Source organism: Lampris incognitus, chromosome 3 (genome assembly GCF_029633865.1).
Source record: "Lampris incognitus isolate fLamInc1 chromosome 3, fLamInc1.hap2, whole genome shotgun sequence".
NCBI lineage: Eukaryota > Metazoa > Chordata > Actinopteri > Lampriformes > Lampridae > Lampris > Lampris incognitus.
The window spans coordinates 82,394,608-82,466,696 of NC_079213.1; positions in this window are offsets into that span (position 1 = coordinate 82,394,608).

Sequence of the window (72,089 nt, forward strand, 5' to 3'; positions counted from 1 at the left end):
AAGGTAATTTGAGGAGAGCAACAAAATGCATCACTATACAAAAAACCTGTCCACTGTGGTAAGTATAACCATATTACCCTGGGAAGGTGGGAGGCTGGTAACAAATTCCAAGGGGATGTACGACCATGGATGACAGAGAACTGGGAGTGGATGGAGCAGACCGATTGGGAGCTGGTGGGAAACCTTACTGTGGGCACACACCATCCAGGCTGTGATGAAGGCATGGATATTGGTTTTCAAGGAGGGCCACCAGAAGTGACGACAGACGAAGGAAATGGTTGATCCCCGGGTGGCAGTAAGTCAAGAGGCATGGGCCCACTGGAGGACCTGGGACCGGGACAGAGTCTGGCACAAAGAGGTGGTTAGGTGGACCATTACCTTGGTCGGATGGAGTGCTTAAGCCTCTTTAATCATGGATTCGATTTCTCAGGTAACGGCTGCTACCACACAGGATGAAGGGATTATGGTGTCAAGGGTTCCAGGGGCTTCTTTTGGCAGTGTGCTGGCAGAGCATCCGGGTTCATGTTGCTGGATCTGGGGAGGTCGGTGAGGATGTAGTTGACCCTGCCAAAGAACAGAGCCCACCGGGCCTAGCGGGAGTTAAGAAATTTAGCAGGCTGAATATATGAAAGCTTTTTGTGGTCAGTCCACACCACAAATGGCTGCTCATCTAACCATTGCCTCCATTCTTCCAAGGCCAATAGCTAGCAACTCATGGTTTCCAATGTCGTAGTTGCACTCAGCTGGGGAGAAGCAGTGAAAAAAGAAGGCGCACGGATGAAACTTCTGGCCGCTGGCTGAGCACTGAGACAGGACGGCTCCAACTCCAGTGTCCGAGGCATCATCCACCACAATGAACTACCTCGAGGGGTCAGGATGGACCAGGTGAATTACCTCTTCAGTTCCATCAAGATGATGTCAGCTTCAGGAGCCCAGGTAAATGAGGAGGCTGTGGAGATGAGCTTGGTGAGTAAGGCAGCTAAACGGCTTAAGTCCCTGATGAAATGCCGGTAAAAATTTGCAAAGCCCAGGAAACATTGGAGCTACTTGAGGCTTGTGGGTTTGGGCCATTCTGCTACTCCCTGGATCTTTACAGGCTCTGTCTCCTCCAACCCATCTTCAATGATGTAGCCCAGAAAGCCAACTGAGATTGCGTGAAATTCACATTTCTCCACTTTCACAAATAGTCTTGTTTTCCAGCAGCCTTTGAAAGACGAGATGGACCTGCTGCACATGTTTCTCTGGGTTTCTGGAGACTATGAGGATGTCATCCAAGTAAATGAACACAAACCTATTGAGCATGTCACAGAGGATATCATTGATGAGAGCTTGGAAGGCAGCAGGGGCATTGGTGAGACTGAAGGGCATCATAAGGTATTCGAAATGTCCAATCTCTTATGGATGCTGACCAGGTGGTAAGCATTTCTCGGGTCTAACTTGGAGAATATGGTGGCACCGTGGAGAAGCTCGAAGGCTGAACTGATGAGTGGGAGTCAATACTTATTCTTTATATGGTGATGTTCAGACCTGGATAATCGATGCAGGGACAAAGAGAGAGGTCCTTCTTTTCAACAAAAAAGAACTCCCTCTGACAGGAGAAGAGGGCCTTATGATGCCAGCAACAAGAGACTCGTTTATGTACTGCTTCATGGTCTCCCTTTCAGGCTGGGACAGGTTATACAAATGACTGGAGGGCAGTGAGACTCCAGGGAGGAGGTCAGTAGCACAGTCATAGGGGCGATGTGGCAGCAAGGAAAGGGCCCACTGTTTATTAAAGACCTCACCCAAGTCACGGTGAATTGATGGGACTGAGGACAGGTCAGGTGGTTCAGCAGCTGGTGCGGGAGGAGCAGCCCCAACATGTGCCCTAGCAGACTGCGGACAGTTAGAATAGCAAAACACTCCAGCTGATGACACATCCAGCCACCCAGTCAATGTGAGGGTTATGGCACTCTACACGAGGCCAGCCCAGGACCAAGGGAGTGTAGGGAGTCTAAATGACAAGGAACTGAACAGTTTCACCATGGTTGCCGGAAAGGATGAGTGTAAGAGGAGCTGTATGATGAGTCATGTGAACCAGAAGTCTCCCATCGAGGGCACTGGCATCAAGCGGAGAGTCAAGGGCCTTTTTATATTGAGTGAGCCAACTAAATAACTGGAGGTCCATACAGTTATTAGATGCAACACAATCTCCTTTACTCCACAACACACTCACATGTAAAAACAGTCAACTGTTGTAAAAACCCAACAAAAACAAGATACTGTTGTACACAACATTTTCCCCCTCCTACGTAAATCTGTAATGCAAAGATGTGAACAGTGTTCAATTATCTTAAAACCGGAAGCTGACTAACACACCTGATAGGAACAGACCTATATGGGTATAGAATGAGGTTTCAAAGTCCTTAAGGTAGCCATGTACCCGTGTTGACCGACCCTCAGCTCTCATGACCGGTTCTGTCCCTGGTTCTGGCTCCTGAGGATCAGGAGGAAGGTCAGGCGTGGGCTATACTGGCAATGGCTCGAACCAGACTGTTGCTGTAGTAGGATGTGGAGGAGACTCGGTGTATAAACTGGAGGAGGTGCAGGCACTTTCCTGAGGCAAGAGGCATGCCAAGATGAACCATCACTCAGTCTGAATGCAGCAGCCGCCAGTTTGTGTAACTTGTGGGGGCTGAGAGCAGAATGTGCTCATTTTGTTGACTCGCTGGGGCCAACAGGTTTGCACCCAGTCCAACACCTGAATGTGAGGCTTCCTTGCCCTATGTGCATTGTCATAGCATTGCATCGTTTCCGTCTAGCGCCTAGCCACGGCCCGTTTTCCTCGGGCCCGCCGAACTCTACTGCCACACCCTAGGCCCTGAGGCTATCCAGTGGGAGCTCCATGTCATGTCCTAGTATTAGCAATGCCAGAGAGACATTAGTGGTAGAATGCTGACTCGCCCTATAGTGTATCTGCGTTTGATTCAGGACAGTCTGGAATAAGCACCCCTGGAACAGGTGTGCTCTAATGCAATTAAGTGTCTCATTAAAATGCTCTACCCCTCCACTGGCCTGGGGGTAAGAGTAGACAGTGCGGAGGTACTTAATACCTCTGCTGCTGAGGTAAAAAGGGAATTCTACAGAGGGTAGCTGCAGCCCATTTTCTGTGGTAATGGTCAGGGGCAGACCCCATCTTGCAAACAAGCTGTCAAGGACATTGATAATGGCCCTAGTGGTGACTGTTCCCACAGGAGCAACCGCCAGCCACTTTGAATGTAGGTTATACACCACCACTAGGAACTGCTAATGACGAGGGACCCCTTGTCCATGTACTTCTGCACAGATGTCCAAGTGAACCTAATAATTATTATTATTATTATTATTATTAATAATTAATAATCATTACATTTATGGTCCCAGGGATGGCTTGCCATGCATACATACATTGGAAGTGGGGCTGGTGGTCTAGTTTTGCTGCTGAGGAGGCATGCAGCACAATCCCTGAGCAGCACTTTAATGTCATGGTCAATGCCTGGCCACCACACCAAGTCTTTTCATCACTGTTTGAGCTTCATTATGCCCAGATGACCCTCATGTGCCATGGATAAGACATGCATGCAGGCCACTCGGGACAACAGTGCAAAGCCCCCGAGAGACACAGACACCTCCCAGCAGGAGAGCTCGTGTTTGATTCTTGCCTAACGTGCCAGTTCTCCCTTGTGATGCCCTCATGCAATGCCAGAGGGCTCCACTGTAGGGGCTGGATGGCGGGCCTCACATCACCCCTTACCAGGGGCTATTGTGTAAAAGTTCTTAGCCCAGTTCATCCAAGACTGCAAGTGATTTCTGCTGCCATGTGGTGGTTACCTGAAGTACTATAACCACCCCATTGTCATTGCGCAGGTAGAAGCTCAACCCTGTGAATAGGTCGAGGCCTAGGATGTTAGCACCTCTCTTGGAGATGTGGAATGTGAAGGATGGCAGGTGAGTGGTGCTGTAATGCACAACAAGCTGGAAAGTGCTTACTACTGTGATCTTAGAGCTGCTGTAACCACACAGGTCAGTGGAGGGTGGTTTAAGCGGCATATCGGCAAAAAGCGTATTACAAGTGTTAAGCTTGAGCGTTGAAACTGCAGCCCCAGTGTTAAGTAGCAGAGGAAAGCCTTCTTCTCCTAGCTGCACAGTGCAGAATTTGAATGTAACACTGTTGTTTGAAACATGCTGAATCTCAGTGTGGTCAGGTGGGTTTACTGGGGACTTGGCCTAAACAGGGTTACTAGCAGGGGCTGAGTGGTACATTTTACCAAAATGGTTAAATTTGTTACAGTTCTTGCATCAGTTTCCCTAAGCCAGGCAGTTCGGTGCCCTGGTATTGTGAGAGCTAGCCCCACAATTGCCACAACACCACCTGTTAGGTTGCCAGTGTGTCTGCTGCATGAGAAAGTCACTGTCCAAATCCACACTATATGCAGGTGAGGACGTGATGGAGGTGCTACAGTTCTCCTTCGTCTTGTCACACAACATCCCACAAATTAGCTGGTCTCCCTCAGGTTAGCCACTTGGCTAGTGACCGACTCACCAGGCAGTTAGACCCTTTTCTTCAGGCGATATCAGCATTGCCCACTGCTTACCAGTGAAATGGTTGTGCAGCAGCTGCATAAGAGGCAGCTGGGGGAACGGTTTCTGAAATTGCCTTACATATCCTGTCCCTCCTGGCTGTGGTTGGGTATTGCTGTCTTCCACTTATCGGTAATGTCGGAAAGGTTCATAGTGTCCGGATAGGTCTCAAAACTATCCGACTAGGTGGTCCATGAGACTGGAGGGTCGCTGGGCACATCCAGGAATGGTACTAGTTGCATTAGACTAAACCTGGTCATCTCTCATCGTCAATGTTATATTGAGTGACCCGACAAAATAACTGATCTACACAGTCGTTAGATGCAACACAATCTCCTTTTCTTCACAATGCACTCATACATAAAACAGTCAACTGTCATAAAAACACGGTACTGGTGTACACAACAGGCCTCTATGGGAATTTTAGCCTGGAATATGAGATTAAAGTCAATGAAGCTTTCCTCAGCCCCGCAATCCACAAGAGCACACACAGGGAGAGACTAACTGTTCCATAGGATAGAGGCCTTCAGTTGTTTACTAGGGTGTGAGGTGGATGAGGTGGCAGTTGGCTTATCAGGACTCCCACATCTACCGATGAGCCAGCTCTTTTTGCTGAAGGGGGCAGGAGGAAATTAAGTGCCCGGTTTGACCACAGTATCAACACACTCCTGCCCTCATCTGACGCTGGCAGTCAGAAGGAGACAGGTGAGCCTGACCCAACTGCATGGGCTCATCCTCTGCAGAGACAAGCAGAGAATGATGGATGGATAAATGAGGGGCTTCCGGCTAGTGGGGAGGCTCTCATGGCTGAGATGGAAGCACAGCACGGGAAGAGGAAGCTAAGGGGCAGCTAGCCTTCTCTCTGCAATGCTCACTTGGGCAGTTATCAAGCTTAGTGGCCAGGTTAATAAGACTATCAAGGTTGGAGGTCTCATCTCTCACCGCTAACTCATCCTTAACTGTTTCATTGAGCCCTCTCTGAGAAGCACACTGCAACAAATCGTCATTCCACCCCCTTACCCTGAACTTTATGGCATACTCTTCTACACGAGAGGCCTGCTGGAGTTAAAAGACATCTAGCGGCGTCTTTGCCTCAAACTGTGTGATCAAACACTTTGATCATTTTTCGAGTAAATGTAGCATACAATGAAAGTTAGCTGAAGCCCACACTCAAGCATTTTCTTTTAACAAGCCCATAACACATGTTATCCTAGCTCTATTGGTGGAGTAGAGACTACGTTGTAGTTCAAAAACAAGAACACAATGAAAAAGGAAAGCTCTAAAGACCCCCCAGGTTACCATCATAGCACTCCAGTGCTGGCACATGAGGCTCCCAGGGGGAGGTGACAATCTAGATAAGAGACTAACACAGATGCGCGGGCTGGCACCACTGGGGGTGTAGACAAGACAGGCATGGATAGCAGATCTATCTGACTGCAGAGGCGGTTGACATTGAGGGAAAGCTCATTCAAAGAATAAACAACATTGTAGAGTAGTTTATTATTGTTGCATCACGAGGGCTCCTTGGTCAGTGAAGGCTTTTCTGAGTTCATCTGAGTCTGCCGCAAAATTTGATGTATACTTTATACTTTATTGATTCCCGTAAGGAAATTACGCTCTGCATTTAATCCATCCTAGCTGTGTAGCTAGGAGAAGTGGGCAGCTGCAATGCAGCACCCGTGGACCAACTTCAGTTCATCTTGCTTTGCCTTGGTCGTCAGGGGCACAGACAAGAGTATTAACCATAACATGCAGGTCTTTTTTTATGGTGGGAGAAACAGAAGCACCCGGAGAAAACCCACCACAGACAAGGGGAGAACATGCAAACTCCACACAGAGGATGACCTGGGATGACCCCCAAGGTTGGACAACCCCAAGGTTCGACCCCAAACCTTCTTGCTGTGAGGCAACAGCATCAACCACTGCACCACCCTGCCGCCCTACATGGTAAACAAGAAAAAAAGGGAAGGGCGTCCAGTAGCGTAGCGGTCTATTCCGTGGCCTACCCTCAAGGGGATTGGCGGTTCGAATCCCCATGTTACCTCCGGCTTGGTCAGGTGTCCCTATAGACACAATTGGCCATGTCTGCGGGTGGGAAGCCAGATATGGGTATGTGTCATGGTCGCTGCACTAGTGCCTCCTCTGGTCAGTCGGGGCACCTGTTCAGGGGGGAGGGGGAATAACATGATCTTTACTCTATACAGAGACATTGTAATAGCATAGCTTTTAAACTTGATCAGACTTGTATAAGACCTGGGCATCCGGGTGGCATGGCGGTCTATTCCATTGCCTACCAATATGGGGATCGCCGGTTCGAATCCCCGTGTTACCTCCAGCTTGGTCGGGCGTCCCTACAGACACAATTGGCCGTGTCTGCGGATGGGAAGCAGGAAGTGGGTATGTGTCCTGGTCGCTGTACTAGTGCCTCATCTGGTCGGTCGGTCGGGGCACATGTTTGGGGGGGAGAGATAATAGTGTGATCCTCCCACACGCTATGTCCCCCTGGTGAAACTCCTCACTGTCAGGTGAAAAGAAGCGACTGGCAACTCCACATGTATCAAAGGAGGCATATGGTAGTCTGCAGCCCTCCCCGGATCAGCAGAAGGGGTGGAGCAGCAACGGGGATGGCTTGGAAGAGTGGGGTATAATATAATAATAATATTGGGGAGAAAAAGGGGGAACCCCCCCCAAAAAAGATGGGAAATGTATTTAGGCAGGCCAGAGAGACGGTGGAGAGGGAATCGCGAAGGTAAATCCTTACCAGCCAGACTGGCCAGGTCGGACAAACCGGCAGATGGAGGAGGGCACAGAACTGGATGAAGACGAGCCCGGGGATGCACTGGAGAGCTGGTGAAGCAGGCAGGCTGGCAGGTGAGCAAGCCAGTACATAGGCAAGGCGGGCTGGTAGGCAGGCAGGCAAGGCAAACAGGCAAGTTGGCAGACGAGGTGGGCAGGCAGGCAGGCAGGTGAGCCAGCGAATAGGTGTGGCGGCCAGACAAGCATGCAAACAGACAAGTAGATAGATGAGGCAGAAAGACGAGGCAGTAGGCGAGCCAGGGAATAAGCGAGGCGGCCAGACAGGCAAGCAGACTGACAAGCAGGCAGACGAGGCAGAGCAGGCGTAGAGATAACTGAAGTAGAGGAGAACAACAATTAGTACACTGGCATGAGAGAGAATTGCTTGAATTTAGTGGTAGTACAAACGATACTGTGGGCTGGGTCGTTACTACCACGGAGGCAGAGGCAATGATCTGGCGAAGTCTGGGGGTGAGGACCAGGTTCTTATATGGCTAAGTCGATGAGTTGATGGCAGGCAAGTGAGCTGCTGAGGAATGCGGGTCAGATGTGTGGGTGGAGCGAGAAACCAGAAGGTAGAGGGAGAGAGCTAGATACGCCCATGCTGGACACACACAGCAACAAACGGGGAAACACAAGAAAGGCGGGAAACACAGGGAAACACAAGGGCTTGGCTGTGACCATAACAGTACGACAATTACTTTGCATTGAGCATTATGCACACTCAACCAGATTGTGTGATCGTTAACATGCACACTCAACCAGATTGTGTGATAGTTAACACAAACAATCTATGTGTTCATTTTTCTCTCGGAATGGCAGCCAGTAAGGCTGTGACCATGACATGTAGCCATCCTGTGGCTTATTAAAGCGAAGCTCTGAACAGGACCAGAAAGATTCATCTGTAGAAACCTACAACAAATTAAGAGAGCGAGCGAGAGCGAGAGTGACAGACAGACAGAGAAACAGACAGAGAGAGAGAGAGAGTGTGCGTGTTTGCGTGTCTTTTAATTTGTGTGCACACGCACTCACACACAGAAAACCAATTCCCAGTAATCCAGTGGTGTTACTGCATTGATCTTACCTTGACAATTACTGTGTGTGTGTGTTTGTGCTGTATATTGCACTGTGTTGCACATATGTGCATGAATGTTTGTGTAGCCCTTAATCCCTGGGCACAATTTATTACACTAACAGACAAGAGACGATAATGGCCCTGGTCCCAATTGCGCTGTTAGGACATCAGTCCATCTATGAAGATGGCAAAACACACACACACACACACACACACACATGTGCGCACACACACACAGAGAAGGCAGAGAGAGAGAGAAAGATCAAGACAGAAAAAGAGATTGACTTCTAGACAAAACTTGGAGGGATCCATGGATAAGTAACTGGATGTGTGTGGTATGTTTGAGTTAGGGGTCTTCATGTGTATGTGTGGGTCTGTGGCATTATCAGACTGTCGAATTAGAAGACTATTTAGTCTAGCTCCAGTTTAGATGTTTTCTTAAAAGGCATATTTTGTGCATTTGTGCCACATGTGTTTGCCTGTCTACGTGTTTAAGTTCTATATTGTGGGTAAAATGATGGTGTAGTGGCCAAATTGGCGAGTTGGTGTTGTGTGACACCTGTGTGGAACTTGTTAAAAAGACCCTCTACTACCCTCTATCCCCCCCTCTCTCTCATGCAGCAGACACTGCAGGCACCATATCCCAGTGCCACATTTTCCCTTTTTAAGTTTTAACTAATAACCCAAATCACTGTTCTCATCTAAACTGTGGTTTCTGTCGCTTTTATGTTGTGTCCCCCTGAGCTCGGGTCCTAACAGAATAGATAAGAGATCAAACGTTTAATATCCACCTGCCCACCCTCTTCAAACACACACACACACACGCACACACACACGAGAGAGAGATTTGATTTTCAAAGGCACGTTTAATTAGTTTACATTCGAAACATACAAATATACCTGTACATTTATTTCATATATATATAAGTCCAACAGCTGATATTCAAACTTGTGCGTCTTATTGTAATTCAGCGCATAACAAAAAAACAGTTTCAGAAAATGTCTCACTGAGTGGTTCAAATATATAAATTTATAACAACAAACAGGTTTTGAAATTGTCCACGCTCTGTAAAATGTTGAAAAATTGTTTCTATTGCTCTGCAGAAGGACAAACATGGGGGGTGGCTTAATACAGGTCATTGATAGTATTTTTTCACACTGCTATGCCAAACTAGCCTCGCTAAGTCAGCCCACAGGTTTCGTCTTGCATACGGGGGTCTGGCAAGGCTGAACAGGTATTCATTTTTGTTAGGGATGTTGTCGGTGGGCAGGGGCCTAAATTACTTTGCAGACTCGGCTGGTCTGCTAGCAAACACCACCACAGCTAGCAGGCCGGTCAAATGTCTGCAGATGTCTTCGATAAAAATGATTTCTTTAGCATCCTAGTACAGCCATTGTTGTTATTTTCAAAATACAGCGCTGCTTGGGTGCCCGGGTAGCGTAGCAGTCTATTCCGTTGCCAACCAATGCCTCCTCTGGTCGGTTGGGGCGCCCGTTCAGGGAGGAGGGGGAACTGAGGGGAATAGCGTTATCCTCCCACACGCTACGTCCCCCTGGTGGAACTCCTCACTGTCAGGTGAAAAGAAGTGGCTGGCGACTCCACATGTAGCAGTGGAGCCACGTGGTTGTCTGTAGCCCTCCCCAGATCGGCAGAGGGGGTGGAGCAGCGACCGGGACCCCTTCGGAAGAGTGGGGTAATTGGCCGGATACAATTGGGGAGAAAAAAAAGTGGTGGGGATACAGCGCTGCTCATTGTCATTATCCAAACTGCTCCCCATATTTCGTTGCTCTGTCTGGTCTGACTTCCAGCTGCTGGGCACAACTGATTCTCAACGGATCCTTTCCAGACTAGCATCTCATAGCAAACAGAGCTGAGCTTGTAATATTTAGCCTGGCTTCGTGAGGCTCATGCCAAACACAAACCCGACAAATCTGAATTGAATTACGTTTGCTAGGGTCTAGCCTCGTCACCCACATACTATATAGATCACCGCCAAACCCCGGCCCCCAATTCTATTTTGTATTCAAAAGGGATAAACATCACGATGCACAACTTCCCGTTTAACACATCCAAAAGAATAGAATAATAGGGCTATCAGAAAGATACACAAAGAAATGCCAGCTTCCCACCAAGGCTTAGGGAAAATACCAGTGGAGTATAGTTAGCTGATAATGCAAAACCCTCACTGGGCTCTTTAGTAATCAAACATAATTATCCTTGTCATTTTATTCTGAAACACACTGATAACCACATTCCCGTGAACATGTGCGTACCCGCAGACATACTGTATATACACACTAATCCCATCAGCCTACATGAGGATCTTTCTGATGATTCTGTCGCTCTCCTTTATTAAACTGCGGGCCTGTGCGAGCTTGCTGATTGTAGAGTAAATGTCAGCCTCATGAGACCACCCTCATATCTTCCGCTCTCCTTGTTGCTTCCACACCCTGGCTTTCTTTCCTCTCTCTCTCCTCTCCTGGCACCCACATCGCCCTGTATCTCTCCTCCCTCACGACTCTACGACTCTAGCCCCCCCCCCTTTTTGTTATCCGTCTCTCGTTGATTGTGCTCCACTTTTACCTCTCCAGCCCCTCCAATCTACTCCCCCACCCCCCCCACACACACTTCACTCTACTTACCTCCTCCCTCCTCTTCCTCCTCCTCTCCATTTATTGGCCGCAGCTTGTCCAATCAGCCAGTCAGTAAGTCAATCAGCCAGTCAGTCAGCCAGCCTTTGATGAGATGTGAACAGTGGAGTACCTGCTAAAATGTCATCAGCATCAAGTCTGAATCTCAATCATTTCAAATAGGATGGGAGCAGAGAGAGAGAGATAGAAAGAGAAGAAGAGAGAGAGAGAAGGTGGGAATAGTGGGGGGGAGTTTTGAGATAAAGCTGACAGCACACTTCATTTGGGGGTGTTGGTGATGGGGACTGAATTAGATTACATTTTCATGCCATTTCATTCCACCCCCTTATTTCCCCCTCTCGCTCCCCTTCTCTCTACTTTTCTGCCCGTGATCCTATTGTAGATATTAACTAAAAAGCGCAGAGAGTGTCTCGCCTGGAGCGGAGCCCAGCCCAGGTGACATTTTGACAGAGCAGGCTTCAGGCTTGTTGTGCTAAGGTTTGCGTTAGCGCTCTGACTGCACAGATGGGATCTATAATTGTAGTGAGCTAGCCAGTTAGCTCTCGCGCTAGCCTGTCAGGGAGCAGGAGACACACTTCTGAAGATGAGTGTCTGCTCAAAGAGCCATTGTCTGGTATTATACCTCGAGGTGACAGGGCTATTAAAATGCGCAGTCTGCGAGAGTGTTTGTGCATGTATGTCTGCGCATGTGTCTGTGCACATCTCATAGCAATGAGTTGAGAGGGGTGTCTTTTCTATAATCCACTCTCTGACACAAACCTGAACGCCCCCCCCATGCCTCTGCAACTACACCCTCTCTTCCTCTCTCGGCCGTCCTCCCCTCCCCTCCCCTCCCCTCTTCTCTTTGTCTATCCAAAATGAACCTCTAATGGAGCTTTATTGTCCCTGATCCACATTCAGCCCAGGGTGTGCTTATGCAGGTTAATCATACACACACACACACACACACACATATTTTTTACTCTTTCCTAGTTTTCGCAGCCACTTTACAACTCTGTCCTCTTCATTCACCTTTTACCTAATTTCTTCAAAAATCAACAAATTTCCTCCATAAAATGAATCCTACATTTATATCTCCTCTCTTCTTCTTATCTTTCCATCGCACTCTCCCCATCACACCAGTTGTGAAAAAAATACTCTCGCAGTTTTATTTTCACACCAAGAATGGCTCACAGTGAAATGCTGTGTATTTTTCCTCCCCGGTGAGCGGCGGTTTGTACGGGAACAGAGAGGTGGTACGCTGTGAATGTAGATCTTGATTGGGGTCTTTACTCTGTGGACCAACAGGAGAGGATGGGCAACAACACAGACAATGACAGGTGAGGCTGGAGCTATGATTGATGTGCATCCAGTTTAACTGGCGTGCATGTGCATGTTTGTGTGTGTGTGTGTGTGTGTGTGTGTGTAGTCCCACATGTGGAGCCATGGCAACATGGTTTCTCTGTATTCATAGTGAGAGAGCAGGGGAATTGCAGTATCAATGTCCTGCAGTTTAAACACACACACACACACACACACACACACACACACACACACACACACACACACACACACACACACACACACCCACACACACACACACACACACACAACGTGCACACTACCACATGCATTCTGCCATACAAAGACTACAAAGCCTGGGTTTACATCAAACAAAATGAAAAACACAGTCTCATAGCCCAGATATTATCCAGAGGTGTGTGGGTGTAGGTGTCCGTGTGTGTCTGTTTGTGTGAGCATTACAAGAAAAGTGTGTCTCTGTGTGTTACTGAAAAAAAATGACATGTGGAAGTGTGGTAACATGCAAATGTGTTTCTAGTGTAACATACAGGGGCCTATTATATAGAGTACATGACAGTGATGCATGTCACTATGAGACAATACCTAACCGGATGTGTGTTCGAGTGTGCTTGTGCATTCACCTGTGCACACATGCGTGAGATAAACTACAGGGAACGCATGTTTGTCCTCATGTAAAAGTCAGCAAAACTTCTCTGTGTATCATCGATGCCATCAAATGACAGACACATACAGTACAGGTAAACAAAGGCGCACATAGAAACACACAGGTGCACAGTGGCATGGTAGAGACATACTCTCCACTTTACATTCTCAATGCACAGCCACCAGCTTCACGCCTGACAGGTACCGCCAGAGACCCGTCCTCAACACAAACTGAGCCCTGTTTACAGAGCACACGTGTTTTTTTGTGGGATTGCACGCATGATTGTGTTGAAACATAAAAAAATATATATAAGTGTTGCACTGGAACAAGCAGAGATGGATTGATGGGGGTTCAACAGTAGCAAAGGTTATGAATTTACACAGAGATAAAAGAAAGAGACAGACAGAGACAAAGAGACGGTGAGAGGTGGAGACAGAATAAGCGACCTTGCTAAAGGGAAGACTTCACCAAAGACCCTCTGCTGTGTCCCTACCCAGCACACCTTTACACTCCTGGGGCTGCCCCCCCCCCCAAACACACACACACACACTATGCACACACACACACTATGCACACACACACACACAACATGCACACTATCACACACACACTCACACACACACACACATACACTCACACACACACTATGCACACTATCACACACACGCAACATGCACACACAAGCACACACAAGCACACACACACACACACACACACACACACACACACACACACACACACACACACACACACACACACACAGAGATCCAAAAATGCTGGCAGCTATGGGGACCACTGACACAAAGAGAGGGAGACAGAGAAACCTCAAGGATAACGTCTTTTTCTCATCCTCTCGCCCCTTCTCTCTTTCATCATAAACAAACCAGTCACATGAAGATAAATTATACAGCACCCTTAAAGGTATCATCACAGCATTGAGAGCTTAGAGTGATTAACTTGGAATAATAATTAAACCTCAGTTGAATACTGTAGCGACATAAACAGGTCCATGTAAGGTACTGTTAAAAAATAGTTTCTAAGTTATTAGACTTCCAAGTGTGTGTGTGTGTGGGGGGGGGGGAGTGTTGGATTTCAAACCATAGGTCTAAATTCAGAAACCAAAAACTAGCAGTAAAAAGTATATACAAATAAAGTAATATTGTGGAATAGTATGCTCAACAGGCAAGTCAGGTTTATTCATTTATAGGTAAAATGCAAGTGTAGGAAGCTAAAGCATACAATATATCACTGTGACAAAAAGTACTGGCGAAATACACCACCCGTATATTCATAATGAAGGTCCGATACAATTGTTTTTGGGGATTGTTTTGTGGAATTTTCCCCCTTTTTCTCCCCAGTTGTATCCAGCCAATTACCTCACTCTTCTGAGCTGTCCCAGTCGCTGCTCCACCCCCTCTGCTGATCCGGGGAGGGCTGCAGACTACCACATGCCTCCGCCAATACATGTGGTGTCGCCAGTCACTTCTTTTCACCTGACAGTGAGGAGTTTCCCCAGGGGGACATAGGCCGGGAGCCAGGACCAGCCCTCAGGATGTTTTCTGCTACCTTTTTTTCACTATTATTTCTTGTTAGCCTATACCTTGGGCCATCGGAAGTTGATAACGAGCACCCCCAACTCGGCCCCGTTTGGCCACAGGGGGCCAAAAACCCAATTTTTGGGCCATGTTCCTGGCGAAATTATGTACATGCAAATATTAAGGTACTACAATGGCATAAATAGTCATACAAGAATGACATTTGGCAGAGAGTATCCTGATACATAGGGGGAAGCAGGAAAATATGATTCTGGGGCTTGTTGCAACTCAATTTTAAGATATCACCCACACCATCCCCAAAAAGACAAAAAAGTACTGTCTGCCTGACAAATTATCATCAAAATGATTATTCTTCAGCCCTTTATGGTGAATATGTATGCCTTACTTGTGTATAGACAACTTCCCTAGTTCTTAAGCTTCAATTTGAGCCCAAGATGACCTTTCTATTTCAAAAATTACTCTTGCTGTGGCCGAAAGTCTTCTCTATACCTCAAATCAGAGAACATTTAATTTTTTAGTCACCAGCATTCCAAATGGGGGTAAGTGCAATTTATTGCATTTAACAATATGTTCATATGTACTGCTTACTACTGCTATCTGAAGTGAACATGAAAAGTGAATACTAAAGAACCTGTAGGAAAACAAATGCTTTTAAATGGTGTCTCATAGGCCTATAGCAATGGGCCTATAGGTCCAAAGCAATGCACTCAAGTAGAAGCCAACCACCAATAGAGTACAGTAAACATTTTTTATTATATTTTTTTTTAGAAAACAGATGGCTTTCATTTTATTAACAACAATGAAACATTAATTCCTACCCTCTTACCCCATCCCATCCCACTGTCCCCAAAAAAACTACACAAAATATAGGCAAAAGGAGAAACAACAACAGAAGAAGCCAAAAATTCACCTTAAAAAATAAAAATAATATAAAATAAATCATAATTGGTGGTTCATTGGGATAGTGCGCGTACCATAACACTAGTCCCTAACGCATCAGCATGGGTTTGAATCCGGCCCACTTCCATATGCTGCATGTCCTCCCTTTTACTCTTACCCCACTCATGTCTCTTTCAACTGTACTATCTAATAAAGATGAAATCCGAAAAAAATCTAAAAAAAACAAAATAAAATCTAAATTGGATTTGATATCTTAATCATCCCTATATTCCTCCTCTTCTTCATCATCATCCATGTTAGTGTGTATTTCCTCAAGGTCATCCTCATCTGTCCCCTCTTCTTCCAAGACATCAACAAGGGCCTGGGGGATGACGTCACCCTCAAACCACAGAGGTTCTAGCTTGCCATCGTCATTTACATGAAACCCATGGTCCAAAGGGGATGGGACTTCTGGATGGTTTTCATGAGCCCTTTTCCAGATTCCTACTTGGTAGTTCACTCTCTTTATGTGCTGCAAAAGGACCCTCTTGCATGGTGGAAAGGTTGAAAGGTCAATAGAGTGACATTGTCGCAGCTCGAGGCTTGAGCCACATATTTTCTTGACCTTGACCTCTCTTGCCTCATCAACCTGCTTAACTCGAGGACCAAAGCCATAGAGGCGACAGGTGAACTCTTCGGTACCACTGAGGACAAGCTCATCAAGCTCCCAAGAGTTCCCCACTGCAGCAAAGATCTGAATGAACTTTGAATTCTGATTCAGAATCTTGATTGGTCGCACCTTTCCTTTGCCTTTGAATGCTGAAGTGCAGTTGGCACCAGTGAAGGCATGCAAGGCCAGCAGAGCTGAAACATGTTCTTGTGAATAATTGTCAGCCAGCTGGTTGATATTGATCAGCTTATTTCCCATGTCAAAGATGATGTCAACTGTGAATGATTTGGCATAGTAGAGGAGAATGAAAAAATGTCAGAGTCTTTTGCTCTGACTCTGACTGTTTTGATGTGAGGTATTTTGGTTTGGAAATAATTTATGTAGAGGATCATCCTCACATCAGTTTCCTCATGTTTTGAACAGATCTCAGGTAGAAGTTCTTTTGATATTACTCCAGCATGACATTCTATTTTGAAAGCTTGACCAGCCTCTATGAAGATAACAGGCCTTCTGAGGATCTCTTCCATCATATCTGCAGAGCTCGAGAAGTAAATGAATGAATGATTTCTTGTTTTCATCATTTGTGAGGAAAACTTTCCAATCTGCAGGTCGATGAACATTCAGACCACTAACTATGAACCATTCCCCACAACCTCTATGATCCCTCTCAGCTGATTTTGGTGAATGAAGACGGTCTGCATTAGTGTCTGTGCTGAATACTGTTTCAGCTGCAGCAGGTAGACATTTGAAGGTGCGCTCTGATATAGTCTTCATTGTCCGGGGCACATCGTTCATGTAGAATGAGGAGTTTCCATCTTGAATGAGAGCACATTGGCTAGGAGAGGGGAGCTGTGCATTCTCAGCATCTTTGATCATGTAGTTCATCCCTTGTGCCTCGTTGGTTTTTGCAAAGAAGCCATCGATTGTTGAGATGGAATATGGCGTCAGAGTCAGGGGATAGCACATCAGGTCAGAGATGCTGATTTGTGACCTTAGTAGCTGTGATCTGATGAAAATCTGAAAGATAAATCCACTTGTAGCCTTATACTGGATTACTCTCTGGTTTGATGCCATAAGCTTCCTTTTAGGTGTTGTGGAAGACATTGTCTTGTATTTGTTTCTCTTGGTATGATTAAAAAAAGGACTTTCTTTGTAAGAAGACGATCACGGATGAACTCTTCTTTTTGAGTTTGGCCATTTTTCAGAGCATTCAGCACATCAGAGCGCACCTCTTCTGGCATAGCAGCGCCTGAAGTCAAACTTGTCAAGGGTTGAGAAGTCTCAAGCTGAAATGGGTTGATGAAACTCTGAAATGCTTCTACTGTTTGCTGCACTTGCTCCTCAGACCGATTGATTTCACGTGGTCTTAGATCTCTTTGCTGCTTCTCTGAATGCTCACCTCGGCTGCTAATCATATTCCACATGGCCTCTACAAACTCTCCTTTAGCATGGACAGTCAGGATGTGACGTTGTGATCGCCGGAGTTGATTTTACGAGCAATGACCCAAATTATGTCACTATCTGATGATTTTGAGTGGTATGTGGATGTGTTACTTGAATTGGATGACTCCAAGTTAGCTGGTTCAGATCATTTCTGCTTGTAGTAAGTTGGCAACTCCTGAGCAGGACTTTTAAATGATCGTTGTTTTTTTGGTGGTTGAGTGTTCGGATTAGTGTAGACTGACTCTTGTGTAGGCTGTGTTGTGGTCAGGGCTGCTGCATCTGCACAGGACCCTTGATCTCGCAGGTAGATGCCTACAGCGGTATGAATGGACCCTGCCCCATATACATCTGATACTAGCTGATCAAAATTGTCCCAGTCACAATGGAAGACTGCTCCATCAGGTTGTCTCTTGATAACATCTGAGTTGCTGATTAATGAAGCACTTTCCACAATTGAATTTGCCAGAGCCGTTTCAAGTTCTATTGAGTATGTGTAGGACTCACAGTGGCCAAGTCTATTTATCAGAGTGGTGATGCTCTTGGATCGGAAGAGATGACGTAGTGTCATACATAGTAAGATGTGTTTCTTCATCTTCCATTGACCTGCTGTAACTGCTCTGCAGATGTCTTGAGAAATTGATGATGCCAGATTGTCCTCCCAATATAATGGCTTCCTCTCACCGCAGATTAGGTTTAAAACAAATTGGAAACCCTCAGAAGGAATCTCCTCTTTTGGGTCAGGGAGATCCTGAGCTCTAGGAGGCCAAGGGAGTGGTTCAGAATTTTTGAAGGCTTTTAGGATTTTCTTGTGAAGAGCATGGCTGATCTCTTTACTCCAATCAGTAATTCCCATCTCATAAGCTGAACGCACTGTCGTCTTCATAGATTATTGGGATGTACAAAACACTAATGTGTCTTTGTATGGGCAAGATGAGAAGTCGATACTATCTTTGAGATCAGGACAGCATTCGATTTTTAGTCTCAGGTTATGGCTTGTTATCTGAGCAGGAGCTTCTTCTCCAAATTGTCTCAAGATTTCATTATACAAAACAGTAAGATGCGCAAGTTTCACAACCTGACCCTTTTGAATAACTTCTGTTTTTATACGAACATACACCCCATTGAAAGCTTTACCGATCATTCCCTTCTTTGTAGTTATTTCATCCGCTGCAGCTGTAGTGTCAGGCTGAGGTGCTCGCTTTACTAAGTACTGCTTGCGACAGCAGTCATGAAATTGAGCCTCCTTAGCAAATAAATCAGCTCCCTGGATTTTACACAACAAATCTTCATCACCTAGTTCCATAGCTTTTTACTCAATATTTTTGTATGCATTTGATTGGAATTTCTGCAAGCTATATCTATTGCCAGAAGCTTGCTTCACTGTGCCACTTTTGCAGAATATGCAATAATTTCCAAACAAAACGGAAGAATCCACATGCCCACGTGTTGGTCTAGTAGCGTATTTTTCTGCTTGACAATTTCTTGCTAAAGCACGGTTAGCATTACAGAAAAAAATGCGTCGACAGTTTTCATGATACCCACAATCAGCAGATAATTCATCAGGAATTGAGTCACAAACATCTGGCATGCCACCACAGTCAGACGTTTGTGTCAAAAGTTTGTTTTTCATGTCGTGGATTTCAGTAAATGCATTAAGTGGATCAGCCTTAGAAGGCTATAAACGTAACATTTACTGTCCCCTTACAACCATGCAGAATGCAATTTCCCAGAGGTGACTGGGGCGGTGGCTGTTTCTTCTGCTTTGAAGAACTCTGGCAAGGTGTCCAGTCTTCATCATCTTGTCGTCTCTTTGGCATCTTGACTGATTCATATACTGTAACAATGCAACCATCTTAAAATCAGTATTGCAATAATGAAATAGGGAGTACTATTCAGTGTGCCAATTCACATTGATTCAAATATAATGCTTTGCATTACAATTATTTCTCTTATCACCTCAAATGTGCAGACTGATAGTATTCCAACTGTAGCTACAACACACCTCATGAATATTGCAACCTCGCTAGCTTGATTGCAAAATTGTGCTTGCTAGCTAGCTAAAACTAAAGAGACTAGCTTAAATCATGTTAAGGTTGTTAAATATCAGTTTAATAAATATTCTAATCATTGTTACAATGCTTAGTCACTGGTCTAGAACCTAATACATACCTTCAATCTGTGGTGGCCTTGTGGTATTCAGGCTGCTTCTGATACAGCCCACAGTTACCATGGCAATGGAAATTATACATATCTGCTTTTTTCATATTTGAGGTACTGTAGGCCTATAGTGAAGACTTTCGGCCACAGGAAGAGTAATATTTGAGATAGAAAGGTCATATTGGGCTCAAATTGAAGCTAGGGAAGTTGTCTATACACAAGTGAGCATACATATTAACCATAAAGTGCTGAAGAATAATCATTTTGATGATAATTTGTCAGGCGGACAGTACTTTTTTGTCTTTTGGGGATGGTGTGGGTGATATCTTAAAATTGAGTTGCAGCAAGCCCCAGAATCATATTTTCCTGCTTCCCCCCTATGTATCAGGATACTCTCTGCCAAATGTCATTCTTGTATGACAATTTATGCCATTGTAGTACCTTAATATTTGCATGTACATAATTTCGCCAGGAACATGGCTCAAAAATTGGGTTTTTGGCCCCCTGTGGCCAAACGGGGCCGAGTTGGGGGTGCTTGTTATCAACTTCTGATGGCCCAAGGTATAGGCTAACAAGAAAGAATAGTGAAAAAAGGTAGCAGAAAACATCCTGAGGGCTGGTCCTGGCTCCCGGCCTAACATAGCACATGGGAGGATCACGCTATTCCCCCCCAGTTCCCCCTACCCCCTGAACAGGCGCCCAGAACGACCAGAGGAGGCGCTACTGCAGCAACCAGGACACACCCACATCCGGCTTCTCACCCGCAGACACGGCCAATTGTGTCTTTAGAGATGCCCAACCAAGCCGGAGGTAACACAGGGATTCAAATCGGCGAGCCCCGTGTTGGTAGGCAGCGGAATAGACCACCATGTCACCCGGACGCCCAGGTCCTATACAGTTCTGATCAAGTTTAAATTCTATGCTACTACAATGCCTCTGTATAGAGTAAAGACCCCCATTGCACAGATATCTGTGTGGCGCACACACACACACACACACACACACACACACACACACACACACACACACACACACACACACACACACACACACACAGAGAAAACCACCAACACTCCCAGTGCAATATCCATTTTCACCCTAACTGGGTCAATCCACCATCTATTCTGCTGGGGGAGGAGAGGAGACAGTTTCTTCCGAAGAGGAGGAAACACAAACTGTGGCAGAAAGCAGCCTCACTGGGAACAGTTCTGCCACCGGTTAATCTACAACAGCCACAAGAAGGAAGGAAGGAGGGATAGAAGGACAGGAAGGCAGAGAAGATAAAAGAAAGGAGTGAGCATAGAACAGACATGTTGAAAGGAAGAAAGGACAGACGGATGGCGGAAGGAAGGAAGGATATAAGGAAGAAAGGAACGAAGGAAGGAAAATGAGAAAGCACAGTGTGGCCTGGTTACAAACAAATTGATAGAAGAGAAGAATTAGGTGGAGAGGGAGGAGAGGGAAGAAGGTAGACAGGGATGAGAGAAGAGAGGGATGAAAGGGGAGAGGGTTGAGAGTGGCTGGGGAGAGGACAGTGGTTTCATTAGTGAGATTGATTAGATGAATGGCAAAGCTAACAGCCTCTCTGCTCTTTAGGTAAATGCCATCTCTGGGCCTATCAGCACCAGCTCCAACAACAACACATTCATAAATTAGAGAGGAAGAGAGGGGGGGGGGGGTGAGAGACCAAGCATAAGCATGACTCCAAAAACACAGTCAGACGGTGAAGCCTTCAAGCAGTAACAACAGAACAGGCTGATCGCCTCATTTGGTCACAGGATTTGTAAGCAACTATACACTGATGTATTTTGTCTGTGTGTTTGTGTTTTGGGAGAGCAATAGTGAAAGTCCCAGAGAACCTCAAATCTATTTATGATTTCGTACCACTAAACTCTGCATAATCTATCTCATCACACATACGCTTGCACGCACACACACACAAACACTGTACATGTCACTAATTACATTCACCCATCCTGAGGCATCCTTTCTAAAACGACCCCTTTTACACGGAAACTTAACCAGTGTGAAATTTGAAAGGTTACCAAATAATTGTAACAAACGCAGATTCTCACACACACACACACACACACACACACACACACACACACACACACACACACACACACACACACACACACACACACACACACACACACACACACACACATTCAAATGTGAGCATGGTAGGGAAGGGAGCTCAGACGAGGGAGAAATCCTAATTGAAAAACTCTTTCTTCCAGGAATCTGCTGCTACTGTAGAGGGAGAGAGAGAGAGAGAGAGGGAGAGAGAGAGTGAGAGGAGGAGAGGGAGCAGAGGGAGAGCGAGAGAGTGAGAGAGAGCGAGAGAGAGAGGGAGCGAGAGAGAGCACAATAAGGCAATTAAAATACAACTAGGTGATGCAGAGGGGTTTATCTTTTAGTTGTTACACATCAATTGATACCAATTTACATAAACAAATCATATTTTCTGGCTCTTTAAGTGCATACTGTATTGTTTGAGTGTGCATGCTATTTTTGGCCCCGTCAAAAGAGGCAGAGTGAAACAAAAACTGAAAGTAATTTACGCCAACATCAGCTCGGGTCTATCAGGGCTGTGATCAAGTGCACTGCAGCGGATGACAGTGTGATCGCGAAGAACACCAATGCCTTAAACCAGAAATGGTCGACAGACCAAACCACTTTCCCTTTCCCCGGCTATCTTCATCTTCCCCCGTTTCCCTCCTCGTCATCTTCAATAAGGACTGAGCACCATTCACCCCAGTGGATCTATAAGAAGATGCAAATGAGATGTAAATGAGATGCAAATCCCTCCCAAAGAAGTGGACTGCCAGAGGGAGGCTATCTGATGTCAGCGTTCTAGAGAGAGCCATCGCCCCAGGAAGAGAGAGAGAGAGAGAGAGAGAGAGAGAGAGAGAGAGAGAGAGAGAGAGAGAGTATGTTTGTGTGTGTGCAATGTGTACATACATACCTGTGTGTGTGTGTGTGTGTGTGTGTGTGTGTGTGACAGAGAGAGAATGTGTGTATGTGTAAGGAAAAAGAAAAAGACAGGACCCCTGAAAAAGGGTTAGGGCATTGATTGCCACTGTAGAAAAATGTTTTTGATTTATCTTGGACACAAGAGCAGAATGGGACCTTCAGTATCGCGGCCTGGCAGGGAAACAGTCGAAGAAAAATAATACCCTCAATCTGTCCTCTGTACAGCTCAAGATAGGAGAAAGTCAGACAGAGAGAGAAAGAGATAGAGAGAGAGAGAGCAGCAGCAGCAGCATTGGAAGGAGACAGGGAAATGTAAAAAAAAGATGGAGAAGGGGGGAGTCAAGGAGAGGCTGTGGCAACCATGGCTGTTGACAGAAGAAAAATACACCTTTCTGGGAGAAATAACGCTTCACCTCCCTCACTGCTGCATTCCCTCTGACATGGCATCTCTTCTGCCCTCACTCAAACCACACACACACACGCGCGCGCGTGCACACAGACACACAGGAAACCAGAGAAAAGAGAAAGGAGCCACAGCAATTCACTTTCCTGAAACCAGCATTGAAACTCTGTAATTTTAAAGCTTTGCACTGCTCTCGTTTTCTTCTCTTTCTAGCTCCATGTCTCTCTCTTTCACACAAACACATACACACACACACACGCACGCACGCGCACACACACACACACACACACACACACACACACACACGCACGCACGCACGCACGCACGCACGCACTTTGTTCCATTACATATGGACCTATTGGTGCATGACAGAGAGAGTAGTTACCCTTCAAACTGCTCCTTCACCCCAATTCCTTTTACCCCCCGCCCTCACTCTCTCTATCTGTTTTTAAATATTTACACTTTCTGGCTGACTTTGGCTGTCTTTACACTGAGTGTAATGTCCATAGTATCTCTGATAGGGATGTAACGGTTACCAGTTTAATGATTAACCGCGGTAAAATTCCCGACGGTTAGTATTACCGTTTCAAATTTTAATTATCGTTAAAACCGTGTTTGATTACCGCGCTTTGAAAAACTCACGGTAAATACTGTCCAGCATAGTCTCTCAGACGCGGGCGCGCAGGCGCAGCAGGCAACGTGGGTTTGTTTTGCCTCAATGAAACATGGAAGGCACAGGCAGTGACGGCGCTCGGGAGATTTTTTCGCCTACTAAGAGGACTAAGTCTGAAGTGTGGTCGTATTTTGGTTTTTGTAAGAGTGCTGAGGGAAAACTGATCGAAGATGGTTACCCTGTCTGCAGAACATGCAGAAAGAAAATCACTGTGAAAGGGGGCAACACCTCTAATCTTACGAGTCATCTCCGTGACCACCATCCACAACTTTACAGCGAATGCAAGGTAAGTTAACTTTCAGCTGAATGCCTGATGTGGGGACTTCGGAATGGGGGAAAATGTCATGGTTTGCAGGTCTAACTTGCTAATAGCTTTTCAATAATGTAAACTTGAGCTTTCCGGTTACCAAACGTTACTCTTTGTGAGGGCCGACGGTCCGTGCCACTGGCTAAAGTTAGCTACTCGTGCGTAGTACGTTCTTAAGGAAAAGCAAGGAAAAAACCTCCACAGGACTCCGGTGCAAAAAGATAACAAAACGAACATTTATTCCGGTTCCACAGCGAAATCTTCATACAGGAGTAATCAAATAATAATTTCCTAAACTATAACCAAGGCTGGCTATTACTGCCACGTTATTACTACGGCTACGGTAAGAAACCTGTATAGCTTCAGTCTCCAAAATCACCGCCGACTCAACACTCACAAATCTAGACGCTTCCTGGTTCACGTACACAGAAATTTGCGATCTTCTTAAAGTGACAGTAGCCCTAATGTTCAACATGAGTACTGAGCTAAATAAAACTGTTTCATATGCTTATCTATACCAAAACAGCATTCCTAATGCAGATTATATCCAAAGCTTGTTAAAATGCGAAGAAATGTCTTTTTGGTTGCTGTTTTCTTATTTGCAATGTGCAAAAGTGCAGTTACCTCTCATGGCCACATGGTGACATCTTTAATGCACATTTGTATGGTTTTTTTTCATATGTTTACATAAGGAATGTTATTTTATTTATTTTTATTATTTTAATGTTTATGCAAACAAAAAGTGCATAGTGCTGCTATTTTTATTTGTCGTTTTCAAAATAAAACTTGGTGAAATTATTTCCGTGTGTGTATCAGTACTTTATGAACATTTTTAGCACATTTTAACAATGCCGCGATAATACTGATAACCGTGATAATTTTGGTCACTATAATCACGATATGAAATTTTCATACCGTTACATCTCTAATCTCTGACCCATGCACACAAACACATCCTATACACACAAACAAACTCAAGGGGCCATGTGATGGTACCAAAGCGGTGCTATTTTTAGCCTTGTGCCAAAATCTAATTCCACCTGGATTGGGACAGTGTAAAGAGGTTTTATTACAGCACCCTCCCCACCCACCCCCCAGCCTTCCATTAACACCTGCCCATTCACACTCTTACACTTCACAACAAAAATAACATTTCAAATTGTCGCAGATGAAATCACAAGTGTTCCTATAGGAGTACCTTTACAGGTATGGATAGGAAGTCCAGAAACTCAAATATAGAGAAATGTTTTTTTTTCATACACTGAACATGTTTTCTTTTTTTTTTCCCAGTAATGATCTGTTCTACACATTTTAAACTGGCTTATGGACAGCCAACTCTACCCAGTACAAGCTACTTCACATCTCCACCAGAGCATGGCTGAGGTTAAATTACTTTCTCAAGGGTATATCGACATTTTTGAGGGAGAGGAGAGTGATGCTAGTTCACCAACCTTACTTACCCTACTAGAACAAACACACACACAAACAGAAACAGTCCATTACTTCCTAAACCATCTCTGCACTTGTCTTAAAAGAATAGTTGGGAATTGGAGAAGTCTGTCCCTATTCAATATTCACTGCTAGTGTAGTACATATAAGTAGGTTTTATTTCCACAGTCATCCATCTTTTTCTCCATATTGGGCATGAAGCTCCAGGTTGCCATCTAGAATTCAATGCAATTAATGCGGGGACAAAGCCACAGTCCTCGTTCAATGTAAAACTCAGCACCCCATGATTCAACCAAAGCTAACATGGCAGCAGTCTATATTTGCAAATATCGAGAAGTCATTTTAAAAGTTTCCTGTCATTTTTATAACTATTTTCCCTATTTGTGCTTGCTTTTCTGTGCTGCAGGGAGAGATGCTGCTGGTAAATGCTTGTCAGTGTTGTTGCAGGAAGCAGCACAGCAGGGAAATGGTGACATCCAATTGCAAAAAGCAATTGTGAATTTTTATAAAAGCCCACTTGAATTCACTATGATAGACTGCTGTAGCATCATGTTAGTTTTGGTTGAACTGTGGAGTGCTTTTTTTTGTTGCACTAAACAAGGAGTGTGGATTTGTCCTACATTAATTGCATTGAACTCTAAATGGTAAGCTGGAGCTACATGTCCAGTATGAACAAAATGATGGATGACAGTGAAAATTAAACTAGTGGTGAGAATAAAATAGCAATAGATAATTCCAAAATATTCCTTTAAATATATAAGCTCATTCATTATATATCAGCAACAATTTTCAAGCAAAGTTAATGTCTATCCTGCAGAGCACAGCAGTGGAAACTAAATGAGGGTCAATTAGCATTGTTACTGTGTGCTTGATCAAAGATGTATCAGAAACACCATAACTTATGTACACTATTCTAATCACATATGCAAAGCCAGCTTGCAGTCCACTATGAACCGAACAGCATTTTCAGGTTTTAATGTGAGATCAGTCCAATCTCAGCCAGTGTTCAAACTATACCGTGGGAGCCCACTTTTTGTATTGTTTTTTTCCACCGACGGGGGGGGGGCTTGCACATGCCTCAAAAAGAGGACTTACAATGACTTACAAAGATAAAACAGCTGCAAGTATATGGCCTACTGGCTTTATACCAGCACGTCGTGTAGGCTATATACACTCACCGGCCACTTTATTAGGCACACCTGTCCAACTGCTCGTTAACGCAAATTTCTAATCAGCCAATCACATGGCAGCAACTCAATGCATTTAGGCATGTAGACATGGTCACGACGATCTGCTGCAGTTCAAACCGAGCATCAGAATGGGGAAGAAAGGTGATTTAAGTGACTTTGAACGTGGCATGGTTGTTGGTGCCAGATGGGCTGGTCTGAGTATTTCAGAAACTGCTGATCTACTGGGATTTTCATGCACAACCATCTCTAGGGTTTACAGAGAATGGTCCGAAAAAGAAAATATCCAGTGAGCAGCAGTTCTGTGGGCAAAAATGCCTTGTTGATGCCAGAGGTCAGAGGAGAATGGCCAGACTGGTTCGAGCTGACAGAAAGGCAACAGTAACTCAAATAATCACTCATTACAACTGAGGTATGCAGAAAAGCATCTCTGAACGCACAACACGTCGAACCTTGAGGCAGATGGGCTACAGCGGCAGAAGACCACACCGGGTGCCACTCCTGTCAGCTAAGAACAGGAAACTGAGGCTACAATTCGCACAGGCTCACCAAAATTGGACAATAGAAGATTGGAAAAACGTTGCCTGGTCTGATGAGTCTCGATTTCTGCTGCGACATTCGGATGGTAGGGTCAGAATTTGGCGTCAACAACATGAAAGCATGGATCCATCCTGCCTTGTATCAACGGTTCAGGCTGGTGGTGGTGGTGTAATGGTGTGGGGGATATTTTCTTGGCACACTTTGGGCCCCTTAGTACCAATTGAGCATCGTGTCAACGCCACAGCCTACCTGAGTATTGTTGCTGACCATGTCCATCCCTTTATGACCACAGTGTTCCCATCTTCTGATGGCTACTTCCAGCAGGATAACGCGCCATGTCATAAAGCTCGAATCATCTCAGACTGGTTTCTTGAACATGACAATGAGTTCACTGTACTCAAATGGCCTCCACAGTCACCAGATCTCAATCCAATAGAGCACCTTTGGGATGTGGTGGACCGGGAGATTCGCATCATGGATGTGCAGCCGACAAATCTGCAGCAACTGCGTGATGCTATCATGTCAATATGGACCAAACTCTCTGAGGAATGTTTCCAGTACCTTGTTGAATCTATGCCACGAAGGATTAAGGCAGTTCTGAAGGCAAAAGGGGGTCCAACCCGGTACTAGCAAGGTGTACCTAATAAAGTGGCCAGTGAGTGTAAATATATACTCTTATACTCCCGCTATATAAAAAAGGCTATAAACAAAGCACATCAGGCTGCCTACAATCGAGTACATCAACAACAGTTAAAGTTACCCGCCACAGGCTACAGAAGAACACCATAATTCCTCCGTTCAATTAAGACATCGAGGGTCACGTAGACCTGTAACAACCCAGCCACAACACACTGGTAATAATATGCCTTACCTTAATACAGAATCGACCACAGAGGCCTGGGGTCAGCTGCCTTTGATGTTCGTCCGGAAATCCATGATGTGGATGGGCGATGACCTGCCTTAATCCAAGATGTTATAAAGGGCATTGGGTCGAAACTCTCCAACGGGGGTCCATTAATATCCAGAAAAAAATGATGAGAGGCTGTTTTCACGCAACCTATTGCGGGTCTTGCTGTCAGTATCACTGACAGCAGAAAATTCCCCTCTCACACTCAGCTGAAGTGGGAAGGTATATGTTCTACTCGCTGTACAAAGCTTTTCCAGCATTTCGCCTGGTGTTCTGTCTAGTAACTTCCAGTCGCGGAACTCCTCGACCGCCTCTCTGGCTGGTTCTCCAAGCATTTTAGCAAGTGCCCGCACTTCGTTTTCTCCATACAGAATCAAAGCATTCCGATCCTGTGGCCAAAAGTTTTTGTCCAGGGGTTTCAGCATCTGCAGGAGGTCTGATTCTGGCATTCACCTTGTGAGATTGTCGATCACAGATTGATAAAACTGATTTCAGTTAATCTTGCCCGTGCCCTTAACTAGTTGAACATCTTTAAACAGCCCCAGGGACGTGCACTGTTTGGCCTTCTGTGTGGATTTACCTCCACTTGCTTTCATTGCTTTCAGTATAGTATCAATAGACTGCAGAATGTGGTGACTGGCATCCACTAGAGTGATGTCTCTTTGCTGGCATTTCAGTGTCAGGCTCTGTAGCTCACGGATTATGTCTTTCATGCAAGCCAGATCAAGTAAAAACCCAGAGTTTGTGAGGTGTTTGTATAGCGCCTGGAATTTCTTCCTTCCAGTGTCATTGCGAGATGCATCCTTGCTTGCAGTTTTGAAGTGATGCGCTAAAGCAGGGTAGTTATTCCAGACTGCCTTTACACTATTGAAACTACTCGCCACCCACCTGTTGGTGAATGTCTGTCCAATTCTCAAAATCTGCATATTTAGATCTGCAGCTGCTTCCTCAAGCAATCTCACATTCTTTGCAGACTGGTGGTACAAAGAATACAGCTTGGCAATGAAAAACTCGAATGATTACATCCAGAAACCACTTTCAGAGAATCATGGACAGCCAATTCAAGGCGGTGGGCAAGGCAATGTATGGACTGAATGTTTGGAAAGTCACGCTTAAACCTTGCAATGACTCCACTGGTTTTGCCTGTGAGAACTGAAGCCCCATCTGTGGCGATGCTGATAAGGTGTTTCCCCAAAAACTCATCATCTAATCCCGCTGTGTGAAACCACTGTCTCAAACTGTTGTAAATGGATTCTGCATCTGTGCCCTGTGTCAGCTCTACAATGTCTAAAAAAAACATTTTCCAAATCTCCTTTGCCACTCACATCTCATCCCACATATACGTTGGCGTAGGCACGACCGTGTACTGTGCTTTCATCAATGGTGATGCTGATTTTTGAATTAAGCTCTCGGATATTTGAAACAAACTTCTTCCGCATTTGCTGTGCAATATGACCTATAATCTCAGCGCAGGATTGATCTGATTTATGCGCAGTTCCCACCTTTGTGCCATTAAGCTCCCGAAGCTTCATTAAAGGGGTGAGCTTTCTGTTAAACGGCCTTTCCTTAGCCACCATATAGGTGGACCTGAATGATCCTACGGTCTCTTCCATTAACTTGGAATTCACCTCAATGACTCTATTTGGCAGAATCGCCTTTTGCTTAGTCAATGCCACTTCAATGGCCCTCTTGTGTGCAATGCTGTCCTTATGTTTATATATCTTTTTTCGCAACTTGTTCTGAGCAGTGCTGCTTACTTCCCCTTTAATCCACTCCTCGGACAAGTGCGTGTCAGGTACATTTTCAGACAGAAGAAGGGTTTTTGCGTCCCTACAAGCGGTGCACCCATAACGGCTCTTCCAGTCTCTCCATTGCTGGCTGTTCCAGTTTGACGGGAGAGAGGAGCAAGAGGGGTTAGGATCGTGGCCGGCCGCGGCCTCTTCCTCTGACGAGCTGTTACCTCCACCATCTCCAGCCAGAGAGGACTTTTCCTCAGCTTCTTCCTGCTGCGTTGGCACCCCGGCGGGCGGTGTGCTAGCAGCGGTCGCATATGGCGACAGAATAGTGCCAAAAAGAACTCGCGCGATAAAACATGCATTCGGGCGTATTACATTATTTCACACACGTAGATATTAACTGCGAGCGCGCAAATTATCTCTCTGCGCGCGCAGTCAGAGGAAACTGCTCCCCGAGCGAGGAAAAAAATGCTGCGAGCGAGGAGGAATCTGTGACCAGCGCGCCAAACTGTCGCCATAGTCGCAGCACTTGCAGCAGGTGACTCGGTCATGCTAACATCACTAGAACACGATTTCTTAGTGAAACCAAATTTAATTAAACTGCTGTAGAGCCGAAGTAACGGAGAAGACCGTAGGTTCACACTTTAGCCGTGTAGGCAACTTTCTTTAATCCACGGTAAATCAGAGAGACAAACAAAACCCCTAGCTCGACTGAGCGGAGGTGGCAAGAATAACCAGAAAACTGGCTGGACAACCATAACTTAACCCTGCGTTAACCTGCCAGGGCAACCATGACTTAACCCTTAGTTCCTGGGTTGAATTCTGTCCCCAATACATGTCCACCACATGAGCCCCCCCAGAATTCGCCGTAGTAATCGAAGTCAGGCAGGCGCGGGTGGACGACAGGCCGTCCGCGGCGGCTCCGGATAACAGGGGCCGGAGTGTCTCTGGGAGGCATTGACGCGGGCCTGTGGAGGTCGGCCTGAGGAGCAGAAGAGGCAGCTCGGGCCTCCACGGGGGGAGGAGGCGGAGCCGGGGGACGACCGCGACGAGGAGGTTGGGCTAACTCCAACGGCTGCGTCAAGTCCAGGTGTGCGGGTTTAACTCGGTCCACTGAAACATGCTCGGCCGTGCCCCCAAAATCCACCACCAGGTGCTTAGTTCCCCGTTCCAGGACGCGGAAGGGGCCGTCATAAGGGGGTTGCAGAGGGGGGCGGTGTGCGTCGTGACGGATGAACACGTAGTCTGCTGACTGCAGACCTGGGGGCACCTGGGACACCGGAGCGCCGTGTTGGGCGGTAGGGACGGGTGTGAAAGCTCTGACCCCGTCCAGCAAGGAGGCTCGTTGGTCCACAGCTGACCAGGGACGCGTTGCATTGGGCATGAAATCGCCTGGGACTCGCAGCGGCGTGCCGTACACCAGCTCCGCAGAGGAGGCTTGTAGGTCTTCCTTCGGGGCGGTCCGCAGGCCCAGCATGACCCATGGGAGCTTGTCAACCCAGTTGCAGTCCTTGAGAGTAGCCCGAAGCGCAGCCTTCATGGACCGGTGGAAGCGCTCACATAGGCCGTTTGCCTGAGGGTGGTAGGCGGTAGTGCGATGAAGCTTGACGCCCAGAGCCTCACCCACAGCATTCCATAGCTCTGAGGTAAACTGTGGCCCACGGTCAGATGAAAGGTCGGAAGGCGTACCGAAACGTGAGACCCACGACCCAATAAAAGCCCGGGCCACATCAGCAGACGTCGTGGATGCCAGGGGAACAGCTTCAGGCCAGCGCGTAGTCCTGTCCACCACAGTGAAGAGGTAGGTGAACCCATGGGAGGGGGGTAGGGGACCAACCAGGTCGACGTGGACATGGTCAAATCGTCTCTCCGGCACTGCGAAGCGTTCCAGGGGCGCCTTAATGTGGCGGTGTATCTTAGCCCGCTGACAGGCAACACACGAGTCGGCCCACGCTTTCACGTCTCTCTTAAGTCCCTCCCACACAAACTTAGCAGAGGTCAGGCGCACGGATGGCTTACCGCCTGGATGAGAGAGGCCGTGCACAGCTTCAAATACGGGGCGTCTCCAGCTGTGCGGGACGATGGGCCTGGGCTGTCCTGTGGAGACGTCACACAGGAGGGTGACACCTGTGTCGCTGAAAGGAACGTCCTGCAGGCGGAGCCCCGTGTCGGAGGCCCGGAGACGGAGGATGCTCGGGTCCGTGGCCTGGTCAGCAGCCATCTGTGCATAGTCAAGGCCTAGGTGGACCGCTCCAATCACTGCCCTAGACAGGCAGTCAGCTACCTGGTTAGACTTACCAGCGACGTGCTGGATGTCGGTAGTGAATTCCGAAATGTAGGAGAGTTGTCGCTGCTGGCGAGCGGACCATGGCTCGGCCGTCTTGGACATGGCAAACGTGAGGGGCTTGTGGTCCACGTACGCAGTAAACTCGCGGCCCTCTAGCAGGAAACGGAAATGCCGGACGGCGAGCCAGAGACCGAGGAGTTCCCTGTCAAAAGTACTATACTTGCGCTCTCGGGGTGTAAGCTGGCGACTGAAAAAGGCCAAAGGCTGCCAAGCCCCCCCCACCCACTGTTCGTGAACCGCACCAACAGCATAGTCCGATGCATCCGTGGTTATGGAAATAGGCGCTGTAGGTGAAGGATGCGCTAGCAGGGTAGCCTGGGAGAGCGCAGCTTTAGTCTCGGTGAACGCACGGTCCCGCTCTGCTGTCCAGTCGACCGCCTGGTTGGGGGACATGCCTTTCAGCGCCTCGTACAGTGGCCGGATGATAAAGGCGGCTCGAGGAATGAAGCGGTGGTAGAATGTCACCATCCCGATGAACTCCCTGAGCGCACGAGCTGTTTGGGGGCGCGGAAAGGCCGCCACCGCTTCCACCTTTGAGGGCAGGGGGACTGCCCCGTCCCCAGTGATGCGGTGCCCGAGGAAATCCATGGCTGTCAGCCCGAACCGGCACTTCGCCGGGTTGACGATCAGCCCATGCTGGCTGAGGCGTGTGAAGAGGGCATGAAGATGGGACAGGTGTTCTTCCTCGGAGGCGCTGGCGATGAGTATGTCGTCCAAATAGACGAAGATGAAAGGAAGGCCACGGAGCACTGAATCCATCAGCCGCTGAAAGGACTGGGCCGCGTTTTTGAGTCCAAATGGCATTCGTAGGAATTCAAATAGGCCGAATGGGGTTGTCACCGCTGTCTTGGGGATGTCTGAGGGGTGCACGGGAACTTGATGATAACCACGGACCAGGTCGACTTTTGAGAAGACGCATTTGCCAGACAGGTTTGCAGAAAAGTCCTGGATATGCGGGACAGGATAGCGGTCAGGCGTGGTGGCGTCATTTAGTCGGCGGTAGTCCCCGCATGGGCGCCAACCTCCATCAGGCTTAGCGACGATGTGGAGTGGGGACGCCCACGGGCTGTCAGAGCGGCGGATGATCCCCATGCGTTCCAGGTGCTCGAACTCAGACTTGGCAATGGCGAGTTTGGCGGGGTCGAGACGCCTGGCTCTGGCGTAGACCGGGGGCCCCTTCGTAGCAATGTGATGCTCCACCCCATGCTTAGCGGTGGGTGCAGAGAAGGTAGGCTGGGTGAGGTCAGGGAACTCAGCGAGGAGGCGGGTGAACTTGTCTGCCTCTGAGAGAGAGTTGGCTAGACCTGCATAGGCCGCTTCCCTCCGCGTACATGCGAAGGAGGAGAAGGTTAAGGCATCGACCAGACGGCTGTTCTGAATGTCCACTAGTAAACCGTAAGCGCACAAAAAATCAGCTCCGAGGAGGGGAAGCGTTACATTGGCCATGACGAACTCCCACGTGAAACGTTGTCCACCAAAACACAGTTCTACAGACCGCACGCCGTAGGTGTGGATAGGGCTGCCGTCAGCCGTCGCCAACTGGGGGCCCCGCTCCCCGCCCATGATGTCGACGTCAGTAGCAGGGAGCACGCTTCTCTGTGCGCCCGTGTCACAAAGAAATCGCCGACCGGAGATGGTGTCGAGGATGAAGAGTAGCCTGCTCGTATCGCCAACACTCATGGCCACTACTGAGTGTTGGCCCTCTCGTTTCCCGTCGGCCTGTAGTTGCAGGGGGAACGGCACCGTTTAGCTTTCGCACCAAATCGAGCGTGGTACATACCGAGTCCAGAGGGCTTGTAGCGGTCTGATGCTGTGGCGCCACCGTCGGGCCACGCCCGCGATGTCGGCGGGGGGCCAGTGAAGGTAGGAGCCAGCACCCCGGCATGGGAGGAACGTTGTGTAGCGACGAAGAATCGGTCAGCCTCCTTTGCCAGCTCACGGGGATCAGTGATGGTGGAGTTAGCGAGCGCAGTCTGGACGTGGGGCGGCATGTTGCGCAGAAACAGCTCCATAAACAGGAAACATGGCTTTTCTTGACCCAGTAGGTTTAACATCCTGCTCATTAGCTCCGATGGTTTGCCATCTCCCAAGCCCTGAATTGCGAAGAGGCGACGTGCTCTCTCCGTTGCAGACAGTTCAAAAGTTTCAAGGAGGAGATGTTTAAGTGCGGCGTATTTACCATCGGCCGGTGGGTTGGTTATGAAACCGCTTATCCTGGAAGCCGTAGCGCACCCCAGCGCTGCCAATACGTAGTAGTACCTGGTCTCGTCTGCTGTTATGTCTCTGAGCGCGAACTGTGCCTCAGCCTGCGCGAACCATGTAGCCGCGGAAGACTCCCAAAACTCCGGCAGTTTAATTGCAACGGCGTTCGTAGCCATAATGTGTGTGGTTTCAGAAAACTTATCCGAAAACCGACGTCGGGGTCACCAGTGTAGAGCCGAAGTAACGGAGAAGACCGTAGGTTCACACTTTAGCCGTGTAGGCAACTTTCTTTAATCCACGGTAAATCAGAGAGACAAACAAAACCCCTAGCTCGACTGAGCGGAGGTGGCAAGAATAACCAGAAAACTGGCTGGACAACCATAACTTAACCCTGCGTTAACCTGCCAGGGCAACCATGACTTAACCCTTAGTTCCTGGGTTGAATTCTGTCCCCAATACGTGTCCACCACACTGCCTTGTTTTCTTTTTGACATGGCTATTGATGCTAACTGCAAAAAGAAAATGCTAAGGACTTCACGCGAAGATCAATGGGACTTAGCCTCCAACGTATTTCTTCTACGAATCTTTGAGTTAACATGTAAACATGAGTGGAGATTGATTCGCACCGCAGCGCCGCCCAGCCTTGATGGTCATGACAAGAATAGCATGTGTAGTGAAGTGAATTGGTGTTAAATCGCCGTCATGCATGAATGAATGACACATTCGCAATTTTACACATGATAATTCATGGTGATGACGATACACAAAACTGAAAATGCATTGTCAAAATAATACGCTGTCAATATTTTTAGAGACCCCCCCAAATTTTAACAAATCACGTTTTAAGGGGAGCCCATGTCTTATTAAGCAGCTCCCCCTAGCTCCCCCGTAGTTCGCACCATGATTCTCAGCAAGCAATTAAAGGCGGGGATCACATCTGCCACAGTGGTATCAGATTCAAAGCTTTTCTTCTTTACAACTACGGCTTGTGACAGCACTCTATCAAAGGAATACACCAGCAGAGCCTCTAAAGCGTCCCCTCAGTCGGGGGAGGGGGAATACATATGTACTGTATGTAAGACAGTAAGGACATATTTCAGTAGGCACAGACTTATATTGTAACACACGCCATCAGCGTGGCTTAAATAGTAACAAGTTGCTTATCAGCGGGGTAATTTTGTAACCACAAATTACAGCAGTTTTAACTGAACATATAGCCTAGTCTATATGTAGCCCGTGGAATTAGATACCACACAGGACACAATTACTTCCGGGGTTCTTGTAGCTTTAATTTTATTGTTTGAACCTTCGAATGCAGATCGTTTTACTGAGTGCATAAATTCCTGTGTCTTTCGAGCAAACAGCTCATAAATGTTCACAGATGTGGCAAGTTTAACAGAAATGATTTTAAAAGGAAAATAATAAATACAAAATACGGTGCAAAATACGGCAGTGGACTATGTATGTTAAACAGGGTTTAACAAAGACATGTGGAACTTCCTGAAGATTGCGCAACTTCTCACTCTGTCAGTTACCTTTAAACAGAATTAAAATGCATATAAAACCTTTACATTTCCCTTACTACCCAAATACAATGGCATGGTGTGGCTTTATGCACGCCAACATTACCTTGTCATGCCTGCAATGGCGAACAGTGGTCGACGGCTCGCGCCCAAAATCACCGAACATCAACTCCAGTAGCGTTACGGAGTCAGAGCACCGTCACACCGCAATCTTCAGGTGGTTCACACAAGAAAAAAGAAAAGAATACCCAAGGTGCACTTGGATAACTTGCAGAAAGAGTACCCAAGATGCACTTGGATAACTTGCACGGAGTTACAATAAAAGTCCGCAACACTTCCACTTACTGGTCAAAACATGCAATGACAACCAAAACTATAAAAACACACTCACAATCTGCTTCACAATTTAAATACATCAAATGACATTTTACATGGCTTGACAGTGTAACAATTACATATATTAACAGTTAAACTATACTAAATTTAAGTGGAAAATCATTTAACATATTTAACAGATTTACCACCCGGCTACATATAATGTAACGTTAATTTTACCTCTTCAGTCTGCTCCTCTTAGATATCGTTGCTGAGCACTAGAGTGTGCTGACGTCCAAACACTATGTCGATTTTTTTCCACACCTGTCGCCGCGGGCTATGCGTCGCAAAGACCCAAGAGGGACGTTTAGTAGGACGCGCTCGCAACTGATGTATGGACACACGGCGGAAGAAAAATAACGTTAGAGAGGTGAGGACATACCAATGCTAGCTAGCTATATAGTTAGCCTAGTTTTACTCATGACACTTTTAGGATTGGCTAATACCTGGAACATGATTGTTAAGTTATGTGTCCTAATCTATTTTATTTATGTAGCGCTATCTATCCTTTTTAACTGTCAAGCACAACGCTCCTGAGTTCTCTATACAACTCGGTATCCAATAAACTATTGAAGTATGTTAACTTCGCTTTTTATGTGTTTAAAGTATGTTCTAAAGGCTCTAAATGTCTTACAGTGTCATCTGGTAACTCCAACTAAAAAGTTGACTACCCCTTTAAGGCGCTCAAATATGGCATATGACCCCTTTAAGGCAATCTAACATGGTCTAGACACCACAGGAATAAACACACATGAATAATCCACACTCACACAGGTACATAGAATTATATATACAAATGTATTATGAGTAATAATTATTAGAACAGGGGTCTCAAACTCAACTTACCTGGGGGCCGCTGGAGGTAGAGTTTGGGTGAGGCTGGGCCGCAAGTATTCCACAAAAAAAAAATACAACCGATCCAATGTTCTCAATCTTTTTTTTAATTTTTTTTTATTGATATATATACAGGTGATCAAAACAAGACAGGTAACTGTACAAGTGCAGGAACAAAAACGAACAGTGTGAGACAAAAAGGGGACACCAGGTTCTGTTATGACAAGATGGAATACTAATAAGCTAATAAGCTAAAAAAAAAACAACAACAACAAAAACAAACAAGCTATCAAATAAGCTCATTGACCTGCAGTGCAGGTCAATGAGCTCCATTTGAAGCACAGGAGGGGCATCTTGCACATCAAAGGAGAAGGGGTCAGCAAAAATTTGAAAAGTGGCTCTGTGTGTCTTGAACTCTGCAAACCTGTGATCAAATTGCTCCTGTAGCTTCACAATGGCATCAGCATACTTCTCACCACTGAATGGTGTGCCTGCATCCATGAGTGCCTTGCATGCTGGGAAATGGCAGAGGTTTGTCTGAGAGAGCTGGGCTTTCCATAACACAAGTTTTGTGGAGAATGATCTCACGTTGTCATAGGCAGCACTGACAAGCTGCCCCTGGTTTTGTAATTTCTTGTTCAGTACATTCAGCTCATGTGTGATGTCAACAAGGAAAGCTAAGTCCATGAGCCATTTGGGATAACTTAGCACAGGAACAGCCATCCCAGCCTTCTCCATGAGGGCTTTCACTTCTGCTCTCAACTCAAAAAACCTCTTCAAGACGTTTCCCCTGCTGAGCCAACGTACCTCAGTGAAGTAGAGCACATCCTCATATGCTGACTCTATTTCCTCCAAAAAGGCACAGAACTCCCGGTGCTTTAAACCCCTGGATCTGATATGGTTGATGCATTTCACAACGACAGACATCACATTGTCAAACTTCAGGCATTTGCTGCAAAGGGCCTGCTGATGGATAATGCAGTGCAGAGCAATGGCCTCCTCCACACCCTCCTCTTCCAGTTTTTTTAACAAGTGCCACCACTCCATTTCTCCTCCCTGTCATTGATGGCGCTCCGTCAGTTGTTATTCCAGCAAACCTCTTCCATGGCAAACCCGCATCCACAATGGCATCACACAGCTGGCGGAATATCTCCTGAGAGGTGGTCTGGCCATGCATTGGAATCACTGTGAGCAACTCCTCCATCACTTCACAACTGTCGTCAACACCACGGACATAGATTGCGAGCTGCGCAGTGTCAATGATGTCTGTGCTCTCATCAAGAGCGACTGAGTATGCACAGAAACGTTTGGCTTTCTCACGCAGTTGATCATATATGTTACCTGACAGGTCAGAAATGCGCTCTGCCACTGTGTTGGCTGCAAGGCTGATGTTGCTAAACTGACCCTTCTTTTCCGGACAGACTATACTTGCAGCCTGTAACATGCACTTTTTAACAAACTCCCCTTCTTTGAATGGCTTTCCCGACTTAGCAATCATCTCACTCACCACGTAGCTAGCTTCGACTGCTGCATCATTATCTTTGCTAGCTTTCTTGAAGAATCTTGTCGCTTCAGTAAACATGTTTTAAGATTGGCGACCCGTTTCTCTCTCTCATCTCCCTGATATTTTGTATACTCCTCATCAGCATGTCTAGTCGAGTAATGACATCTGATGTTGTATTCCTTGTGCACCGTAACTTTCTCGGTGCATGTAAGACACGTCGGGCTGCCTCTGTGCTCAACAAAAAAATATTCCGTCTCCCACTTTTCCTGAAATTGTCTGCGCTCGTCACCAACTTTTCTCTTCACGGCAGGTTTTGAGAAAGACATAACTGGGGCTTGCTGACAGGATATATTTTCCTTCCACTTGGTGTCGCTCCGGAATCAAGTTTCAACCGTTGCTAATTCGCGCTGCCCATTATGGTGCGTTCAAGTTGTGCTCGGAAGTCGGACTTTCTGAGCTCCGAGTTGGACATTTCAACTGGAAGTCTGAAATCCGAGTCGTTCCAATTTACAACTTCCAACGTAACGGGAACGCACCATGACTTGACAACAAACGCGACACCGGAAGCTGTCATGAGCCTGCGCTATGGTAGCTCATAAGTGAAAAATCAAAGCCCAGAGCAAGCGCGGGCTGCACTAACACTAAACTTTGATGTCAAGTAGGGGGCCACAAAATAACGTCCCGCGGGCCGCGAGTTTGAGACCCATGTATTAGAATGAATGAAAGTGATAAGCCTCAATGGCTAATGAGCATCTGCATTCAGATATACACAAATTAATCAGACTAACACATTAGCATACAGCTCAATAACCCTATAACTAAGCCGGCAATAAAATAAAAGAAAGTCAACCCCCAGTTGCAGGCCTGTTTCTTTATCGGGTACGTGAGGACCCTAAACAGCCCTCTTCGCTCCCCTTGGGAGCCCGCACATCCGGCTTGTACTCACAAAGAATGCTCCTCTTCGTCTCGCGCTTCCCGCCGCTGCGCAGCAGCGAACGTCAGGCCGGCAGACATCCTAGCTAACGGGCTAGTTAGCCGTTAGCACCATCTCACGGTCGAACCGTGCGCTCGCCTCGGCAGCCCAACACGGCAACAGACGACTCCTTCTGCGTTCCTCGATGGTCGCATGAACCCACCACTACACTGTACTGATAACATTACTTTGCTAAACTAGAAGACGGCCCGACTCACTGTGGGGAGAGCTCCTCACCGCATCCAGTCCATTCGCCCGTCTTGCTGTGCTAGCAACGAACACCGACTGGCTAGCTCGCTCCGTAACGTCACTGGGTCCACATATGGGACTGACGAGTAGTCGGTTTGTCTCCACAGTTCACACAAACAGTTCCCGGGATGGGTCTCGGTCAGACCCCCGCACACATCACTGTTCACTAAACTTCAATTACATTTCTCTCACCGCAAAATAGCATATAACAACTCGACATCAAACTGCTCCGTTTTGCTCACACCAGAGACGAGACCTCCTTCTCTCCGTCCAGTCTGCTCGTGCTGACGTTTTCCGCGGCCCTCTCAACCAATCACATTCAAGGTAAGGTATGCTCTCCACAGCCAACCAATCACAACAATGGTAAGTTTCCACTAAAGCAAATGCATTTCACATTGGTAAACAACTGTTTTGCAGAACAGTATCAACAATATAATATATTCATATTCAAAAGGTATACAAAATAACAAACATAGGCCAAACTCTTATCTAATAGTGCAATGTAATATATCTAAGGCCTATAATTTAACCACAGGGTTACACCCTCCCCCTACTGAACGTGTGAATGCCCTCATTCACCTAAATCTAACTAGTAAGGTCTCTGAACATCTGAGGGTATAAACTAAGTGTGGTGCACTAACTCTTTCCTATCCTGATAGTGACACCTCTGTGTACTATAGTTATAGGCGTATCGCTGGCTTTTCCTGGCTCATCATAGGTAAGTCTTACGACTGGCTTTACTAACCTCTTCGGCCTACCTACTAGTTGTCTTTGGGGACTAGCTTCCTCATCTACGCTGCTAGCTTGGCCCTCATCTATGTCAGACTCTGACTCTTGAGCTAACTCTTCTTCAGCCTCATTCTCCCTCTCTTCTTCTTCTTCACTTTGGTCTTCGTCATTGTTGTCATCATTTGGGTCTTCGTCATTATTCTCTTCAGTTCTAGCACCAGGAGGTTCCTCTTCCTCCTGAGGGATAACTGCTTGTTCCCGTGCAGCTCTACGCTTGTTCAGGACATCTTCCGGGTAAGTGCTGTAGGGTCTTGGTATCGGTCTCTCGTACGCAGACTCTGTAGATGAGTCGGTCAAGCCCTCTTCACTATCCTCTTCTTCTGTACTGACTGTTTGAGACTGTTTGGTTTGTTGCTTCTTTCTTGTGTCGGCTCTTGTCTTTGGCTTTGGTGGTGGTCTGTGGTCGCTCTCTTCTCTTTGCATTCTGACTTGCTGCCCGATAGGTAAGAGATGATCTCGGTGCAATGTTCTGATTCCTCCGTTTCCATCCTCCTGCTTCACTCTGTAGACAGGTAAGTTTGGCATCTGACTCACAACCACATGAGGAATCTCTTTCCAGCGGCTTTGGAGTTTGTGCTTGCCTTTGAGTCCGAGATTCTTCACCAACACTCTGTCGCCGGGTTCCAGGGTTTGTGATCCCACCCTGCTGTCATAGGCTATCTTGTTCCTCTGGTGTGTTTTGTCGGCTGTGGCAGAGGCCAGTTGGTATGCCTTCTGCAGATCTTCTTTGAGTCTAGCCACATAGCGTGAGTGGTGACCGACATCATAGCCATCGGGAGACGTCCCGAAACACACATCCACGGCCAGCCTTGCCTCTCTCCCGTATAGTAAGTAGTAGGGCGAGTAGCCGGTTGCATCAGACCTACTGGCATTGTAGGCATGCACAACGTGGGGCACTTGCTCACTCCACCGCCTCCTCTTCTCTGGATTCAGTGTGCCTAGCATGGACAGCAGGGTACGGTTGAACCGTTCTGGCTGTGGATCTCCTTGTGGGTGGTAGGGAGAGGTCCTGGACTTTCGTATCCCCATCACTTTCAGCATTTCTCTGATTGTCTGGCTTTCGAAGTCTCGTCCTTGGTCTGAATGGATCCTTGCTGGCAAACCATAGTTTACGAAGAACTTCTCGTTGAGAACTTTTGCGACTGTGAGTGCCTTCTGGTTCTTCGTTGGGTGGGCTTGTGCATAGCGGGTAAAGTGATCAGTGACCACTAGCACGTTGCCAATACCCTTGCAGTCTGGCTCCACAGAGAGGAAGTCTATACAGACTAAGTCCATTGGCCCATTGCTCCGGATCTGGTGGAGCGGCACAGCTCTCTGACAGGGACTCTTCCGTGAGACACACTTCCCGCAGTTTTTGACATACTGCTCTGTCTCTCCTGCCATTCTCGGCCAGTAGAATCTTGCCTTCAGCAGGTCAGTTGTTCTCTCGATGCCTAGATGTCCCATATCATCGTGTAAGGACTTTAGCACGACACCTCTGAACACGGCAGGCAGCACCAGCTGAGAGGACTCTTCTCCTGATGGTCTCTTGCTAATGCAATGGAGTAGGCCGTCTCTCAGTTGTAGTCTTCCCAGCTCCCTTTTCATCTGGCTCACATCTGGATTGGCTTCCAGATCCTCTGGCCATTGGCCCTGTTTCAGAGCTTGGATCGTCAGTCCTATCACAGGATCCTCTTTCTGTGCGGCTTTAAGCTCGGACCTGGACATCTGTCCTAGCGCACTCACATCCACGCGCGTGGGGAAGGCGTAGAGCTCAGGGACACTTTCAGGACGAGCTCCTAGCTGTTCAGCATATTTCGGAGATGTCTTTGGGGAGCTCAGAACGCTTACTCGTCGACAGATTGACTGCACGCCAGCTTGTGAGATGGTCTCCCAGTCTCTTTGCCTCTCTTCACCCCTCTCTTGCCTCGACAGCAGGTCGGCGTCGATGTTGCTTTTCCCAGGTCGGTAGCGGATGTCGAACTCATAGGTAGACAGATCGGCCAGCCACCGATGCCCTGTGGCGTTGAGCTTGGCTGTAGTGAGTACGTACGTGAGGGGATTGTTATCAGTTCGTACTGTGAATCTGGCTCCGTAAAGGTAATCATGGAACTTGTTTACCACTGCCCATTTGAGGGACAGGAACTCCAGTTGATGGATGGGATAGTTCATCTCAGATGTGGACAGCTTCCTGCTAGCAAACGCCACCGGCCTCAACCCCTCTGGGTACTCCTGGTACAGGACGGCTCCCAATCCCGTTAGACTGGCGTCCACATGAAGGACATAGGGCTTGTTGGGATCAGCAAACGCCAAGACGGGCGCGTGGGTGAGACAAGTGATGATCTGGTGGAATGCTGCAGTGCAGGCCAGGTCCCATCGCTCTCCGAAGGGTTCAGACTCCTTCAGGTAGACTTTCTTGGAGTCCTTCGCAGCTCTCTTTCCGTGCTGTTTTGGGGCGTATCCTTTTGTCAGCTCGGTCAGGGGCCTGACGATGGAGGAGTAGTTGGCGATGAACCGTCTGTAGTATCCACAGAAGCCGAGGAAGGATCGCAGAGTCTTCAGGTCAGTAGGCTGGGGCCAGGTGGTGACTGTTTCGATCTTGGCTGGATCAGTGGCGACACCGTTAGCAGATACGATGTGCCCGACGTACTTGACTTTGCTCTGGCCAAACTGACACTTGTCCAGAGAGATCTTCAGCCCCGCCTCTTGCAGCCTGTCGAGGACTTTGACGAGCCTCTCCTCATGTTCCTCCAAGGTCCTTCCGAAGACTATCAAATCATCGAGGTAGACGGGCACTTCCAGGAGATTCATGTCACCCACGGCTTTCTCCATGAGCCGCTGGAACGTGGCTGGAGCTCCGGTGATCCCCTGGGGCATTCTCTCGAATTGGTAGAACCCCAGTGGGCAGATGAACGCCGTCTTCTCCTTGTCTTCCTCCTTCATGGCGATTTGATAGTATCCGCTTCTTAGATCCAGTACACTGAACCACTGGCTTCCGGACAGGCAGTCCAGTGCGTCGTCAATACAAGGGGTTGTGTACTGATCGGGGATGGTTCGACTGTTCAAGGTGCAGTAGTCGATGCACATCCTCACTTTCCCATTCTTCTTCCGCGCGATCACTATGGGTGATGCGTAGGGGCTTCGGGACTCCTTGATAATGCCTGCTGCTATCAGCTCTTGCATATGTCGTCTCACGTCATCAATGTCAGCTGGGGCGAGGCGTCTGGACCGCTCACGGAAGGGTCGCTCATCCGACATCCTGATACTGTGCTCCACGCCTTTGGCCAAGCCAACATCCCATTCGTGTAGGGAGAAGACATCCGCACGTTGTGTGAGCTTCGTGCGGATGTCTTCTCCCTTCTACATCAACAGCACTTTTCTTGGACGTGACAGTCACATTACCAGTAGAACTATCACTGGGAGGCTTCTGGCTCGTGACTTGGCCTCTCTTCCGTGACTGGATCAGCTTCTGAATCACCTTGCCCTGGTTCTCAGCGTTTCGACATTTAACAGCGAAGTGGCCGCTTTCACCACACCGGTAACAGAAGTGTTCATCGGAGCCACTGCGAGGCCCTTGGGGCCTGTGACGTACAGGGCGTGTCGTCTCCACTGTCATAACTGCTGCTTGGTTCTCTAGGGGACTGACTTGTCGGTGTGAGAGTTTATGCTGCAGCTGCTTGACTTGCTTCTTTAGGGCTGACACTTCAGGGTCCTGCCAGTGTTCCTGTTTGGCTCTGGCGACGTTAACCTCTTCAGCGACAGAGGGGCCCTTTGTTGACATGGTAGCGAACATTGACCTTAGCTCCTTGATCTCGGCTTTCAGGTTCTGGATCTCGTCCTGCTTGCTATCATCATGTTTGGCGTGGATAGTCTGCACTGAGGGGTTCAGTTTACTCCGAGAGGCTTCATACTCTTCCTCACTGCGGATTTCGCTGAGCAGATCCACGAAGTTGGGAGGCTTGTCCGTCCTTTCTCTCAGTCTTAGCCGGATGAGCATCAGATCAGCCTCAATCCCGCCTCGAAGTAGCTGCTCTACACGGGCACGGTCAGCCCGGTCGGCTGGAAGTCCACCCTTCTGCACTACTTTGGTGAGGGAACTCTCCAGGCATCTCAGGAACTCGGACAGCTTCTCTCTGGGTTTCTGCTGTAGTAAGCGGAAGGAGAAATACAGATCTTCCCCTGACTCTGCTGTTCCGAACGCGCGCTCCAGTGCTTCCAGGCACATTGAAGGACTCATGTTGGGGTCGGACACTCGCACAGCTTTGACTGTCTCCAATGCTGGCACTTTGAGGCTTTCCATGATCCGTCGCCTTTTCTCCTTGCCACTGCAGTCACTCTCTTCAGCCATGAGTTGGGCTTGCTCTAGCCAGTGATCAAATGGCTCTTCACCAGCTGGCGTGGGTAGGTTTCCTGAGAAGATCCGTAGTCGCCGGAAGCCACCACTGTCTGAGGAAGGCTTGGAGGTTTTATCGAGTAGGACGCTGACCACTCGTAGGAGTGCTTCAGTGGCCGATAGGGGTTCGGCTGCGGGTGGAGTAGTGGCGACGAAAGCCTGCAGGTCCTCTTCTGTCTTCCCCTCAGCTCGCAGTAAGGCTCTCAATTTACTATTGAAGTCTTCAACTGTAGCTTCCGGCTCCCCTACCATGACGATGGGCCACGCCTCTTGTCCTTCGATAGGTAGCACTTCAGGGGGGACGGTCTCTGACCTGACGCTCTCTCGACACTCACACAGCACCATCAGCTTCCTTAGCTTCGTACTGAACCTCCTTCCTCTAACTCGTACTCTTCCCAAACACTTGATGGTTTCCATGGCTTCTTCAACTTTGGCAGTTTCGGTATCTTCAGGTGCTAGAACCATTACTGCACGGTCCTCTTGCAGGCCCTCACCTCTGCACCAGCTCTTTAGATCACTAACTAACTCCATGTTTGCTTGTTGTCTTGTATCTTTATGTAAACTTACTAATAAAGACTAAATTCTAATTTCTTGGCTCAGGTAACTGACTAATGACTAATTTAATGACTTGGACTTAAATGTACTGGTCTTAGATACAGCTAAACACATAAAAAGATCCCAGCGGTGCCTCCATTTATGTAGCGCTATCTATCCTTTTTAACTGTCCAGGACAACGCTCCTGAGTTCTCTATACAACTCGGTATCCAATAAACTATTGAAGTATGTTAACTTCGCTTTTTATGTGTTTAAAGTATGTTCTAAAGGCTCTAAATGTCTTACAGTGTCATCTGGTAACTCCAACTAAAAAAGTTGACTACCCCTTTAAGGCGCTCAAACATGGCATATGACCCCTTTAAGACGATCTAACATGGTCTAGACACCACAGGAATAAACACACATGAATAATCCACACTCACACAGGTACACAGAATTATATATACAAATGTATTATGAGTAATAATTATTAGAATGAATGAAAGTGATAGGCCTCAATGGCTAATGAGCATCTGCATTCAGATATACACAAATTAATCAGACTAACACATTAGCATACAGCTCAATAACCCTATAACTAAGCCGGCAATAAAATAAAAGAAAGTCAACCCCCAGTTGCAGGCCTGTTTCTTTATCGGGTACATTGGGACCCTAAACAGCCCTCTTCGCTCCCCTTGGGAGCCCGCACATCCGGCTTGTACTCACAAAGAATGCTCCTCTTCGTCTCGTGCTCCCTGCCGCAGCGCAGCAGCGAACGTCAGGCCGGTAGCCATCCTAGCTAACGGGCTAGTTAGCCGTTAGCACCATCTCACGGTCGAACCGTGCGCTCGCCTCGGCAGCCCAACACGGCAACAGACGACTCCTTCTGCGTTCCTCGATGGTCGCATGAACCCACCACTACACTGTACTGATAACGTTACTTCGCTAAACTAGAAGACGGCCCGACTCACTGTGGGGAGAGCCCCTCACCGCATCCAGTCCATTCGCCCGTCTTGCTGTGCTAGCAACGAACACCGACTGGCTAGCTCGCTCCGTAACGTCACTGGGTCCACATATGGGACTGACGAGTAGTCAGTTTGTCTCCACAGTTCACACAAACAGTTCCCGGGATGGGTCTCGGTCAGACACCCGCACACATCACTGTTCACTAAACTTCAATTACATTTCTCTCACCGCAAAATAGCATATAACAACTCGACATCAAACTGCTCCGTTTTGCTCACACCAGGGACGAGACCTCCTTCTCTCCGTCCAGTTTGCTCGTGCTGACGTTTTCCGCGGCCCTCTCAACCAATCACATTCAAGGTAAGGTATTCTCTCCACAGCCAACCAATCACAACAATGGTAAGTTTCCACTAAAGCAAATGCATTTCACATTGGTAAACAACTGTTTTGCAGAACAATATCAACAATATAATATATTCATATTCAAAAGGTATACAAAATAACAAACATAGGCCAAACTCTTATCTAATAGTGCAATGTAATATATCTAAGGCCTATAATTTAACCACAGGGTTACATTTATACTATTGTAACGATTTCGGAGGGGCAGCCCGGCCGAACCGTCACAGCCGGGACGAGAACTCGTGTATTCCGCACCGCGGGCGACAACGTTAACCAGTCAACTAAAGGGTCCGACCCGTTAGCCAAAGGCTACCGAGCCTATTCATCCGTGATCGTTACATTGCCCCCCTTCCTTCGGGAAGGGCGCCCTGGCCGGACCGTCACCGCCGGGGCATGAACCCGTGGCTCCTGCACCACGAGCGACTACGTTAACCAGTCAAGGGTCAAACCCGTGCTAACGTGTCTACTTACTCGTGTACGTTACACTACCCCATCCTTCGGGAAACGCTTCCGATGGCCTCACGGTCCGTCCTTCACGATCTCACCATCCCACTTCTGACACTAACGTAGCGAATTCGGGGGGGGGGGGCAGCTCGGGAACCGCCACAGCCAGGACGCGAACCCGTATCTCCTGCACCGCGGGCGACTGGTTAAGCAGTCGACTGGTTAACGCTGAGATCCAGGAGATCCACTATGTAACAAAATACAGTGTAGCGAATTCGCAACACTTTAGTGGTTATGGGGCTACATAATTCCCCTTATTGAGCTAGTAGGAACGTTAGTTTACAGCTGCTGTTTCCTCGGTTCGGGTTTACAGTGACACACTTCCGCTGCGCGGGTTTTTTGTTGTTGTAATGGTGGAAGGAATAAATGGGGCACGTTGTGTAGCCGAAAGAGAAAGTTGTCACGACTCCTGCTTGAGCTCCTCTACACTGGTGACCCCGACGTTTGTCTCTTGGTAGTTATCAGAGACAATCTTTCGAACGAACATGGTTGACAAAATCAACGCGGTTTCTCTCAAATTGCAGGAGTTCTGGGAGTCATCGGCAACGACATGGTTTGCCCAGGCAGAAGCGCAGTTTGCTATCCGCAAAATAACGGATGATGCTACTAAATACTACTACGTGGTATCGGCGCTCGGATGTTCGACTGCAACTAGAGTGGTGAGTCTCCTTACAAATCCTCCGGCGGCAGACAAATACAAGGGGCTCAAAGACCACCTCTTGAAGAGTTTTGAACTTTCCGACGCCGAGAGGGCCCACCGTCTCTTTTCTCTGCAAGGCTTGGGTGACAGCAAGCCATCCGAGCTCATGGACAAAATGCTGAATCTGCTGGGACCGGCGCACACACCTGATTTCCTCTTTGTATAACTATTTCTGCGACAACTGCCTGCTCAGGTGCGGACCGCTTTGGCTAACACCAGCATTACCGATTGCCGCAAGCTAGCTGAAGAAGCTGACAAGTTCTTCCTGGCCAGCCAACAGCAGCACTGCGCGTCCGCGCTCACCCCTGCCTACCCCCACACGCCACCACCTGGTGACTCCATGGTGGTCGCCGCGGCAACCCCCGGTCGGCGAAAGGAGCCCAGCCTGTGCTTTTACCATGCAAAGTTCGGGGCCAAGGCGAAAAAAGTGCACCTCCCCGTGCAATTTCAGCTCGTCGGGAAACGCCAAGGCCGGCGCTCACTAGTGGCCATGGCGTCGGCGTGGAGAACAACAGGCTACTTTTCCTGCAAGACTCCATCTCGGGGCGGCGTTTCCTATGCGACACTGGGGCGCAGAGGAGTGTCGTACCTGCATCGAGTGTGGACGCCCTGTCGGGCGCTCACGGCCCTCCCATGGAAGCTGCTAACGGCAGCTCTATCCATACGTACGGCACGAGGCACATTGACATGTGTTTTAACGGACAGCGGTTCAGCTGGGATCTTGTCACCGCCGACGTGGCATTTCCCTTCCTCGGTGCAGATTTTCTTTGTGCTCATGGGCTGCTGGTGGACGTTAGGAATCGTTGCCTGATTGACGCCGTCACCTTCCCTTCACACGCGTGTGCACTCAGCAATACAGGCTCCGTCAGGCTGTCCAGCATGCTCTCCAATGAGGACGTGTTTCTCCATCTTCTCTCCGAGTTCCCTGACCTCACTCAGCCCACATCCTTTCATCTACGACCAAACATGGGGTTGAGCACCACATCGTCAGCACCGGCCCGCCGGTGCACGCCCGAGCTCGGCGCCTCGACCCGACTAAGCTCTCTGTCGCCAAGGCGGAGTTTGAGAACATGGAGCGCCTCGGCATCATCCGTCGCTCCAGCAGCCCGTGGGCTTCACCCCTCCACATAGTGCCTAAGCCTGGTGGTGGGTGGCGTCCATGTGGTGACTACCGTCGGCTCAATGACGCAACAACACCGGACCGCTACCCGGTCCCTCACATCCAAGATTTCTCCGCCCAGCTGGCTGGGAAAGTGATCTTTTCCAAGGTGGACCTCGTCCGTGGATACCACCAGGTGCTCGTCCATCCCGCTGATGTCCCCAAAACGGCTGTGACAACTCCGTTCGGACTGTTCGAGTTCCTGCGCATGCCGTTTGGGCTTAAGAACGCCGCGCAGTCCTTCCAAAGCCTCATGGACTCAGTGTTGCGGGACCTGCCTTTCCTCTTTGTGTACCTGGATGACATCCTGGTCGCTAGCACCTCCGTGTCCGAGCACTTGTCCCACCTCAGAGCCCTTTTCGAGAGACTCAGCCTGCACGGGTTGATAGTTAACCCGGCCAAATGCCAGTTTGGTCTGAGCACCATCGACTTCCTGGGCCACCGGGTCACCAAGGACGGGGCGGCCCCCCTTCCATCTAAGGTGGAGGCCGTCGCAGACTTTCCACGCCCACACATGGCCCAGTCCCTCCGGGAGTTCATTGGCATGGTGTCCTTCTACCACCGGTTTATCCCCCGGGCTGCCGATCTCCTCCCCCCCCTGTATGAGGCTCTGAAGGGCACAGCCCCCAAACACGCTGTGGACTGGTCTGCAGAGAGGGACACGGCTTTTAAGGATGTGAAGGCCGCCCTGGCTGACGCAGCGATGCTGGCACAACCTGTGTCTGGAGCGCCCATTGCCATCACGACGGATGCTTCGGACTACGCTGTCGGCGCAGTTTACGAGCAGTGGGTGAGCGGTGCGTGGCAGCTGCTTGCCTTCTTCAGCCGGCAGTTGAACCTGAGAGAGCGCAAATACAGCACCTTTGATCATGAGCTGCTTGGCCTTTTCCTCGCTGTTAGGCACTTTCGTTTCCTACTGGAGGGCCGTCAGTTCATGGCTTTCGTCGATCACAAACCACTGGTGTTCGCGATGGCCAAGGTGGCAGAGCCGTGGTCAGCCCGCCAGCAGCGACAGTTGGCCTACATCTCAGAGTTTACCACCAACGTGAGGCATGTCGCTGGGAAGTCCAACCCGGTCGCTGACTGTCTCTCCCGGGCCATCGCTGGTGCCGCCCATTTGGGGACTAGACTACAGCCAGATGGCGGCTGACCAGGCCGCCGACCCAGTAGTGCAGGCATGCAGGACCGCCGACACAGGGCTGCAGTTGGAGAATGTGGCTTTCGACGACGCCAGCGCCACGCTCCTGTGCGACGTCTCTACGGGTCAGCCCCGACCAGTCGTTCCGACTGCTTGGAGGCGACGGGTCTTCAACGCAGTCCATGGGCTGTCTCACCCTGGCAGAAAGCCTTCACAGAGGTTGGTGGCGGCAAAGTTTGTCTGGCATGGACTCAAAAAGGATGTGAGGGACTGGGCTGACACCTGTGTGGAGTGCCAACGCTCCAAAGTGCTCCGGCATGTCAAAGCGCCCCTGATACCTTTCACGGTACCTGAGAGGAGGTTTGACCACGTGAATGTGGACCTGGTAGGCCCCCTACCCCCCTCCCGTGGTTTCACCATGGTCGACAGGACCACGCGATGGCCAGAGGCCGTCCCGCTTTCGTCCACGACAGCGCCTGAGGTTGCCCGAGCGTTCATCGGAACCTGGGTCGCCCGCTTTGGCACCCCATCTGACCTCTCCTCGGACAGAGGGCCACAATTCACGTCAGCGCTCTGGGAGGAGATCGCCGCGGGTTTAGGGGTGAGGCTCCATCGCACCACAGCATATCACCCTCAGGCGAATGGATTGGTCGAGAGGTTCCATCGCTCGATGAAGGCCGCATTGCGGGCTACCCTCAAGGACGACCGCTGGGTCGACAAACTGCCTTGGGTCATGCTTGGGCTCAGGACGGCTCCCAAGGAGGACCTCCAGTCCTCATCCGCCGAACTGGTCTACGGACAGCCACTTCGGGTCCCAGGGGATTTCCTTCCCACCGCCACAGCTCCCTGGTCTGCCAGATGCCAACGGACTGCACTGCAGGAGGAAGCCAGGGCTTTTGCACCGGTCCCCACTTCTCAGCATGGCGGCTCTCAGTCCTATGTCCCCACGGAGCTGCGGTCGGGGGAGTATGTTTTCATCCGTCACGACGCGCACCGCGGTCCCCTGCAGCCACCCTATGACGGCCCATTTCGGGTACGGGACACTGGAGATAATCACTTTGTGGTGGAGGTTGGCAGCAGGCTGGAGCGGGTTTCTGTGGACTGCCTCAAGCCTGCTCACCTGGACTTAGACCGCCCTGTTGGTCTTGCCCTGCCCCCACGGCGGGGGCGCCCCCCGGCTCTGCCCCCCTCCCCCAGCGAGCCGCCCCCTGCTTCCCCAGCCCCTCCCTTTCCCTGGTCCAGCTGTGAGGACTCTGCTGCTTTGCCTGCGGTTACCCAGCCCCCAGCTCTTGTTCAGCGGAGCCGTTGGGGCAGAGAGATTCGCCCCCCTCGCCACACTGACTTTTCGTATTAAGCCGAATTCTGGGGGGACATGTGTAGTAGTTATGGGGTTACATAATTCCCCTTATCGAGCTAGTAGGAACGTTAGTTTACAGCTGCTGTTTCCTCGGTTCGGGTTTACAGTGACACACTTCCGCTGCGCGAGTTTTTTGTTGTTTTTGTAATGGTGGAAGGAATAAATGGGGCACGTTGTGTAGCCGAAAGAGAAAGTTGTCACGACTCCTGCTTGAGTTCCTCTACAACACTATGTATTTTATTATTTTAAATTGTAGGCTATAATCTCATTTGTTAGAATTATGTGCTCCCATATTATATGGTGTACGACCATAGTTTATTGTGCGCATGTATTGTAAACCATACGGTGACGTGCACTCCTGATGACTCTATTCGGTTAGCAGGTTTATTTCATTCTGGGTGAACACATGTCATGGTTACTGAAGCTGTTCCAGGGCTATGAGAGAAAGAATAAAATGAAAGTAGGTTACGTGAAGATATCTACCGAGTGATCTTTTATTCATATGGATGGCGAAAATGTGTGGAATGTGATGACGGCGAGTGCAGCGACAGAAAACGCAGCAATGATCGCTACTTGCTGGATCGCCCGCCTTTCTCATTGAACACTGCCTTGCTCCGCTTACACGCACAGCACCGGTGCGCCGTGGGTCTGGACGGCTTTGGGCTTGTTGACATTTGGAAGCCTGTGCCTCTAATGCCTGCTTCCTTTTTTCTCTAATTCTTTCGGTCCCTCCTTTACTTTTTGACATTTTCTAGTCCACGGCTTTCGTTGGCCATGTCACTGCTGTGCGCTACTTTTGCATTAACGCGCCTTAATTAACTTGGTTGTGATTGGCCAGCGAGCCCAGTCCCGGAACACGGACGCAGCACGCTCTCATGCGCACCCCGAATGACGGACACTCAGGGCCTGCCATGGATTTTTTTTTTTGACGGTCCACCGGCGCAGCGGCCCACTGGGATTTGGTGGCCAGTACACCACTGCCTCAGTCCCACGTCATGCCTCTCGTTCACTCCCTCTCTTTCCCCATCCACCTCACGCTCTTTCTCAGTTTTTCTTCACTCAAATTCACCTTAAACTCCCAGTGGGAATTTAGTGTTCATGTCACAAGACCCCAGTTCATCCCATGCACACTCAATTAACCACATACATTGCATAGCCTACATGTAGCAACATGGATGTGAGAAGAAACGCACACCACTTTAGAAGAAAGAAAGAAGAAAACCACTTTATTTTGTCATTGTGCAGGTTACAATGAAATTTGTCTTATGTATTTAACTCATCCTATTGTATAGGAGGAGTGGGCAGCTGTAGCGCTGTGCCCGGGGACCAACTCCAGTTCTTCTTTCCATTGCCTTGGTCAGGGGCACAGGCAGGAGTATTAACCCTAACATGCATGTCTTTTTGATGGTGGGAGGAAACCAGAGAATCCAGAGGAAACCCACCACAGACATGAGGAGAACACGCATACTCCACACAGAAAGGACCTGGGACGGCCTGGGGTTCAAACCCAGGACCTTCCTGTGAGGCAACAGCACTAACCACTGGGACACCCTTTATAAGCACATCTTCCTCATTTTAGTTCAATGCTGTAGCTGAGCCTGACTATGTCTGACTAGCAGAGAACCAGTGTTACTGGTGGTAACCTGGAGTTACCAGTAAATGAAGGATATTCTATTCTGACAATTTATATCATCTTACTGACAACTACCGCACAGTAGAAATGCATTTGTACTGTAGGCTAAACAGAAAAGAAGTTAGCCATAGTTGATTTTCATCTATTACCAATTAAAAATGCACTTCACATACAAAATATAACCATGAATTTGGCTTGACTTGGACTTACTCGGCAACATATATTACTGTGTCAGACATGCAGCCTACTCACAATAGAAAGTCTTCCCTGCATGGCAAAGAAAAAAAGATCGGTTTAAAACTCTTTTGCAATGTCATAATAAAAAGTAGGTGACATTTTATCTTTCTGTAAATGGATAAGACCAAGTAAGCAAGCCATGTACCTTGGTATAATTTAACAAAATAATCTTTTGTTAGTTTCCATGGTGATTTTTAAAACCAAGCTGGGTAAGATGGGCTATGAAAGAGGCGGATTAATAATGAGGTAACAGTGCTTCTAATTTATAAATCACATCTTGAAAACTTTGCTATTTATTTTCAGCATTTTGTTCCTTACTGCCTCAACATGCATTAAGCAAACTAGTGAACATGTGAAAATCCATCCAGCCATTATCCAAGCCGCTTATCCCAATCAGGGTCGTGGGATGCTGCAACCTATCCCAGCAGTCATCGGGCAGCAAACCCTGGACAGGCTGCCAGTACATCGCAGGGTCGACACATACACACCAAGGGACAATTTAGTATGGCCGATTCACCTGACCTACATGTCTTTGGGTTGTGGGAGGAAACCGGAGCACCTGGAGGAAACCCACACAGACATGGGGAGAACATGCAAACTCTACACAGAAGATGACCCAGGATAACCCCCAAGGTTGGACGACCCCGGGGTTTGAACCTGGGACCTTCTTGCTTTGAGGCAACTGTGCTAACCACCGTGCCACCCTACATGTGAAAATGTCAGATTTAACCGTGAGTTACAGGACTGCTCAGGCAATGTATTAGAGCAACTGGTCCCATCTGAGATCATAGCTGTTCATAAAATGGTGGGTAAGACGGTACTTCCAAACAAAAGGGAAGTTTTTGTTTGTTTCAATGTTTTCTCAAATACTAATAGCCCAGATCAGATCGAGTCTTTTTTTTTTATAATGAGTGAGAAAGTGCCGTGGAGAATCCATTAACAACCACAATCACAGGTCAAAAGACTGCCAGCAGAGAGCTCACCTGTGCATGAAGCATGCTACCCTCCCCATTTTCTTTTCTTTATAAGGTTACAAAAATAATTACTGTAAAGTTTTGACTAAATAAAAACTGGAAAACCTCAAAATAAGATATACAAGATGTTTGTGTAGAGTGAGTTATGGGGGGGGGTGTAAATGCATTAGCAAGAAACATCATTCAACCATGATGGATGATGAAACACCATTTATCATGGTTGAATGGTGAAATTCACCATGTCATTCTCCATGTCAGCCAGAGTGGCACTGTCAGACATGTCAAGACAGCAGACACTACACACAGGATCCAAAACACAGTAACATGTCTAGGTGCTTGCATAGAGGCGCGTCATGCCCATTCAAATTGAGGGGGCGAGGGCCACCTCAGATTTTTGAGATCTGACATTTTTAGAGAGTATTTAGACTTTATTTGGTCAAGTTTCCCATCCTAATTTGGAATAAGCAAATCAATTTTCTGCATTGTCTCTGATAAAATCTAACGCTGCTCAGTTCATGGACCCCCTGTCAGGATATTTATTTCATTCCATTATAGGCCGGAGAGTAGAGACTTCAACTACCTACCCATCATCCATCACATTGGCAGCAGTTACAGCCTGAAGTCACCAGACAGCACGAGATCATTTTGTGTGTTGCGCACAATTCAGAGCGTGAGGTATTTCACACATAATTCATAATGAATGAATAACCTTAATATTACAGCATGAAAACAGTATGGTCAGAACTGGTCAGTTAGTTTGAACTTCAGAGCTAAGAGCGACATTAGCATTTTAACTGTAACCAATTTCTAGTTAGTGTCAGCTTGTGTCTATTGCCCAAATTTGTCTTGGTTTTGTCCACCAACAATTTCACACAGGGATATTCTGATCAAGTTTTTTTTTTTGCCCTCAATCCGTCCTGAGTCATTTAATATTGAGTATTTTCCACTCTGAGTTCAGAACCAATGTGTATATTCTACTACATAATATAGCTCAGTTCAAGTACATCACAGTTTGTCAAATTAATTAGGGTTAGATGTTCTTGAAAATTGAATAGCCCAGAATTTAGAAAAAAGAAAAAAAGCCTGAATTACAGCATGGTTTTCCATTTATTTTCCAACAAAATTCAGTTGCCAGAGGATAATCTTTTCGGGTCAAATGGCTCAGTTACAACCACCTTGCGAAATGCTGGCAATGCAAACTTTAAACATGGCTGTTGAGTTGCTTTCATTTTCCAATTTAAAATAGTTCCACACTGCAGACAATTTAGCTGCTTTATTTCTGACTTTTTAAAACAAGTATCTCACTACTGCTGCTGCAATATGCAGATCAGCTGATACAGGTCAACTAGATACGGGTCCACTAAAACATGCTCTGATCGGCTCGATACCGATCTCTCGGATCAGATCGGGACATCCCTAATTTTACAGTGCTGAAATACCTCCTAAGTAGGGAGCAGATATAATGAGCTTTCTTTTTATCTTTTTTTTTTTTTTTTTTTGCTAAAAGTCAAATTGTATGCAAGAACTTTATATGGTGCAAATGTGAGCTTTCTCCCACCAAATGAAAGGCATTGCTAGATAGCTAGTTAACACTAACTGGCCTTAGAGAGAGAGAGAGACATACGGACAGGATTGGGCAGACTTTGAAACAGTATTGCGTGAAAAGTATTGTGTGAATACTGAATGATACACTGCCCCACATGTAATCAACAACATTCAGTTACAATACTCAAAAAGAGTAATTTATTCTATTCTACAGTAAAATTGTAAAATGCCCAATAGAAGCATTGCCTCATCTGCATAGTGTTTCAATCTTTTTTTCCTGCTGGAGTTGCTTCCAACACATACATGTTTGCCGCTGCTCCAGTTGGGGGTGTCTGACAGACGTGTTGGCATTGTTCCTACGACATCATAATTAATGTTGCTCCAAGACTATCGTTGCAACTGACCCATCACATTGTTGTGCTGTCGTACCTTTGCGACTCAGGGGAAAAAGAAGATTGTGAGATTAGGTTGTGGATTAGCATGGGTTAGCTATCGGTTAGGTTAAGGTTAGCTAGCAGTTAAGGTTAGGGTAAGGTAAGTGTTAGGTTAGGGTAAGATTGAGGTTATGTTAGCTTAGCTTTGGTCTTTTTCTGGTCTTTTTCATCATGTCGCATAGGCACAGCATCAGAACAACCTGATTGGTCAGTTGCAAAGATGGTCCAGGAGCAACATCAATCATGATGTTGTAAGAACAACAGCAACACAGCAATATCAGATTGTGCACTCCAGTTTGTGCAACCCAATCAAAAATAATAACCACGGTAAATATGGCAGTTAGTATTATGTAACCTGACACCATGGCCCAGGTGAATAAAATAACAATTTATCAATGGAAAAACGTCACGGATTTCAATTTTAACAGGTCTGTGGCAGAACGCAAATTTACCAAAGTCCTTACTATCTTGGACCCAGCAACAGTAGTGCTTTGCATCTCTGACACTGTATCCTTGTTAAAGCTAGTCTGAGTTTGTCTCAGCGGACCACTATAATCAAAGAAAATACATTCTGACAACTGTGACGTAGGCTGACTCAGAGAAGCATAAAATCTTTTATATTATATGATATGTTATGTCAATACCATCAACTGAACATACGCTAACCCTGACCAGTATTTACCAAACCTTATCCCTTATCCAAAGTGAATTCTAACCTGAACTCTAATCCTAACAGATAACCTTAAAATATCCTTCTTCTTTTTTTTCTTTTTTTTTCAAAGTGTTGACCGTCCAGAAACTCATAACCTCCTCAGAAATCTCTCATTAGATAACGGCAAAGTAAGAAATGTTGACGTCACACTTTTTTTGAACCACCTACCTACCTGCCTACCTACCTCAGCCCCATTTTTACTTTTTAACCATCTACAATAATGATAAGCCATTAAAATGCTAAATGTGGGTGGACTGCAAACTCCTCCTTTCATTCAGGCCGATAATGGAGCCGCTGCACAGTGACTCGGTCCCTGGGTCTCTGCCATGCTCCAGCAGCCAGCACTCAGACACCTGCTGCTCATTAACCACCACAGAGAAAGGTGACCACTTCAATCAGGACATTAAGACGGGAAATGGAATGGACAGAGAGAGGAGGACATAGGGAGGTGAATGGCAGGACAAGAAAAAGCTCTGTGCAAGAACAGGAGTATGCACAGGGAAAGAGTGAGCAGAGGAGAGGAGAGATTGAAAGGCAAGTGAGAGGGAAGGGAGGGAAACCTGAGAAATCAGGAGGAGAAGCAGTGAAAAAGAGGAGAGGAGGACGAAGCAGAGGGGTGTTTTTTGGCAATGTTCCAGGATAATGTGTTATGTCCCTTACCTTTGCTCAACTTGGAATTTCCCCAGCACTCAGAAGTGTGTGTGTGTGTGTGTGTGTGTGTGTGTGTGTGTGTGTGTGTGTGTGTGCCCTGTCCAGCAGACATGTTAACAGTAATAATGTATTCCCACCTTTTAATATGTTATGGATCACAGAGTATGTTATTGATCCCCCCCCCCGCCCCATACAAACAAACACACGCACGCACACACACACACGCACACACACACACACACACACGCACACCCTCTTCCTCTCTCCACTCACTCCCTCTCCTTCCTGTCTAATGCTGCACCAATGAGGACTCACCTGTTTCAAACCCCCCTGATAGAAGAGCAGCGAGTTTCAGCTCTCCTGTCTCTCTTTCCCTCTTCCTCTTTTTCTCTTTCCTTATGCAATTCACACCATCTTTCATTGTACATAGTTCATTGAAATACAAGAATGTACAAGTACATTCTTGTATTTCAATCTTGTATGGGCGACCTTCAACTGACTATATTCATTCCCTACCTTCTTATGCTAAACTGTTACCTTGAATGTCATCTTAAATCTGTTTGTACTTTCAATCTACAAGTGAAATTCTACAAGTGAAACCCTAACCCCAACCTCTAACCATAAACCTAACTCTTGGTCAAATAAAGATCGGCTTTAAAGTCAAAGTTTATATTCCAAGAGCATCTTCACCTCTAGGTTTCCAACCTCATGAGCTGATAACCTCGCAAGTATAGCAGTACATACACATACACACACACACGCACACACACACACACACACACACACACACACACACACACACACACACACACACACACACACACACACACACACACACACACTTCAGACATGCCATTGCTCGTGACATTCATAAGAGGAAATGAAAAAGAGTGCGGTCCTGTCTCGGGTGCTGGCTTTAGAGACAGTGATTGTGTTGAGGAGATGTGATTACCCGGCAGACACTCTCTGGAGGCAAACGCCACCAAGTTATTACACTCCTATTATTCCCAAACTAATATCATAGCCTGCCATTCATTCACAATGCATTTCCTTCACGTCACACTTACAAGTGGCAGCGGCAGCTACATGCAGACTGAGAGAGAGAGACAGAAAGAGACAAGAGAGCAACACACACACACACACAATTATATACATCCAAATACAGAGGGACTGAGAAATAACAAAACACGTGCAAAATGAAATTTAGATTCATCATACATACACAAATTCAGCCAGGCTGCAAGCCAGTAGACACACACACACACACACACACATACACACACACACACACACACACACACACACACACACACACACACACACACACAGGACCCCAGGGTGAGGGGAATCATCCTCTTCATCTGAAGTGAATGAGGAAGCCCATTGGCCAAATTAGATTCTGCCGTTTCCTGACGGAGTTAAGCATCAATCTGCGGCGCTGCACTGTGATTCGCCGTGACCTTGGCCTGTCGCAGCACAGCGTCTGGGAGTGCTCAGAGAGGCTCTTAATCAGACCTGGAGGACAAGGGGCCTGCAATGATATTACTCAGCCTTTATCTAGCCACACACATCCCTCTCTCTCACTCCCTCCAGCTGCCCTCTCCTATTACCTTCATTCCTTCCCACCTCCAGGGTTAGTAGGTGGCTCAGGATTCTTCAGCAGTTCAAATGGATTCTTACTTAACCTGACCTCAAAATCTAATCGGTGTTCATTGATCCAATTCTTTGTAAACTGTTTGACCCCGTAATGCAACCAAATACAAGGATCCCAAGGCTCTTTGTATTTAATATGACCTGTTTTTTTTTTTTAGGAATATATATTCCATTAAAGTCAGCAGGGGTGCAGCAACCGGTCAACGTCTACAACACTTTACGTTCAGATGTCCGTCATCACGCCATGCACACACACGTATGACCATCCCCTACAGATTAAACACACTCGTCCGCTTTCCACAGCTAATGCAATCGCAGTGTGGCTGATGAGATTGTGGTAGGGACGGAGATAAACGAGTCTTTATTAGCTCCCCAATAGCACCAAGCAGCAACACAGAAAGATGGAACGAGAAGAGGGGACAGCTCCCCTCATTTCATCCTCGCCCTGCCTTCATTCATCGCCGATGACCAAGGGGCACCAGAAGCAAAGATCAGCACAGCATAATGTCCCAGACACATACTGTAGATATACAATATAAAATACACAATAAATATGTGCATTTATATAGCTGGAATTTAAGCACACACACACACACACAACACTCTACTCTAAAACACAAACAAATAAAATGTGCACATGAACTGCTTGCACCCACACATCAACACACCACAATATGTTTAGGGCTGAGTGCTTCTGAACAAACTTAATCCATGGGGACTACAGCAAACACCTACACAGATAATGGAATTCTCCCAGTCAGAATATATCAGGGAAAAGCTTTTACTTCCAGATGGATAACACACTTAGACCTAGCTGAACACACACACACACACACACACACACACACACACACACACACACACACAGCTTACCAAACCCACAGGCCTTCCTGCCAAATGAATACAGTATAGGCATATCATTTTATGTGTATTTGGAGGAGTTGGTGATTGAAAGAGATTTGAAAAATCAGAAGTAGAAAACGCCCGCCTGGTTGTCGGCAGACTGCGTACCGAGAATGTAATTGGATTTTTCCACTCACAGGTTCACCGGTAATTTTTTGACCCTTTTTTGTGAATGGTGAGTTGAAAGTTATGAGACCTGCAAGGCAGCTTTATACATACAGAGTGACACTTGTGAGTGTGCGCGCGCACACACACACACACACACACACACACACACACACACACACACACACACACACACACACACACACACACACACACACACACACACACACACACACAAATGGGGTATTGCAAATAGTGCGGTATTACCACTGCCTATGATTTAGAGTACACCTTGGTTATACTCAAACAGAGCAATATTACCCCCCGTATTCACTCTGCATCAGAGACAATATTGACAGTCAATATTCTGCTCTGTAGCAATTGAGAAACAAGACCAGAATCTCAAAAACCTGATGTCAGCCAATAGTGGAAGCAAGCGTGTTCGCCTGCTGCTGACTCACAGGCGATCTGAAAAGATTAGAACGACTCGAGTTTACTTCTCACTAAGTCCATGACTAGTCATTAGCTACCTCAGAGACGTGATGTGATGGCAGAAAGAGGGGTGAGGGAGTACGTGAGATGGGGGAGGGAGGGGGGCGTTATTAAAGCTTCCAGATCAAACGTAACAGTACACAGTCACAGTCACACCCTCCACCCATTCGCTCTCTCATACATCAACACATAGACACATGCCCTGGCCTGTGATTGGCTCAGAGCAGATGTAATGAATTGTGGGCATTTTAATTGCCTTTTCCATTTCCCATTCTGGTCATCATCCTACCTCCGCAGCTCTCCACCTGTCTGTCAGCAGAACATGCACTGCAGCATGAAAAGTGGCCTTCTGGGTTACAGTGGCTGGTGAATGAGTGAAATAATTGATGTGAGCTGAATAAAAGCCACCGAGGTCCTGTGACAGTGGACTGTTCTATACCCCTTAAGGCCATTGTTGGCAAGGTGGCTTTGAGATGAGGAAGGGCTACCACAAAGCAAGACGCTGCCCAGTCATTCATTCCCTAAACCTACAGCTCGGTGCGCACCCTTGCTGAGATACCCTTGAACCTTGCATCTAACCCATACGCCATGTGGAGTGGCTGCACACTTTAAAGGAAGCTGGAGGTTTTTCATAAAGTTCATCTTTTCACTTGTCTCTCTCCACAAGCAAGGTCAAAGCATCAGGTCAGCTACAGGGCAGTGCTCACAGAGCTTTTGACCAAGTAACGATAACAATCGACAACTCTGCGGTTTCACAAAGTGTGGCAGCCAAAAAATCTTGGTGTTACGTTTGATCCCAGCCTTTCCATTGATAAGCACATTAAAGAAACCACCAAGACTGCTCCTTTCACTGACATAACAGAGCTAAAATTTGGTCTTTTCTGTCCATGGCTGACGCAGAGACTATGATACATGCATTTGTTTCATCCAGACTTGATTACTGTAATGTTCTGTTCTCAGGTCTGCCACATGCTAGTACTACAAGTCTTCAGATGGTTCAGAATGCTGCAGCTAGAATCTTAACTAAATCTAGTAAATTTGACCATATTACACCAATTCTTGCCTCCCTTCATTGGCTTCCTATCCATGTTAGGTCAGAATACAAGGTGCTTCTGCTGACTTATAAAATCCTAAATGGACTTGCTCCATCATACCTGTCTGATCTTCTTAAATCATACAGTCCATCTCGAGCTCTTCGCTCTCAAAATACAGGGCTCCAGTGTGTAACCAAAGTTAAAGAGAAGTGAGGTGGTGGCAGGGCCTTTAACTATCAGGCTCCGTTCTTGTGGAATAACCTGCCTAGTGCCATCAGACAATCAGAGTCCGTTGAGTCCTTTACATCCAAACTTAAAACTTGTATTTTTGCCTTAACCTACAATTAGTTGCCTTTAAGTTGAGTGCTTCACAACCTGTACTGCATGGCAGGTCGGTTTCTGTCTCAATGAATTTACCAACCACTGTTCTGCCAATGAGATTATAGTGTATAGATTATGACTAATTGATGACAATTGATTATGACTGATGACTAGTATTGCAAACTGTTCTCTTCTTTCACATGTCTTTTCTCTCTCTGAACGGTGTCTTCTCCTTTCTCTTTTTGTGTGTATGAATGGTGTCATGTGAGTCTCCCTTGTGTGTACGTGCAGTCGGTTCTCCTCCCAGGTCTCCGTGGTGATGGTGGTCACCACCTGGATGCTGCCTGCCATTTCCCTCATCACATTTTCTTTTTATATATCTTATAAATCCATATGATTTTTGTTTTTTACATGGTGATGCTGGTCCAGTGGCTTGGGTCCTGGGCTGTTGCGGTGGCGTCTGGATGCTGCTTGGCATCCCACGCATCATATTCTTCACAAATTATATAATTCCATTATAATTCTGTTTATCCTCTTTCAGTGTTGTATTCTGTAAATTGTGTAAACACAACATCCATTGCACGTTGTCCGTCTTCAGAGAGAGACCCCTCCTCTGTTGCTCTCCCTGAGGTTTCTCCCTATTTTTTCTCCCTGTTAAAGGGAGCAAAGGGTTTGTTTGTTTGTTTTTTTTGTTGTTTTTTTTAGGGAGTTGTTCCTTATCTGAAGAGAGGGTCTAAGGACAGGCTGTTGTGTTGCTGTAAAGCCCACTGAGGCAGATTTGTAATTTGTGATATTGGGCTACACAAATACAATTGGCTTGACTTGACTTGACTTTTCAAGTTTCAGTAAATTGCTAAAGAGAACTTCAGTTGGGCAATGCTGTGTATCAGATGGAACCCTCCCCCGATAAGTCCTCCCATTAAATCTCCCCGTTAAAGGGATCTATTGATGTTTTTGCATTTTTTAGCCCATTAACTACACTGCTCAAAAAAATAAAGGGAACACATAAGCAATGCAATGTAGCTCCAAGTCAATCACACTTTTGAGATATCAACCTGTCCAGTTAGGAAGCAACACTGATTTGTGAATCAATTTCACCTTTTGGTAAATTGTCTAATTTCCACCAGGTGGAAATTAGACAATTTGCAAGACAACCCCTATAAAAGGAATGGATTTGCAGGTGGTGGCCACAGACCATTTGCCTGTCCTCATCTTTTCTGGCCGATCTTTGGTTAGTTTTTCATTTTGCTAGTGCCCGCACCACTAGAGGTGGCATGAGGCGGTATCTGCAACCTACAGAAGTTGCTCAGGTAGTGCAGCTCATCCAGGATGGCACATCAATGCGTGCTGTGGCAAGAAGATTTGATGTGTCTCCCAGCACAGTGTCCAGAGCATGGAGGAGGTACCAGGAGACAGGCCAGTACACCAGGAGACGTGGAGGGGGCCGCAGGAGGACAACAACCCCGCAGCAGGACCGCTATCTGGTCCTTTGTGCAAGGAGGAACAGGAGGAGCACTGCCGGAGCCCTACAAAACGACCTTCAACAGGCCACTAATGTGCAGGTTTCTGCTCAAACAGTGAGAAACAGAATGCATGAGGATGGTATGAGGGCCCGACATCCACAATTGGGGCCTGTGCTCACAGCCCAACACCGTGCAGCCCGATTGACCTTTGCCAGAGAACATCTTGGTTGGCAGATTCGCAATTGGCGCCCTGTGCTCTTCACAAATGAGAGCAGGTTCACACTGAACACATGTGACAGACGTGAGAGAGTCTGGAGACGCTGTGGAGAACGTTCTGCTGCCTGCAACGTCCTCCAGCATGACCGGTTTGGCGGTGGGTCAGTGATGGTCTGGGGAGGCATATCCTTGGAGGGCCGCACAGACCTCTACGTGCTAGCCAGAGGTACCATGACTGCCATTAGGTACCGGGATGAGATCCTCAGACCCATTGTCAGACCATATGCTGGTGCAGTGGGCCCTGGGTTCCTGCTCATGCATGACAATGCTCGTCCTCATGTGGCCAGAGTGTGTCAGCAGTTCCTGTATGTCGAGGGCATTGATGCTATGGACTGGCCTGCACGTTCCCCAGACCTGAATCCAATCGAGCACCTCTGGGACATCATGTCTCGTACCATCCGCCAACGCGATGTCGCACCACAGACTGTCCAGGAGTTGACCGATGCCCTGATCCAGGTCTGGGAGGAGATCCCTCAGGAGACCATCCGTCGTCTCATCAGGAGCATGCCCAGACGTTGTAGGGAGTGCATACAGGCACGTGGAGGCCACACACACTACTGAGCCTCATTTTGAATCGTCTTGAGGAATTTCCACAGAAGTTGGATCAGCCTATGTTCTCATTTTCCACTTTGATTTTGAGTATGATTCTGAATCCAGACCTTAATGGGCTAATGATTTTGATTTCCATTGATCATTCTTAGGTTATTTTGCTCTAAACACATTCCTCCGTCTAATAAATAAAGATTTTCAGCTGAAATATTTCATTCATCGAGGTCTATGTTGTGTTTTTAGGTGTTCCCTTTATTTTTTTGAGCAGTATACATATGGTGCATACTCCCAATCATTTTACAAAGTATACCATTGTGTTTTAGATTGTTGGAGGCATTTTTACTACCTACCTGGGAGCCATTGGTTTCCATTCACTCTAAATTTCAAGTCTCTGCAAGTTGATTTTGATGTGCTGAAATGATAGGAAACAAATGGCTCCTGGGAAGGTAGGGAAAATGCATTCAGAAATCTTAAACACAACAGTAAGCTTTAGAAAATGGTCAGCAGTAATGTTAAGTACACACCATTTGCAATAAATCAACTAAAACATGTGAAACGGTCTACCTTATCAATCTACCAACGTGGTGCCTTGATTCAAACTCCAGATACTCCCAAAAAAATTTAACTTAAGCACTCCCTTGTTACATGGTAGTTAACCGCACAGAGAGTAGCACTGAGGTTTGGGGGTAAAGTTAGGGACATCTGACGGTGCTATATTTGCATAAAATACCAGACAGCCACATGCTGCAGGCTCAGGAGATTGGCTCTTGGCCTGAGAGCCGGACGCTGCTTACACAATGGCTCTTTCATCATATTATGGATAACAAGCTATCAGTGGCAATGAGAAAGCACTAGATATACTCCCAGTCCATGACACACAAAGATACACAAGCATATGCACATATACAGCAGAATCATCAAGAGAGCCACTGGAGAAGCCTTTTTCTGGCCTGCAGCCTTGTGGCAGTGCCCAGCCCATAGTGATTGATACTCTGGTAAAGACACTTGTCTCTGTAGCCCAGCCCATCTAAAACCAACACACACACACACAGAGTTTTCATTCTGACACTGAAACTGACAAAATCATACATCTCCTCTCAGTGGCTCCATCCATCCTCAGCTTTCTCCATTTATATTTTTGCCTTACTCCATGTCAGCATCTCTATATCTATCTCAGTGTGGATCTATCCATCTGCAACATGCCACAGAAGACTATCTCTTTCAAAGCCTATCTACCTCTCTTTTAACTCTTTTCCCTGGGCTTTCAAGGGACATGGCTCTCGACTCGGGTGACTAACAGCATGGGGGCTAATTCTTTAGCAGTGATACTAATCAAATGTTAAGATCTCACCATGTGAAATCTTCCTCTCATCCATTTACTCAGTATCGAGAACACACTATCACACACACATTTTAATAAGCCTATTCCTGGCCAAGCCCACTGATCCTTCCTCACACCCCTTATTTCACACACACACACACACACACACACACACACACACACACACACACACACACACACACACACACACACACACACACACACACACACACACTACCACCACCACCACCACCACCAGTCTTCCTCTGCAATGAGTACACACACCTGCCGGATTCTTGCGTTTTCTGTTCTTCTTCTCTGCTCCAACACCACTCAGAGGGTCAAAGCTGGCACACTGTTTTTCGCTCCCTTCTCCTTCTTCTCCCTGTTCTTTCCCTTAACTCTTTTTCTCTCTCTTCAGGACAGAGAGGGGATCCTTGCGGGGCCAGGAAATCCTAAGCTGCAGTCAGAGAAGGTGAAAGCCTGAAGAGACTTCTGACCGCTCTGGGCGAACTGCCGCTGAAGAATTCCCGGAGTCACCAGCTGAATGAGTTACAGAGGTGCAAGAGAGGCAAACGTGATGATGCCGCGGTCTTCGCCACAGCAGGCTATAAACATACACAGTGAAACAGCACGGAGAATCTCTAGCTCAAAGCTCACCGCAGCACAGCTCAGTCAGCAACATAACCCCCCCCCCTCACAGTTACCACATTCCACCTAATAGCAGCATCCTTTATCCCTCTTTCTATAAAAATATGCCTCCCCTTCTCTTCTTCCCCTCCCCTCCTCTATTTTTTTTTTGCTCACTGACTCCTCTTCCTCTTCATTTGGTGTCAGGGTATGGATGGGTATGTATGTATTAGGGCTGAAAGCGGGGTTAACAAGGACTGACATTAAGTCGGGGTACTGGCGGATAGGAGGACTAATGTAGAGTATGTTTCATTTGACAGCATCTACCAACACACACATGCAGAAATGAGCATGCACAGTATTACAGACATACACACATCATATGAACGCAGGTGGCACTCCTTCACTCCTAGAAGACATGTGGATAAGGCAGAGGGTGCAATAGCAGAGTAGGAGGGGGTAGATGGAGAAGGAGGGAATGGGACAAGAGGGGCGGTGGCACTCAAATGAATCCGAATCCACATGCTGCCACCTTCGCCGCCACCATTTATCATTTAATGTATTCATCCTCCCTGAACCTAGTGCCCTGACAAAGACAGGCTTATTTGGCCCTCCCTAACACCGAGATTAGCCATAGGCAAACCACACACACACACACACACACACACACACACACGGGAAAGGGAGAGACAAGAGATGAACACATAAACAGTGGGTGGGGAAGTCAAGGGGAAAGCTGTCTGTGAGGCTGCAGAAGGAAAGGAATCACCTGAAGAATAGAGGAGACTGAGGCAATCTGATTCCAACAAGCTCAGAACAGACAGGTGTTAGCCAAAAACACTTATAAAACCTGGTGAGAGACACTTTAACAACACAATGATGTGTTTTATTACAAACAACAGTGCATCCTGACTCTTGATTTGTGCGCTATGTCCACTTTGATGTATTCCCCACCTTCATCCAATAAATGATGTGTTCCTGATCAGATGTGGGTCTGTCAAAGTGTAGGACCCCGCCACCATAAAAACAGCTCATCAGTGAGACAGAGACGAGAAATTCAAACTCACATGGAGGCCGTAAAACAGCTGTGCAGACTTGTTTAACAAACAGTGAAATCCAATTAGAAGAAAAAGCTGGTCATCGGTCTTTTTTCTACCCACCCTCCCTCATTCTCTCCCTCCCTCATTCTCTCTGCATCTCGCTAACTGCACTTTCATCCATCGCTCTCTTTCTCGCTCATCTAAACAAGGACATTCAGTGCATCGCCACTAAAAACGCCATCTCCATCTCCACTCATGGCTGTTGCTATGGCCACAGCAATAAACCAGACTGCACTGTTTCACACAATGCTGACGGAGTGCCTGCACGGCATACACTTAAACCCTAATACACTCGCTTACAAAGTGCCAGTCTCACCAGGAATCATGCACAACCATTAACCTATGGAAAGCTGCATCATTCTCGAAAGTTACAGATCGCCAATGAACAGTTCTTTATTGTGGCTTATCTGCAGTTTTATACACTCAGGCATTAGACCCACATGGGTATTAGAACACAATTACATCCAGGAAATTAGTTTCTCCAAGAATACAGATTCCCTGTACTTCCAGGTGATGAAGCTGCTGTAAAGAGCCACTTGAACAGTCTATTGACAGCTGAGGAGTGTGACTATAAGGGCAGATTGATAAGTGAGTGAAGTAACTGTCATTTGGCAGAGAGGAGATAGATTAGGTGTGAGTAATCATCGGCCGAACGTCATTTAGATGTGGAATAGTGTTGCGACGGCGCTCTATCTCCCTGCCACTGTCACACGCTCATTAAGAGCATCAGAGCATGTCATTAACACAAAAACACACATATATTGACACACACATGCGCACCACACACTATATAAATGTGCATGCATACACATACCCCCCCCACACATACACACACACACACACACATACACATACTCAGACTCAGACACACGTACGTACACACACTCACTAAAGCGTATCATTAAATAGATTTAATTATCAGAGTTTCAGAGTCTCTGAGTAACGACAACAAGAGCAGAATGCATTCAACTTCTAAACAAATGATCCTCGTCAGTACATTTCTAATTAGTGCAGAGAAGAGGAAAAAGATTGGTATTAACCTGGGCTTACTCTGCGTGTGTGTGAGCGCATATGTGTGTGTTTGTGTGTGCATTCATTCTCAGGTAATTATATTTCCAGGCAGCGCAGAGCAGAGCAGAGCACAGCAAAGCGGGCCTATGTGTGGATTCCATTCGGCTTATCAGACGTGTCCAATCCTGAGGCAGATCAGATCAAGCTGTAAAAGCTCATTAATTACGGATGGTTGCTGAGCGACCGAGAAAAGGGGTAGGAGGGAGGTTGGTGGGGGTGAGAGGAAGGGAAGGATGGGTAAAGAAGGGGCAAGATGTAGCAACGGAATGCTGAAGCTAGAGGGAAACTGCCCCCCCCCCCACATACACATACAAACACACGCGCGCGCGCACACACACACATACACACGCATGCTTGTCTGTGTGTATGTGTGAGTGTTTGTATGGAAGTTTAAGCAAGTCAGCAAGCATAGATTTGGAGGGTCAAAGGGTAAATGTTGCTATCCATCTTTGCTGATCCAAGCTAACACAGCATCTGGCACATGCAGTCATACAGGCACACAGACAGTGCACACTAGGAAAAGGGGAAATGATGGACAGGGATTTATGATTTATGTATAAAACAACTACCACCCCAGTCTGCCACTCCACGGATACTGTCCCCAACCTCCACGCGACACTGACGAGGTGTGTCAGCCAAGACAGCCCAACAATGTCCAGAGCCTTCAGCATCTCAGGGTGAATCCCATCCACACCCGGTGCCTTGACACCAAGGAGCTTCTTAACTACCTCAAGAGACCTCTGCCAAGGATATGGGTGGGGCTTCCCCCAAGTCTTCAGACTGAGGACGTGTTAGCCAGGTTCAGGAGCCCCTCAAAGTGTTCTTTCCATCACCCAACAACATCCCCAACCCGGATCAGCAGTTCCCCTCAGCCCGAGTCAAGCCCTGCTTCCCCTCCTGAGTTGCCGGATCACTTACCAGAACTTCCTTGAGGCCAACCAAAAGTCCTCCTCCATAGCCTAAACGAATTCCTCCCACACCTGAGTTTTTGCTTCTGCGATCGCTGAAGCCGCAGCCCTTCTGGCTTCCCAGTACCTGTCTGCTGCTTCAGGAGACCCCTGGGTTAACCAAGCCCAAAAGGCATTCTTCTTCGGCCTGACAGCTTCCCTCACCGCTGGTGTCCATCAGCAGGTTCTTAGGTTAACACCCGCATCTGCAATAGAGGCTTTGAACATGGCCCACTCAGACTCCATGTCCCCAGCCTCCCTTGGGATACACGAGAATTTCTTCCGGAGGTGGGAGTTGAAGACCTCACGGACAGGGGCCTCCACCAGACATTCTCAGTTCACCCTCACTACACATATGGGTTTGCCAGATCTGTCCAGCAGCCCTCCCCGCCATCTGATCCAACTCACCACCAGATGGTGATCAGTTGACAGCTCTGCTCCTCTCTTCATCTGAGTGTCCAAAACATACGGCCGCAGATCTGATAATATAACCACAAAGTTTATCATCAATCTTCAGCCTAAGGTTTTCTGGTACCAAGTACACTTATGTTGTACCTTAGGTTCAAACATGGTGTTTGTTATGGCCAATCAATGACTTGCACAGAAGTCCAATAACAAAGCACCGCTCGGGTTCCAATCGAGGAGGCCGTTCCTACTAATCACGCCCCTCCATGTTTCTCCATCATTGCCCACATCAGCGTTGAAGTCCTCCAGCAGAACTGTAGAGTCCCGAGGCAGAACCCTATCCAGGACACCACCCAGACACTCCAAGAAGGCTGGATACTCCTAATTGCTATTCAATGCATAAGCACACACAACAATCAGAGCCTTTCCCCCAGTGACTCGCAGTCATATAGAAGTGACCCTCTCATTCCACGGGGAGAACTCCAACACGGCGGGACTCAAGCAGGGAGGTGTGAGTATCCCCACACCTGCCCGGCACCTGTCACCTTGACCAGCTCCAGAAAAGTAAAGAGTCCAGCCCCTCTCCAGGAATTTGGTACCAGAGCCCATGCTATGTGTGGAGGTGAGACCAACTAAATCTAGTTGGTACCATTCCACCTCTCACACAAGCTCCGGCTCCTTCCCGGCCACAGAGGTGACATTCCATGTCCCAAGTACCAGTCTGTGAATGCCGGAAGTTGGCACGCCCTGGTCCATGCATTTACTTGCCGCCTGGCCTGTATTGCACCCTACCCCAATGCTCATCCCCACGGGTGGTGGGTCCACAGAGTGGACCAGAGGGTATGCTCCAATTATCAGGGCATCACACTGCTCAGCCTCCCAGAGAAAGTCTACTGCAGGGTGCTGGAAAGGAGGCTCCAACCGATTGTCAAACCTCGGATCCAGGAGGAACAATGTGAATTCCATCCTGGCCATGGAACAACGGACCAACTCTTTCTCTTTACCCTTGCGGAAGTGCTGAGGGGGCATGGGAGTTTGACCAGCCAGTCTACATGTTTTGTGGACTTGGAGAAGACTTACAACCATGTATCCCAGGGCACTCTGTGGGGGGTACTGCAGGAGTATGGGGTAACGGAGCAGTTGCTACAAGCCATCCAGTCCTTGTATAACCAAAGTGAGAGCTGTGTGCATATTCTCGGCACAAAGTCAAACACATTTTCGATGGGTGTTGAACTCCACAAAGGTTGTCCCTCGACTCTGATTCTGTTTGTGATATTCATAGACAGGATCTCAAGGTGCAGCGAAGGTGAGGAGTGTGTCTGTTTTGGGAACCTCAGAATTGCATCTCTGCTCTTCACACATGGTGTAGTTTTGCTGGCTTCATCAGAACGTGACCTCCTGCGTGCACTGGGGTGGTTTGTAGCTGAGTGTGAAATGGCTGGGATGAGAGTCAGCACATCCAAGTCTGAGGCCATGGTTCTCTACTGAGAAACAGGTGGATTTGCTCCCTTCAGGATGGGGATGAGTTGTTGCCTCAAGTGAAGGAGTTCAAGTATCTTGGGGTCTTGTTGACGAGTGAGGGTAGGATGGAGTGGGAGATTGACAGGTGGATTGGTGCAGCATCAGCAGTAATGTGGACATTGTACCGGCCTGTTGTGGTGAAGAGGGAGCTGAGCCGGGAGGCAAAACTCTCAATTTACCAGTCAATCTTTGTTCCAACCCTCACCTATGGTCATAAGCTTTGGGTAGTGA